Source organism: Aplidium turbinatum, chromosome 4, assembly GCF_918807975.1.
Source record: "Aplidium turbinatum chromosome 4, kaAplTurb1.1, whole genome shotgun sequence".
NCBI classification, from domain to species: domain Eukaryota; kingdom Metazoa; phylum Chordata; class Ascidiacea; order Aplousobranchia; family Polyclinidae; genus Aplidium; species Aplidium turbinatum.
Window position 1 is genome coordinate 17,411,100 of NC_137475.1, and position 72,089 is coordinate 17,483,188.

At 40.1% G+C, this 72,089-nt stretch overlaps 1 protein-coding gene across 2 annotated transcripts; it reads left to right on the forward strand.

Annotated features, from left to right (window-relative positions):
* The first annotated feature begins 10,312 nt into the window (after positions 1 to 10,312).
* Positions 10,313 to 39,244, forward strand: LOC145769512 (protocadherin 18-like). Of its 2 annotated transcripts, XM_082581161.1 has the most exons (19): positions 10,313 to 10,531; positions 10,834 to 11,011; positions 17,847 to 17,997; positions 18,414 to 18,640; positions 18,960 to 19,140; positions 20,143 to 20,256; positions 24,989 to 25,125; positions 25,932 to 26,143; positions 26,757 to 26,902; positions 29,574 to 29,901; positions 30,319 to 30,496; positions 31,139 to 31,279; positions 31,737 to 31,907; positions 32,510 to 32,686; positions 33,628 to 33,855; positions 34,319 to 34,491; positions 34,958 to 35,154; positions 35,380 to 35,547; positions 35,806 to 39,244. In XM_082581161.1, exons 3-19 carry the CDS (start codon positions 17,868 to 17,870, stop codon positions 36,561 to 36,563), a joined length of 3,666 nt encoding a protein of 1,221 aa, XP_082437287.1. In that variant the 5' UTR covers positions 10,313 to 10,531; positions 10,834 to 11,011; positions 17,847 to 17,867; the 3' UTR covers positions 36,564 to 39,244. The 2 variants fall into 2 exon arrangements, with proteins under 2 accessions (XP_082437287.1, XP_082437286.1); XM_082581160.1 differs by lacking the exon at positions 10,313 to 10,531 and having other exon boundaries at positions 10,576 to 11,011.
* Positions 39,245 to 72,089: the final 32,845 nt, after the last annotated feature.

Sequence of the window (72,089 nt, forward strand, 5' to 3'; positions counted from 1 at the left end):
AATCAATGAAATGCATGCAACAATTTCTTGTTGTTTTGCTGCAATCGGCAATCGCCAGTGAATGTAAGCGCACAGGTGGCACAGCTTCCTTTGAAGCGAAGCGAAAGAAATTGGCAAGTGGTTTGTGAAAGTGTCGCAATACGAGCAGTGGCGTAGCCAGAAAAAAAAATTTGGGGGGGGGCAAACATTTGATGAATTTAAGAGAACAACAAAGTGTTTGATTTGAGCCATCGCTACTTGATGTGCAGTGGCGTATCCTGGTGGGTTGAGCAAGGCAAGCAATAAAACTGGTGGGGGGTGAGAGCGTGCCTTAGGCACGCGTATCCTAGGGGGGTCCGGGGGCATGTTTCCCCGGAAAATTTTTGAAAAATTACACTCAAATAATGGATTATAGCGCTTTCTGGAAACACTTTTAGGATAATATTTGTATGAAATTTATTAGCAGATAAACAGCTATTAACTTATTAAAGGTAGCTCTTACACACGAACGGGAAAAACTGCGGCTAAAATTAGAGAGCACTAAAAACTCAGCTACACAAAAACTCAATAACTACACAAAAACCCAACGGAGTAAGCCATTCTGAAATTGCTTCCACAAATTAGTTCATAGAAACGTAAATCGCATACATTTTGCGTGATTTACAATTTGCAAAATTTATTTGTGTCTTTCTGTGTGTCTAAAACAAGTTCTTGGAAGTGTTAATAGCCAGATGTCTTGGAAAACGTAACAAATTTATACAAATTTTATTACATTTTCAACAAAGGGCTCAACTTCCGAATCCAAACTTGGAAAATTTGGGGGGGCATGGCTCCTTTCGCCTCCCTGGCTACGCCTATGAATACGAGGCGCTTTCAAGTAAGCATTGCAGCAGAAAGAGAACTCTGATTGCAGCATCGTGCATTTTACCGCACTTTTCAAGATCAAGACTCTGGAGAGTGGGATTTTATTGCATAGCCTAGCCTAGGCTTAGATTAGGGGCGTAGCAAGTTAAAAGTTGTTCCTGTTTAAAGTTAAAGAAAATTAGACATGCAGTAAGTATGAAGTAGATTGGCTATGAATGACGGTCGAGAAAAGATGCAAGAACAATGCAGTAAGCCTACAGTTCAGTGCTCTCGCCAGAGCGAAAAAAGTAGAGAGGGGGGGGCACCTGCCAAAAGTGAGAAGGCACCAAAATGTTAACCTAATGAACAAGTCATAAAAAAGCCGGTCACATAATAAACGCCATAAGTTTTCGTGGGGCAACAATATTATGAATGCTGAATGGTAATTTTGCAAATCAGAGTTCAGTTAACAAATAACTAATCAACATATTAAGAAACCGGTTTATAAGGAGAGGCCACAGAGACAAAAACGTAACAAATAATAGCCTAGTGCATTTGAATGAAAAATCATTTAAAATTCAGCCAGAGAACTGGGGAAGCGCTGCAAACTCACTCCGTGGAATCCGAGAATCGGAAGCTCAGGGAGTTTATCAGAGAGTTTTTGGCATTCAATGGCTAATTTTAACATTGAAAAATTCGATATTGTTGTTCCGATATAAATTTCGTTTGATTTTGCGTTTTTTGGAATTTTTTGAATTATTGCTGATTTTGCTGTAAACAGCTCTTTAAGCAGAAAGCAAAATGCAAAGTTTGGAATTTTTATGGTGTTTTCATTTGATTTAATTATTTTGCCTACTGCACGTAAGCGGCAGTGTAACTCAATTGATAAAAGCATCCAACTGGTATCTGAAGGTATAATTATAAGTACAGCGGTTACCTCAGTGGTTTGATTCTGGATCAAGAGGTTGAAGACTCGATACCCACTGCCGCTGTTGCAATTCTATTCATGCATAACTTACAAAAAGTTTTGTTCCTTTACAGTATATTATGTTCAATTTTTCGTCATGTTGATGAAAACAGTTCGTGCTGCATGGGATGGGGCAGCGCTAATCAAGAAAAAAAAATTTATCGTTATCGGACATTATCGGCGATAATAATATATCGTTTATCGTTATCGCTTAACTTTTTTTTGATTTATCGTTTATCGTTATTGCTTTAGGCACTTTTTGTTTATCGATTATCGTTGTCGCTTAACTGAAAAATGAGTTATCGCGCCCAACACTGCTGATATGTAAACCAATTGTATTTTAATGTTCTGGCTGAATTTTCTTTTTATTGAAGCCATTTTACAAATTTGATTGTGAAAATATTAAAACACGACTTCCATGTGATATTGCAAAGAGGTTTCGATAATGTCTTGTGATTGCGATATGTATATAAACCCTTCTAGGTTTTAAGATATGATTGTTTTTATAAATTAACCTAAGGTTTCAAAATAGGTTTTTATAAATTAACCTACTTCAACTCTGGCGTTGGTGGCTGCATAAAGAGATACGAGTATGCTACATCTTTTAGAGTGTTTTAACGTTTGTCTTCGCAACATATATGTAGCAACACATAACAGCAACAATAAACTTTAAAAATGTAAGAAGTCAACTGTAGCAAATCATTACGATTCTTGAAGCGAACGATATTTGATACCTTATGTATCGAAGTTAGTGACACGGGTTTTCTGAAAATTGAGTTGAAATAGATAGGAGAGACAATCACCTGATTAGTCGGAAGACAAAGAAGTCTTTTCCACAACACAACCGAGTTTTACGACTAAGATACCGGATCTTTTACAAGCGTAAATCGTCCAATTGTATCAGTGTTTATGCTTTCAATTTCCTTTGTTGTCCACGCCTAGAACATGGAATTTTGAATGAGCACTCGTGCTTAGGTTACGCCTACTTTTCTATAGAAGTCTGAACAGAAACATGTTTAGCTAAAAACTAAAATCAGTAATTGGCTTTTAATAATCTCATTCCCACGACGACTAATTGCGGAATCTTGCTTAATCTATAGAAATCCTCTACCCATAACATGTATGTGTTCAAACTGTGATAGTTTAATCAATTTTAAAAACGTTAGCTTCAATCACAATTTTTTGTTTGTCGTCAACGGCTAAAAACGTCACTACAATCTCCTTTCCAGCAGATGCAGCACGAATTTATTTGTGTAGTTTATTGACTTCGATTTTCAGAGATTATGCTAGATTCTAAACCTTTCTGTGACACTCATGAAAACAATACTTTTTATTCTCCATTTAGTTTTTTTTTCCATTTTTCAGTAGGTAGTTATATCTCTGGGATACTTCTTTATAGGCTACGTCATCAAGTCAGCATGAGTGCAAGGATAAAAAAACAATTTAATTCTGTATCTTTTGAAGTGGATATTTCAAAACGTTTTCAAAGCTCAGTTAAACCAGCAAAAATTAGTTCAATGTTTGGTCTTTGAAAACCTATAATTACCACATGAGGTTAGCTCTTCCTCTTATAGTTAGTTTTCACGTTTGAAGAATAGTCTGCTAGATTAGTGAGAAAACCTTAAAGTGGACTCCATTAAGACGTAAAAGCAGCGCTTGCTATAAAAAGAATGAAAGTTCAATAATTATGACACATAGATGTGTATCCATGAAATGGAAGATTTACTGTCTGCAATTGAAGAACTATTTCATATCTCCCCAATATCTTCTTTGTATTATAAAGAACCTGTCAAACCCTCTCACGTATTTGTCTATATCAAGGGTTCTTAAACTTTTTTTTAACGCGGACCCCTTAAAAAAAATTAGTTTGCGTGGACCCCCTTTGTGGCCTAGTCCGAGAAACTTTTTTGATCAGCATAAACTGGACATAACGCAATAAAATTAAAATGAATTGGTAACAAAATTATGGTTTATTAAATTTAAAAAATAGCGAATGCAGATTGTTTTTGAATATCTTCGATTTAATTTCATTAATGTGAAAGGATGCTGCTGTTTGTTTTCAACAAAAACATGAAATTGTAACTTCGTCTTTGATAAGGCAACACGCATGTCATTCTTTGTATCCAACCGGTTTCGACTCTTTGTTTTGATAGTTACCAAGGATGCAAATCCTGACTCACATAAATATGTAATCGCAAAAGGGATTAAAGCAGCCATGGCTCTCTTTACCAAAAGAGGATATGCTTGCGTCAACGAACTCCAAAAATCGCCAATAGCCTACTTTTCGAATTGAAGGACATTCTTACTGATTCCATTGCCCTTAGTTCAATAAACTCATTTTTTGCAAGGTCTTCATCACTGATAGGTTCCAGTTCAACGAGAAAAGGGTAACGTATCCATGCTGTAGGCTATTTTTAATATCCTCTGCGGCTAAGCAGTAACATCTGAAAGAGTTTTGCAATGCTTCCAAATGTCTGCACATGTCTGTGTGCAGAGAAGATGATAGAGCAATACAAATTGCAATTCCATTTTGAAGCATCAATTCTTCCAACGTTGAGAAATTAGAATAGTTGTAAGTCTGCAATCTCTTTTTCCACAGAGATAACTTGTCCTGAAAAGCTTTAAGTTTTTCAGAAGCGTCCATATAGTTGTAACGGCAGGGCCTTGAATAGAACGATTACTTCATATGAGGTAAATCGTTCTATATTTTACCTTCATATGAGTAAAAACATCCGCCAAGTAAGCTAACCCTTGAAGAAACTCTTCACTGCAAAACTGCTTTGAAAGTTCAATATTTTTGTCTCTTAGAAAAAAAGAAAAAGCGCTTCAAAACTTGTCCCCTTAACAGCCAGCAAACTTCTGTAAGATAGAGGAGAACTTCATGCTCCGCACCCATTTTTCGACATAACCTCTTGAATAATCGATGGTTCAAAGCACCAGCTCTGATAAAATTAACGATTTTCACACTACCAGACAAAATTTCTTTCAAATTTGTTGGGAGAGTTTTCGATGCTAATGCATGGCGATGTAAAAAGCAATGAATACTGAAAGTAACCGCTCACACATCATTGGCCAATTTTTTAAAATATTGTGTGTTTTATTATTTCTTCTCTTCAATCGCACTGCAGTATATAACCTGGTGAAATTTTATTTTGTATGTTATTCGCTCTGAGGATGCGCATTGTCATGGTGCGCGAAACGTCAGTGAAGCAATAAACCATCTTGTTTGTTGTTAATTTTACTTTCAATTTCATCAGATGAACGTAGCAACTAGTGCTAGAAACGAGTAACGATGACCTGAGGAAAATCATCAGCGTTGTTTGAACTTAATCTCTTTTCTTTTGAAAACGGTATTCCATTTTTAGAATTATACACTAAGATTTCCATTGGGCCTTCATGGACCCCCTAAAACTAGTTCGCGGACCCCTTGGGAGTCCACGGACCCCAGTTTAAGAACCCCTGGTCTATATAAATATAAAAGATCTGAGGCAGATCTGATTTTCAGACTAAGATCATGGAAGCCTTAAGAATCAAACGTAACAATCCATCTCTCAACCGGCAGTTATTGGCCTGTGGATCATCGTTCCTTTTGTGTGTGTTCTAGTTGTTTGTCAAATGCCTGTAGTTTACATCTCATGTGATCTGTTTCCCACCGCATAATTTACTCGTAATCATTCCTGCATCATCTGTTCAGTTTGTGCTTTTCAGTCCAGAGTGTCGTTACAGTTGTAGTGCATTGTTAAGTTTATGTTACGATTTTTTATTTTTACGTATATTGCAGATTTAATTCCTGATGAGGACACACGTACGTCGTACGTATCGAAAACGTTTGAGTTTATTTTAATTATGTTATTTTTTTGTGTGCAAAAAAAGTATGTTAAACCCTCTAAAGTAATTACTCTCTTTTATTTCTCTATAAATATATAAAAAAAAAACTGAAACTCTTAGAAAGGTATTTGAGATGCTTGATGCCAAGAAAAAGGATGTTATGAATCATGTGATTTCTTATAACGAAGATTGACATTAAATTAATTATTGGTTTTAAAACTGCATTTATAAGCCAATTCAGCAGCAAACTGATTTATCCATAAAAAGCCTTAGTAGGACTTTTGTTCTATGTCTGCCTACTTAGACACGACAACGAATACTCAAATTGCTAAAAAAGTCACAAAACGTCATACATGACTTGGTGAGATTTCTATGATAAGTGTAACCATCGCCATGGTGTAACCATATCAACAGCAGGTAAAGAAGTCTTATGGAAGCAGAATGAATATGATTTTTAATTTCAGGAAGTACAGTAAATATTTTTGTTTTTGTGTGTATGTGGAAACAAATTAGATAGTAGAGACATGACAACAACAATTTTTCTATCAAAGCATTTCAGACTTCTGTCAAATCTTAAAAGTGCTTCATTGCAGTCGGTGGTTTGCCTTTACAAGAATAACACTTGCTTGCCGCATTAGAGGGTATGGTTATCCTTTCATTCTAAATTATTTATAAAAAAATGTTTAGCTAAAACATTTTATTAGAAAAGAAGCTTGCTTTAATTTGTCTTCAATCGTAAAGGGCTGTAAGTTGTGATAGTTTATTTAATTTAATATCAATTTTGATTTATTGAAATCGATAAAACTTGTTTAGTAAATTGCCTTAACAAGATACGCCTACTTTTTGTGTGTAATATTTAATTAGTTTTTCAAGCTTTGCCATTTTGTACATTTCTAAGCTTTTATCTTGCCATGCAGAATTTCTTTCAAATAATTGAAAATGTTTTGAATAGGCAAAACATTAGCTTTATTCTGTGTGTGGATAAACAAACCACATGGAGATAAGACATGTGTGAATTTTGCTTTGCTAGAGAAAAATCGTCTCTGTATAAGCTATTATAGAAAAGCAAATCAAGTTTTTAAATCAAATTAATTATTAAAATTTTCATTCGACATTTCCACAAAACTGGTTTGAGGCTTTCGAAGGATAGCATGTACTGAGGTGGTGCCGTGTTGTGGAAGCAACGTTTGCATATTTGCTGTCAAATTGAAACTATTTAAAGCCTTTCTTACTTTTTAATGCAAAATCAATGTAGAAAGTTCATGTCTTAACCAGCTATCGGCTTCTGATGTTAAAGCTGCGTAAATAACAAATTTTCTCTACCAACCTGCTAGAAAAGGTTGCACATTTTGAGACAGTTTTGCGTATAATAATAGGGCTATGATTTTATTCATCGTTGCTCTACAACTGCTGAGGTCCACCTCAGATCTACCAATACTAGAGCGGAAGGCGATAACCACTCGGCCACTGTCACTGAAGTGGTGATATTTTTGAAAATGCAACAGCAGAGTCGCCTGGGATATTGCGTTATTTGCTGGACTGTTGCCTCGCACCGTGGTAAAGGCCAAGCTGATTAATTAGTGGATATCGGAAGCTTATTGATTGTTAACCAAAGAACATTTCATTAGCAAGTCTGTTTATGTTTCAAAATCTAACTTTGTTTATTAATTTAACTTTTTGAAACGTCGATTTAATGTTTATGGCACAGTGTTGGCAAAAACAGTAGGCTACAACAGTTCTGATTTCTTGGGCTTTGACCCCGCAGGTGTCAGCATGGTACATTTGGTACAAGCTTCTTGTATCTAAACAACGTTGCCTACTTGCCACGCAGATTGGAAGTTGGCCAAAAGAAGTTTGCCAATTTGAATTATGGTGATACTGCGGTCTAGTAGACTACTGCAGTTAGGCCAGCCTTGTGATCTCAGGCTAGAGCAAGACAAGTTAATGCCTAAGAAGTTCAGGACTATCCTTCAGATTGAAGCTAGCATAAAGTGTGCAGTGTCTTGCATACAAACAGATCAACTTTTAGTTTATCTTCATTGAGTATGCATTTTTGGGGAAAGCTTTGCTGTCATGTACAGTGGATTCACTTTTCATTCTCAAAAACTAAATAACTTTCAATAGCAAAGCAGACAGCCTACAGAAACGTGAAAACGACATATATCATACATCCATGCTTAGCTTTTGTAAATCTACTTTAAAACAGTTTTAGTAAAACGAGTCATTACAGTATTTTATTTTTTCAATTAAACTGCTCTGCAGCTCGTACCTTTCTTTAGCCTATTTAATAGACCCCTTTATCATCAATGATGGTCAAAAGGCTTTCTGGTCAAAAGCAGCGGAGGCGTCCACGTTTGGAAATCTTCAAAAATCTTTCAGTATGGACAAACCAAAATTTTTGAAAACTTGATCAGAACTATGGACAATCGATCGTTGTAGAGACTCACGGTAGCCGACGCCTTATGCAGGAATGGCCAATGATGATGATGATGTTATTTAATATTTAACCATTGTAGTTTGTTCAGATATAGATAAAATTACTGTATGTTATTTCCAAAGAGGACATCATGGGATGTTGAAAACGTTTGAAATTTGTTTCAATATATACATATATTTTTTGTAAGTGTTACTATAATAAACTTAAATATATGAAATCTGATTGGGTTACTTGGCTTCGTATGCGTATGGTTCAACAAGACAAACTCTCTACCAAAGCTCTCTTCATAAACACGGAAAGATGTCAGTGATTATTTCTTATGAAACTTGTATAGGCTTGTAGCGAACGTGGCGTGTCGTAGGCTATAGGTCCCGTGTGCAAAGCTCTCGGCAGGTAGGCTACATGCTAATGTTGACCAAGTGCCCCCCGGATTTGCTACTGGCTGAAGCGTCCAAAGACTATATGCTACCTTTTTGTTGATGTGCTCACAGTAGTGAATTAGTAATCGGTATCATTTTCAACTCAGTATCATGTTTAAATCTTGTATAATGTTCGTGTTATCGCAGCTTAACTTGAAATCTATCCAAGGCCTACCAGAAGCCACATACCAGTTGGCTATTGACCTGGCGACGTCAAATATAATTATAATTGAATCTATCTGAAAAATACTGTTGATTGGTAATTTAGTCTACAAAAATTTGCTTAAGATTAATGAGAATGAACGCAAACCACAAAAATAGGCTACGAATTTTATTTCAGTAACAATTGTCGCAAAACTTTTCATTGCGTAACTCCAACTCCAATCATTGCCCGACTGATTGCACAACTTATCTGATTGACTTCTCACTTGCTATTGAAATCTTTTTTCTCTTCCACCATTACTTCACCAGGAACTTTTTCTGTGCTCTACTTTCACTTGTCGCCTCCGTTGCCTGGTGTGTTCATTGTCTGATGAAAGGATCTAAAATCGTTGATTGATTGGCGGCAATCAAAGAGACAATTATCGGTCGTTTTTAAAGCAGATTTCGATGGAAATGTCAGCTTGATATGAGTGATATCCAGCAAGTGCCAGCATCACAAAAATTAATTGGTTTGAATGAGAAGTGTTAGTGAACAATATTCAAATTAACTTTCTTTGCTTAGCATGTTTCCCAAAGTGCAGCGATTATAATGTGAAAGTTTTCAAAAATAACATTTTCAATTTAGCGAATCGACGTCACAAACATCTGATACTCTCGAAAAGTTTGGGACGATTTAGTTTGCTGAGTACGTAATAGTTTTTGACTTGAGGCGTAATATAGTCTCATTGAAACAAATGTGGATAAACGAACGTTGTGAAACAGTGTCTTAAGCAGCGTGGAAAATGCCATTCAAATTCACCAGAATTTAGAGTCACGTTTCCACTCCAGTGAATCAAATATGAAAAATTAGTGAGCGCAGAAAAAAAATATCAAGCAGTTTGTTCTTCATTTCATTAGATAATTGGAAGTCAATGTAAAATTACTGAATACCTCAAATAAATTTTGCATTCGAAAAGCATTTATTGAGTGGGTTGCAGTCTACCCTTGCTCGAAGACGTTTTTGAACTATGAATGGAAAAGCAAACCTCAAGCTGATATCCAAATACCATGTCATGCTGCAGTTATATTTAGTTGCATCTATTAAGTCTCCCGGGATTAAGAAATTAATCGTTTTCTATACCAGTCGATAGCATCGATGGAATCAAGCTCAAAAGACATTTGCTGACAGCTTAACCGAGATCAGATTAGCAGTTTGACTGGATAGCCACACTGAAAAGTGGATTAAAAGCAAAAAACAGGCAAGGTTTTAATGATTGACAATTAAAATTCCGCACGATGTAGCTATGCCAAAATATTTAGCTTTCTATTAAACTTAATATGAGATCATGACAATCTACTAGGGAAATGTACTGTATAAGTGGCTTGTAGCAATTCCAGTGACAACTTGAGTTTCGTGAGTAACATATGGTAGAAACAAAGCAAGTTTAAACAGTTTAAGCGGAAATTGTATGATGTGCTGAAAATCAAAACGATTACAAGGTTCTTTCTGCTTTATGAATGATTCTATTTATAAACACTGTCAACAAATCTTAGCCATTGTAGTCACGCGACGTGAAGCCATATTTATTGTACATTTGGCTTTTAACGTAAACAATGATGTGTTTGTTTCATGGTGAATCTGGCTTGACATAATGGAATGAAGCATCATCATCAGTTCATAATCTTTTGGTGCAAAAAATAAAAATTCTGAAATCCACATGCAAAGTTATCTGTAGCGCTCACCGTATGTCGTGGAAATTTTGGTTTTTCGAATTAATAGCATAATCAGGATTAAATTCTGTTGAAATCATATTAAACTAATTATGTTAAAATATTATCTTTTAAAAGCTGGACGACATGTCTTCTTCGCAGCTAGCAAAACCTTTTCCTGCTGATGCAGAAAGGGACTATGAAAACGTAAGCAGAGTCAATTTTGCTAGCTGGGTAATATTAATATTGAGGCTGTTGTAATTATTAAATGGAGTAACTAATCCAATGTGACTGGTGGAGTGGTGGTCACCAATCATTTAAATAAAATAAAGCGAGGATTTACAGCCATCTAAAAAGCTTTTAACGTATGCCTTGACTATGCCAACATTGACAAGTTATTTTTGAGCCGTAGGCTATGTTTAATTAATGCATTTCATTTGTTTCCAGCGCACATTGTACAAGGGTAAAGCATTAACTCGTGACTAACAACGTGGTTTCCTTATAAGCAGAAGCTTTGACTGTTTCAACGAAACAACAGAACATCCTTGAGGAAACGGATGAGCTATTAACAAGCGCAATTCTCTTAAAGTTGAAAAAGCGGGATTCGTTGGACATATGGAAAATTATCCGACCAGTTCCAGACGGTTGTTGAAGTGAAATCGTTCAATCATCTGCTTTGCTGGCGAGGTGAGAATGACTACTGAACAATTTGTCTAGCAACTGTATGTGATGTTTTGAAGTTGAACAGCAGCTGGCGTGTGTGATTTCATAGTTAAATTAAGAATTTTGTTGGTTTTGTAAATAGTGTGCCTCTGTTTAATTTTGTGTGACACTAACACGATGTTGGAAATCAGCAACAGCAGTACACATTTTTTTATTTGGCTTGTACTCCAGGTGCGTAGCCAGCATAAAGTTTCGAATTAGGAAGCCAAATAAATATTGTTTCACATGGCAATGGGCCCGGCAACAAGCCGGAGAAGCCGAAGCACCCAGAGAAAAGTTTGGAGAACTTCTTCGGATAATTTTGAAACAAATACCTTAAAATTCCACATTATGAGAGTCAGTGGCGTAGCTAGGGGGGGCGGGGGGGAGGGCGGAGCGCCCGGGCGGCATGTTTGGGGGGCGGCACGTCTGGGGGGCGGCACTTTCAGACAGGACGTTTTGTTTTTTTGTTGATAATGCAAAAGTACACGGAAAATAAAAGCAAACAGAATGGCAACATTCAAAACACTGGCGTAGCCAAGGGGGGGGAAGGGTTTGGGGGTTACAACCCCCCCTTTGGCGCGCGTGTGACGTCACGATATTGAGAATGATGCTTTCAGTCTCTATGTCTCTAAAACAAAGTTTGCCTAATTTTAAACGAAACTCCATTAAAAGAGCGAGTTTTGCTAACACCAAACATTCAAATATCTCAGCCAGGAATTAGCAACAAGAAAACATAGAGACTTAGCTTTGTTAAGTTACCGAAAAATTCCCAAGAAAACATGATCTTATCCTTTTGCTATGCCACCTGACAGCACCATTTTACAGGAATATTTATACTAGGGGATTTATATCCACATTTTTGTTGAAAATGCTCTCAGAATGCACCAAATCTAAAGTAATTTTTCAAAATTTTCTGGGGGAGGTCCCCCAGACCCCCCGCCGCTAGGTGACGTCTTTGGCGAGGACGCCGTCGCAGCCCTTAAAAAAAAACCTTTCAAAATTACTGGCTACGCTACTGGTTCAAAACATACAATAATTCCACTTTAAGTCAATTAAAAAAATTTCATTTTCACATGCTTTTTCTTGAAGGGGCGGCAAAATCTGAATCCGCCCCGGGCGGCACATTCCCTAGCTACGCCACTGATGAGAGTACTTTCAGTCTAAATCAAAAGTAAAACTCTATCAAACTATGCTGTAACTGAGGTTGAAATATATGTTTAAAATATTTAGCGAAGGGATTTTCCCCTTTGCCCCCTGACTATGTCCCTGCTTGTACTGCATTTCCGTATTGCAATGTTTGGATTTTGTTGCTTGTTGTGTTGTTGGAACGTAAGAGTACGAAGTGTATACGGATCATCTCTTCAAGAATAAATAGTTTAAAAGTATGTTAATAATCTATGCACTATTGCGTGACTGTTACCAAAAGCGAATTTAACAAATTATCCTTTGGAATCATGTAATTTCGAATAAACTGTTTACCTATTTTCTTTAATCTTATTTCAAAACTTGATAAGAATAATAACTTAATTCATGATTACAGCAATCAAGTATAATGAAACCAATTTACACAAATATAGGTCTCCATTGACGATGAAAGGAAAGGTTCCAATTGTGTTTTTAGGTTTTCAAGTTTAAAGACATTTATTACCTAATTTGAGGTTTAAAAGTTTACAATTTTGAGATTGTACTTATTGTCTTAATTTTAGTTTATTACGTTTCTCTAAGCTGGTAGTTGTGGATGTTCATGCAAACGTTTTCACATTTCTCCCTTTGAGCAAACTAGCTAAAACGTTCTTTTCAATCACATAATTGTAAATTTGGTGAAAATTACGATTTTTGATTTCAGTTGTAAACTTTTTGATTTTTTAACATTCAAGGTGTTGTTTGTTTCAGAATATTAGGCCTTTTTCAACCATAGGGCGACATGGCACACTTGAGGAGGGGACGAGCCTGATGTCGAGTTAACAAGTTGTTTCATCGTAAATGCCATTTCTGTATTGATGACTAAATTCAAATTGTAATCTCGAAACGAGTAAATCAGTTTTGTGAAAATAAATGATAACTAATGCTTTCGGTAATTTGTAAAAAATTTATTGGTCGTTTAAAATGTTGAAAATTTCTCAAATTCTTACAGTTTGCTATCTCCCGTCGTTCTCAGGAAAACAAGATGTTGTAGCCTACAAGCGTTTTACATGCAGCACAGCAATTTTACAGTATGTCTGATTTAAATATAATTTATTGTAACCATTTTGAACTGTTTTTTTTTTTCTTGATCAGCAGCAACAGTCGAGTAATAATTAAGATTTTAATGGCTATAAATAGACAGGCATTTCATTGTTAATGACATGGTTTATTCATATCAGTATGAAGTATTTTTTATAAGAGACGACGTACAAAATACTCTACGTGGAACCATACGTTTGTGTCTATTGATTAAGATACTGTGTTCGCTGATTGGCGGCTTGTATTCACGGTAGCTACCGTAATTGAATTAATAGAAAACTTATGCTAGCTAAAGGTTGCTTTAGCAAAGCTATGCCTTGCTTGGGCTCAACTGTTTCTTTGGTGTACGAGTCCACTTCCAGGTTTCCATTTGTATAACTTTATGTCATGCTCCGAGAAACAGAATTTACGATGGAAATATAAATGTTGTATCAGGTTATTAAAATGTATGTTTGGGTTTGATTTCTTAGTCTATTGGAAATAATCAGCTTTCACAAATGTCCTGGTGGCTGTTTTGCTTATCTGTTTATATACAGTATGTCATTTTAAAAAAATGTTCAAATTTTTGAATTAAAGGATGTGTGAAGGAATTCTTGTCCTTCCGTTTTTGTAATAATTTACCCCAGAAAACACAACAATTTCAACGTTTTTCAAACTAAATGAATAAAAATGAATGTTTGTTTATATTTGACTGAGATTCACAAATTTGTTCTGGAAGAAGCACACGAATTTACGTATCACCGAATGTGCTGTGACGTAAAAAAATCGATTCTTAATTTCATTGATTGTCAAGTTTCCGCTGTTCTTGGCCTGAACTCATCTGATAACTTGAGAACATATTCCCACACATTAGCATTAAAGACCGGAATAAATAACCCCGTATGTGTGCGTAGTGCTCTGGTGACAAGCTAATGTTTGACATTGATTTATTTTGCTGTTACTAAAATATTTTTGCATTGTTGAAATTGAAAAATGAATGTATTTTGCGACATTGGATGAAGATCTCATTGTCGAAATAGCTACCAAAATAGGTCCTTTAGTGCATTGAAGTCTGTAAACGTTTGTCAACGTTATTGAAACGTCTGCAAACGTTTAATGGTTCAAAAGTTTGTGAATTTGTTAACGATAAGGTCATTGCATTTTGTCCTAAGAGAATATTGACAATTTTCTTATGTCGACCTGTGTTTCAATTAGTTCATTCATTTTAGTCAGTTGAAAGATTTAATTTTGAAAGAACGTCGGTTGCCTTTGAATGAACAGCAGCTGCATACTGGATTAATACAATAAGCTTTCTATTTTAATTTGTTGTTGGCACGTCAGGACAAAACATAGAAAGACCAAAACACAGAATGTGATATAACGGGACCACGTGACTGAGCATGGAAAGTGGCAAACCTTTTAAGAGTTTATTGCACAGAGATGTTTTGTTTTTCAAACCCAACCCAGCAATGACCTAAATTCTTTGCAATTGTAATGAATTCAGCGTTTCTGCGGACTACATGTGGTGGGTTAGCATGACATAAACTGTAGGTCGCATGCCTGAATGTCTTACTTCTGTATCACCATAAGCCAAATGTAAACATGCGTTTTACAGAAACATAAACGTTATCGTGACGAGTAAAACTAAAAAGCTCATGTGCAATTTGCTGTGAAACCATGGTTGGAACTCTCTGTAGATTCGAGTTTTGATTTCGTTGAATAAGCTAGAAAGTGCTTTGTTACTACCTGGCACGAAGATTAGTTTGAGAGGAGTTTCGTCACATAACCAAATTCATCTTTTATATTGATTCAAAGTCTGCAGAGACGTCAAATGAATAAGAAAAAGACGGAGTTCACCACCTGGGACTTGAGAGAGATTTGCTATTTAATTTGCACCACTTCGACCTCATAAAGACGTTGATATGATAAACACTTCAGCGTCAATCTTAACGTTTTCAACGTGTCGAACTGAGCTGTTCAAGTTAAAAACGTCTAGCTGTCTCTTCATTTTTGCAGAGCGTGTCTCCATTAATCCTGATGTATTTCTCTAGCAAGATGAACGTCCAAGCTTTTCAGTATTTATTTCTTATGTATGATTTTAGTTGAACAATACAAAACGTCAGCTGTGACAGGCGTTGAGCGGTAAAAGCACGAAAATATTTAAAGTAAAATTAATTGAGTCAATTAAACAATTTTAAAACATTTAATACTTCTTTGTTTATGGTGTACATTAATCAGCACGTGGGTACCTATGACGACGTGTATGATATACAGATATGATTATTATTGGAACATTTAAGTCCGGATGATATTAACTGAACGTGTTTGAGTGTCTTGCGAAGACGCCTGTGCGTAAATTGATTAGCGTGGATTTGATGGCGCACACTCAACAAGCACACATAAACTTGACAAAGCCATCAGCTTTATCCAATGGCAAGGCAAGCCAAGACGATTGGAGCAGGTGGCATGCTGCAGCCTTCATCCGCCTTCACAGTCGTTGAGCCTGGCTGGCTTCATCCGCCTGTTCCGCCGTTGGGGACTTGGGTACTTTGGACTACGTTTTGTCTGACCTCTACCTTACTGAACGTATTCATGGTAGGAATGACACATGGCATAGAAATAGGATCCATATTATTTTACAGTTGGATGGAGATTTCGGTATTCCAAGAGCCACATACACCCTTGTGCATAGTTATTACTATCTGAATCCTTAACAGCCTGTTTCACCTAAAGGAGGATCATCAGAAGGTCCTTATTCAAATAGAATCATTTGAATATATTTGATTCTATTTGAATTAGGATTCTATTTGATTCTCTTTAGATTTGATTCTATTTATTTGATTCTAATTAGATTCTATTTTAATAAGGACCTTCTGATGATCATCCTTTAGGTGAAACAGGCTGTTAAGGATTCAGATAGTAATAACTATATTTGATTTAATTCCGCTCTGCTGGCTTTTTTTGCTTAGCATTGAGCACTTTTTGTAGTATTAATAGTTTTCATTGTTTTACACCCTTGTGCATATTAATTGACTCAAATATTTTAAACAATAACACAGGCCAACAAAAAAAAGATAAAAAAATTTGTGTCTGCAATGTAAGACGTGATTTTGGGTATATTGAGGCTGCTGATTTCAAAAATCACATCAGATTTTATCCATCACATCAGGTTTTTGAGATTTTTGCATAATACTTTTTCTCATAATATTGGCTTTTTGGCCGAATTTTCTCTTACTGTTACCGTTTTATAAAGACCTTATGAGCCAAAAGTGTTTCAAAATTTATCATATTCATGGAAATGATTTTATTTTGTTACAATTGGAGATGTATGATGACACCATGACCATTGGAGTGACCGACCTACCTTCAGAAGGTACACTAGTCAGAAGCCCCCCTAGCTAGATGGTCCACTGGTCAAACGAGTCACCTAGACCATCTGGCTAGTGGACCATCTGTCTATGGTAGACCATCCAACTTATGTACCTTCTGAGAACTGTCCATAAACCACTGTCCATAAACCACTGTCCATAAACCACTGTCCATAAACCACCCCTTACAGGCAGGGTTACATTCACTTTCGCCTGAATGCTTAGTACCATTCTACTTTTTGATAAATAACATCGGTTTTATCTTTTTCGTTGAACGTGGAGATTTAAGCGCATGTGAAACTTGTCTATGACTCATTCTTATTTGAATTTTCATGTATTCAGATTTTTTCATATTAGCAAGGTGTTAATTCTGTTTGTGGTGTGAATAAGTAGCAGAATGACATCTTCAAAAAAGTGTGAAAATGACCCTGATGTTCCTGAGTCCTGGTTTTTGCGCTGTTAATTTTCAACGCTTCTTCATTGTTTCAACAAAGATTACAGCAATGAAAAAGTGAACAATAATTCGGCAATTAATTACAAAATGCGACCTATACTGTGTCTGTGCGAACCTATGCAATTTCGTGTTGTTCTCAATATAACAAATAATGTATTTCTGCTATAATTTGATTACTTTTCTCAAATTCGTCTCAGTTTCCATCATTTTATGGCATTTCGTGACTTCTGAACACTTACGCGGATACAAACTTATCAAACATTGATTCCATGTGAAATGATGATTGGGGACATAATTTTAACGACATGTTTATGTCACGCTTCTTTGATGTTGCTATCTTCAATATCTCAACTAGTTGACGACAATTTTGCTTTGATTATTGTACCGTTTATGTTCTGTGGTGTATGACGCGTGGTCCACAAATTCTTCTCATTGTATCATTAAATATTGTGGTGGCAAACAATTTCAATTACTCACTGTTGCTGGTAACAAGTCACTGCAGCTAAAAGAATGTGCTTATGACGTGCCGTACTAAAAGAGAAGATTTTTGTTTATAGTTAATGATCATCTGTGGAAAGTTTAATTAAATAAACGTTTACTGATACACGATAATGTATTTCATAGCTGTAACTGTTATAGCCCATTGTGGGGCAAGGTGATATGAAAGTTTTCGGTGTAAGTACGTGCTTCTTGAAAGAAAATTAACACACCCGTTGTTGTTAGAATATTGTTTTTCATGATCTCCATGGCTACCAACAGGCGAAAAACGCGTGCAAATATTTCTATCTTTCAGGTTTAGTCATCGGAAGTAAACATGTCGGCCGTTTGCAGGGCTTTGGCTAAGTTAAAGTTGCTTTCAATCTTGCTTACGTTGTCTCGTGTAGCCGCTGCTTCTCCACCAAGTCGGGAATTTAAAATCCCTTTCCTTGAAGAGCAATCTATAGGTAAGCAAAACGAAGACGTCATTTCTTCCTTGAAACAATAAAAATTCAGTTTTAGCCACTTAAGTTGGGACATAAGAAACCCGTATTTGAACAGTGGCTGAAGTGGTTGTAGTATTTGTCAGTAAGGGCTTTTTTAGGTTGGTAAGTAGATCGTAAGCTATTGTCAACATCTTTATTGAAAAGAAAGTTGTTGAAACAAGACCAGTAAAACAATTAAAGATCTTCCAAGTTTTTACTTACAACCAGGTTTACTATAGAGAGGTAACTTTTTTAGCATAAAAAAAATTTTGAGATTAGTAAAATCGTTTTTGAGAGTGAGTTTAAAAGCGGGTGGTGTAGTTGATTTGTTTATTCTCACCCATCGCGTTGCATTTGTTTCTATTACGACATGCATCAATGCTTTTTTGTACCACCAGGTTCGGAAGTCCATGATTTGAAAGAAGACCTTCCGCTCGACATCCGAGCCGGCGTCTGGTTCAAGCTGCTGAAGCAGTACATGACTTTTGGCATGACCACGGTGGATGATCAGACCGAATGGGTTAGCCTGGATGAAGGCAGCGGCATCATAAGCGTAAAGAAGCCTGTGGACAGAGAGCGTCACTGCAGAGGGAATGATGCGCTTCCCTGTGTGGTTCACGTCAAGGTGAGTGTCAAAACTTCATGGGCAAATGTATTAAAATATTACAAAGCTTTTTTTTGTGAGAATAAGGCACTTATTCCAGACTGTCAGTCAACTTTGAACTTCTGTCAACACTTCCGGCTTCCTGATATAATAGGAATCGTAGGCCTATTATTACTTAACTTTGTTTTTTTCTATCTATTTATCGTATTCAATTTGATGTTTTGTGAAGATAATTACCTTTCATCACGCATTTTTATCAAAGAAATTTTAGATAAACCAGAAATATAGCCGTTGACTAATACTGTAATAAACCGTAATTCACATGTACATTTTGTTGCAGATTGTTCAACAGCCTCAAAACGTATTTCAATGGATTGATATTGAGTTGAATGTGGTTGACATCAACGATCACCCTCCAGTTTTTCCAGTTTTCCCTCTCATAACGGTCAATGTCAGTGAATCCCTCACTGCTACTTCTAGGATAAACATTGATCAGACCCTGGCTACCGACGCCGATGCAGGTAGGCTTGCGGTTGACACTTTTCAACGTAAAGTTCACAAACGGTCACTTCCCAAAGTCAGCGAAACACATGCAGAGCCGGATTAAGGTTTTGATGGACCTGGGGCTATAGGGTAATCTGAGGCCTATATTTCATTCCCCTCATTGTACCAATCACAATTAAAATGAAATAACAAAAATTATACCCGAAGTACAGTAATTCTTTATTTAACACGTTCAAATGACATGTTTTCTGGATTTAGACAAAGCAAAGCTGTTAATAAATCATCGGTGTCTATTTTTTCCAAAATTTTGTTTTCAATGCAGAGTATAGAGCTAAGGAAAGCAACCTTTTCTGGCCCATGAAGAACGCAGTTGGTTCTTTACTCTTTTAAGCACTGAAAATGAGCGCTCGCCTGAACAATTAGAAATCATCAGACAAAGATACATTCTTGGTAGGCTACAACAGATACGTTAGGAAATGCATAGTTGCATAGGCTACATAAACTTATTTTCATTGATGAATCTAAACATTTGAGTTTCTTTGTGCATTCGCTGTTAAAATGGTGTTGTTTTAGCAGTGCAGAAAAATGAATCATCTCTTCAGGCAGTGATTCTTCTAGAATCTAGATCACCTGCATAATGGTGAAGCAATGTTTTAGAACTCTCTTCAATTTTACAGTTAGACACGGTGTTTAATTTCGCCAGAAACGAAAATTTTATTTGAAAACGATCGTAGGCCTATGCTAAAATTTGGGATTTCATACACAAAATAATTTGGTCAATGATTGGCAAATAAGGGTCTACTTTGAATCTGGTGGGCCTGGGGCTATAGCCCCGTCAGCTCCCGCCTTAATTCGGCCCTGAACACATGCACACAGTTCAGTTTTCTTGTACTATTTTGATGTGGAGTTTTAATTGCATTATTACCATTTCATAATGATAAGCTTAGCCTTAAAATAACAAACTCACTATTTTTTATAATCCTTCTCTTTTCTTTATCAAACCATTCTTTTTTCATTAGGGCTAAATGCTGACATTTTCTATACCCTTTCCCGAAGCGACTACTTCAGTATTCACACTTACAAAGATCCAACTGGTTCACCCCGCCTGGAATTGGTTGTTGCAAATGATTTGGGTATGTTTCGAAGTCTACCATATGGTTAACGCTACTGTCTTGTTCTGCGGTGTATACAGGTGACACCACAGAGTTTATTGCAAAGGGTGTCATATACCATAATATGTGAGATTTTTGTAACACCTTTTCCGACATACCATGCTTCCATAGAAAATAAGTGTTCGCCGACACTATTGGAGGTTCATTCTTCTTCTTCGTTTGAACCTTCTTCGCCACTCAAGCGGTAGAGGGCTCTGCCTTTTACCATCCTTGAGCAGTGGCGGCGACGCGGTCTAGATGTTTGGGCAGGTGTCGAGCAGCCATTGAATTGATTCGTCATCCAGTTCACGCAGACCACGCACACAATTTGTCACATGGTAGATGGCGCAGTTACAGATGATGTGGTCTGCGGTTTGTTCCTCCTTGCCACACTCACAGATCGCTGATGAAGCCATCCCCAATTTGTGCATGTTGGAGCGGAATAGTTCGACGCTAGTAGGCAGGCGATTGAGCCGCGCCCAGGCCTTCATTGGAAAATGCATTCCGGTTGGGTGAGCCGGATTCGGAGATGAAACTTTGAAGTCTTGAAGACTTCTTCTTCCACTCCGAACTCCGAATCCATTGGTGTTCCGCCCATGTAGCCGCACTAATGGATTGGTCTTCAGCGGTTTTCATCAGGAGTTATACATCACGTATTACATATTACGTATCATCAATAGTTATACATCACGTACAGTACAAACAGGTGTCTCGATTTCAGTCGCCGGGGCTGCTCACTCACAGATAGAGACCTGAGTGGAGCAAGTGGTTGGGTCGTAGCGTGGAGAGAAAGAGACAGGATGGCTTCTTCGCGACGAAGCTCAGCTAGTTGGATGCCTGCAAGGACAGCGAGATTGTCCAATGGTGTTGGTCGCAAGCATTCTGTCACGATACGCAAGGCGTCGTTTATGGCAGTATCAATTTGATGGCAGTGGGCACTGCGGCTCCAGACATGTGCACAGTATTCTACTGGAGCGTGAACTAGCGCAATTGTGGCAATGCGCAGTGTGTCAACTCCGGCTTCCCAGTCTGAGCCGGCCAGACGCCTTAGCCAAGTTGTGCTTGTTGAAATCTTTTTGTGTAGTGACTCCAAATGTTGACGGTGAGTGAAGTGACCTGTCCAGGACTACCCCTAGATATTTAGGGTAGGCAGAAGGGCATGGTTTTCCATCGGTGTTGATCTTGAGCTCAGGCTTCGCTTCCCGGTTGTTTAAGTGGAAAGCTGTCGTCACTGTTTGATTTCGCTGATCTTAAGTCTCCATCTCTGGAGCTATGCCGAAAGTGTCGACATGTCTTGGTTTAGGCTATAGTCCCTTCTAATGTTTCCCAATGATTCGACAGGTGTAGGCGTACTTTCCGGGTACCGTGTTTGGCAAGTTTTGGGTGTAGATGTTAAACAGAAAGGGGGGCGGGACAGATCCCTGAAGGACTCCTTACTTAAGGCGTCATAATCTGTTTTGTTTACCACTTACAGTGGTGAGGGTAAAGTTTCTATTGTACACGAGCTCCATGATCATGCGGACCATGTGCCTGTCCGGGAGCAGGCGGAGGAGTTTGCAGATGATGCCTTGCGGTGTGGTATGCGGATGTGAGGTCAAGAAACACAGCACCAGCCTTCTTTTTTACCTCAAAGCAGTCTTTGATGTCTTGACTCATGAGAGTGACTTGGTCTACTGTACAGTACAGTAGATCTTCCACGTCGAAAACCAGCTTGCTCCCGAGGCAAGAGTGTGGTGTCTATGATTGGTTCGACTCGAATGTACGGTAGATAAGACGTTCGAAGATTTTAAAAGGAATGCAGAGAAGAGATATAGGTCGATGGTTATTCGGATCTTCTAATCTTCTTGTGGCTTATGAGGCTTATGGATCGCGATTAGCGACCACTTTGGCTAATCTCCAAATTTTTGGGATTTTTGAGTTGGCATAAGCAGGAAGACAGGAATTTGCAGAGCCAAGACTTCATGGCGGTGCTAGCATGGAGTACAATTTCGGGGCAGATGTTATCGGTACCAGGAGCCTTACGGGTCTTAGTTGACTAGAGGGCAGCGGTGAACGGTACACGACATCTGGGCGAGCCCATATGGGTGAAACCCCCCTGGGTGAGACCATGTGGGCCACGATCCAAGTGGGTGACGGTAGCGAAAGTTTAGCCGTTCGGAACGGTGGTGACCTATATAATTTATCTAGTTGCTTTGCGGGGTCACACTAGTCGCCCACATGGGCCGTCTCCCACATGGCCTCGCCCAAGAGGGTTTCGCCCAGATGGGCTTGCCCAGATGTCGTGTACCGAGCGGTGAACTCATCCGATGTGAATTCACCACAAATGTTTTCCTCGTCTGGTGTTGAAGTTTTCCAAAGATCAGACGCTTTCCTCTTTACAAATTCGGAGAACTTGCGGTCGCCTGTTTTATAGGTCCCGTTTTTCACTAGTTCTGGTGGGATGATATTGGCAATAACGAGACATTGGCGGGAAAGGTGTGCTGAACGGCCCGTAAGTTTGTTGACAGTACTCCATGCTATCCGGCTAGAGTGTGTAAAGTCGATAGTGTTGACTGTGTTTTTCCATCGCTCTAGCCTCCGTGATTCCAGCCGATCGAGCAGTCTTGTTGCGGCTGCGATAGAGGCAGCACCGGTGAGGCACGAACATAAGAGCGGTATAAAGTTTTGCACTCTGAATCCCAGCACGGCGTGTAGTTATTTCGGCAGCCGCGAGGGATAGCCTGTTTAGCTGCGGCTTTGATGGCACGGCAGAAGTCTTGGTAAGCCTCATCCACGTTGGCGGTAGGAGATATGGTAGTTCCGCCGCGGTTTGATTGGTTATGAGGCTGTTGCGATTGCAATTGGCCTGTCTGAAGTTTAATCACTTCACTGGGGCACTTGTCTTGGGTGAGACGAACTTAGGGGAATTGATAAGCGAAGGTCGGTGTTGGGGACATGGGAACTTCTCCAGCACATGTCTGTCAGGAAGAAAGCTGTCTGTGTCCATGCTTGCAAAGGCCAGGTCAGGGTTTGTGCCCGTTCCCCAGCATCCGGACCAGAAGCTGGCTGGGTCTTTTGGGTTGTAAAGGAGGGCGAGGTTGTTGCTCGCAGCCCAAGCAGCCAGGCATTCTCCGTCGCTGTCGATGTACTTGTAACCCCAGTCGGTGTGCTGGCAGTGAAAGTCACCAGCATAGATACTGGGTGAAAGGAATGCGGGTATAGATGATGGGTTTAGGCGTAAAGATGGTGGCTTGTATACATTGATGATGTTGTAATTTTCAATGCTCACGCAAACCCATTGTACTGTATTTCCTTATTGGCAGAGGAGTTTGCAAGCGTCCAGTTCAAGCTCTCATGGACAAACGAGGCAAGGCCATGCTTCCTGCTATTGAGTAGTGTGGAATTACTAGCATGTATGCCGAAGTGCAGTGGGTATCCTGGAGAAGGATGGCAAGAGCTCGGTTCTTATGAGCGAGCTGCTCGATCACATCAATTTTGCTGGATGTGATGCCCTCAGCGTTCAGGTGTAAGATGGTGGGATGACGGTACTTGTCGACAGTGGAACTGCCGCGCTCTGAAAAGAGCGGTTCTCGTTGGGCCTTGTGCTGACCGTTCAGGGTCGAGGTTCGGTTTTGATAGTCTTCGTTTTGCATTTTTATGATGCTACTTATAAGTATAAGTATGATGCTACTTATTGTTCTTCCTCCCTAAGAGATTCAATAGCACTGAAGACATCTTTATCTTGCACTCTTTTTATTTTTGGAGCTAGGTGCTTGTTGTAGTCGTTGAGCAGATGGTGGGACCGCAGAACGCACTAGGCCAACGTTAGGCTAACTCATTCGCTATTTTACCGATTTTCGGTTGCATGTTCCGTGGTGACCTATTTAGTTTTCCTCGTTTCAGCAAATGTTGGCATTCTACATATACCCATGGCCACCTCAAGATACGGCCTGATTTGTCACATTTTGCAGAAATTTCCAGGTTTTTCTAAGTTTGGGCGAACGTTTAAATAAATTCTTCTAAAGATTAGATTTTTACGCTTTCTTTACTCTTTTCCCCAGATGACACAATAGGTTTTAACATCCTCACATGTTGAAAAACAAAGAAAATTTGATTTCGAAGATTTTAGTCAGACTGTTAATTTTTCAATAACAGTCTGATTTAGCGTTTTTCAGCTTACGTTTTCTCATTTGCTACTGCTTCCCCAAGGCAACAAAAAGTTTCTATGTCATTAGGAAACCACAAAAAGTAAAAACATCTCAAAAAATGTCAGTCAAGCACTAGCAGTAGCTGTAATCAAAATTTGCAAAATGTGACAAATCAGGCCACATCTCCAGGTGGCCATGATATACCCTTTACAAATGACTTCCTTGGGTATGGCCAAGCCAAACCAATAAATCACGCGTGTTTTTTTTTTCAGTACTTAAGCTTCAATGACGTCGTTTGTAATTGATTGTGAAGGTTTTCTTCCATAGACTTGATGCAGCGTAGCCTACACACATAAAACTCCGTATATTGTAATTTATCTCTTATTTTGACATAACCTTAGGTTGGGTTATACATTAACATTTTCTTTCTTAGACCTGTTTTACTACATTACTATGAAAATAATTTGAAATCAACATTTTCAGTGACTATGACTATTCTTGTTTTAGATATTTATACATATCGTTTCGTTTATGATAATAACTCTTCGTTAGTTTTCGTTTTTATAATAACTTCACATGTTTTAAAGATCACGAAAAAGTTTCAAGCTACGACCTGACCTTGACCGCCACAGATCGCGGTACCCCGGAATCAAAGTCAAGCAGCATCACCCTTCGTGTTGAGATTGCTGATGTCAACGATAACGCTCCAGTTTTTGATCAATTGGTAAATATTTAGTCAGAAAAACTAATGGTTGTTAACACTGCCCTTGTTGTTCAATCTTTAATATCATTTAGACATGGAAAATAAAAAAAATTAAAAAAATCCCATTCATGATCATTATGTTCCTTTCCCATGGTGAGGGTGGGATACAATGCGCCATTGTTCACGGTCGTGAGCTCTTACAGCGTTTTTATAATTTAATTTTGTCCATTCGATGTTTGCTGTACAAATAACTTTCGGTCCGTCTCTGTTTCTTTCTGCATTTATCCTTGTAGTAATGATGTTTTTAATGAATTGTTTCACACTATGTGACTTTTATAAATTCATTTAAATAGCTTTATTATTTAAACAGGTTAAAAAACTTACATAAAAGTTAGTTGAGTAAGCTATGTGGTCGACAGTGAGATCGCTTGACGGACATCCAAAAGGATGTCAGTTCGACAGCCATTGGTGGCACCCTTTGTGGCATGTCGCAGCCGATACGATGACCGCCTTGTCTTTTGTTTCCTAGCTTTCATAATGTGGAAGAAGTTAGCAACCATTATTTATTGAATATTTCGTTGCATGATGCTTTTTCGCTTGCTTTATGATAAACTAAATTCAGGTAAACTTTATCCTGGCAAAACAGATAAGGAAATGATTTATGGCTAACATGAAAATTCACTTCATTGTGTTCCTGTTTACTAAATCCAAGTTTTCTGTCAATAGATCTGTCAATAGATTGTGAGTGAGAGAGAGTTCTCTCTAATACAACAAACAAGATCATAATGTCTAACCGAATGGAAATTTACTATTTTTGTTTTCAATAGATTTATTATCTTGAACTGCAAGAAAACATCGGTCCTGCATCAGTTAACACCACTGTCCACGCGGAGGATGCAGATAGCAGTAACTTTGGCGAAATCCGATATTTTGTTCCAGACTCTGGAAATTCTCCTCTTGCTCACAATCTTGTCACTATTGATCCTGTGACAGGAGAAGTTTTTCTGAGGGAATCACTGGACCGAGAAAGACACAATAAGTAAATAGAAGATTAATATTTTTTTCCGAGTCCAGACTTACGCTGAGTGATTTCGGGTTGTAAAAGATTTGAACTGAACTAAACTAATTAAAGGAAAGAAAGATAATTTTTATGTCCACCTTCAAGCATGCCTTTGAGTGTCTTGCGAAAGATACAGCGGCATGCTCTTTAGCAATCTCCAACCGGCGCTCTTTGAGTGTTACATCAAGGCTGTTACCACTCGGCCATGCAGCCGAAATTACAGGATGAGTTACGATGATTAATCATGCTAAAAATAACGAGTGAACATCTCAGTTTTTCTAAAACTTTAAAATGTGTACATGTTACCATATTCTATCTTTTCACTGTTATCTTTCGACATCTTTCCACTGTTTCACTTCAAATGATGACTTCCATTTTTTATAAAGTTATCTCTAAATGTTGGATAAATACCGTAAAATGAGTTTGCAAAATTGGACTACCACACCAAAGCGACTTTTAGTGTACTATTTGAATGCTTACGCAACACTAATACAATCCAATGCTAGATTATTTGTTTTGAAGCATAAAATTAACTGGTGAAAGTGATAAACTTTAGTTGGAACAATCCATATAAACTTTCCTATGCTTTTAGCATTCGCGTTGTGATCGGGGCCAGGGACCTTGCCGGATCAAAGAGCAAGGTAGGGAAAACGGTCCTCTCAATAGAAGTCCGGGATGAAAATGATAATGCTCCATTGATTCAAATTACTTCCATCGTTGATTCTGATGATAACATTGGTAAGTTTCTGTCAGCTTCTAACTATGAAAATACAGGAGTATGAGTTGCGGACAGACGGTACCTCGAAATACCTATTGTCAGGCATTTGTCGCTTTCTGTCGGGCATTGTCAGGCATTTTTCGGGCATTGTCATGGTTGCCAGTTCCAATCGAACCAGTTTTTTGGATGATGGTTGGAGTTACTAATCACTTTTGGGGGTTAGGGTTAAGATTATAGCCTTACAACTCTTTAAAATGTCTGTCAATTTCTGAAAATTCCGGCAATGCCCGGCAATGCTCGACAAATGCCTGAAAATTGTCAAGGGTTGCCACATCTGCGAGTTTTGCTCACCAAACTAGGCTAGTTTTGCTTGCCAGTTGCTGGAAAGTTTTAACAGTTGCATGTTGTGATATTGTTGATTCCTTTGATTTCTTATCATTTCGAATCAACTTCAACAGAATAAATACTATTTTTAGTTAAAAACGCTTTGCAACACTGACAATGCCTGACAATGTCCGAAAATGCGTGACAATGGGTAAGAGGTACCCCAGACAGATGTTTCTTCGTTCTGAGTTTCGTCATTACGTCTATTGCGTTAATTCTAACCTTACATGGTCGACTGTTACTCATTAAGATTGACTGTTATCTTTCCGCCCTCAATTATACTCATGTGTTTCTAGCCTTGCACTGGTAGTCAGAGGTGGGCAGTAGCGCGCTACTTTTTTGGTAAAAGTAGCGGTAGCGGCGATACTTTTTAGTTGGAGTAGCAGCTGCAGTAGCGGCGCTATTTTTTCTCCACAGTAGCGGTAGCGGAAGATGCGCTACGTTTTTTCAGTCGCACTCCCGCTACCCGCTACTTTTTAATTTAAAGTGAAAAAATACTCGTTTTTTGGCAACACTAGCGTGGTTAAGCAGCTATGTAATCGGTTTGGTAGCAAAGTTTCGGTCTTTTCTAACTGACGTCAACTTCTTCAGCGAATATCTCCGTGTGATGAAGCCTATCTGCCAGGCTTTAGGCATTCTCCAGGGCGAGTCCAAGGCGTATTACGGAGTCTTGCTTTCAACCATAACAATTTGCGTGAAGAAGTTGACCGAGATCAGTGATTTTGTAACCTGTGAGAGTGAAAGTCCTTGAAGGGGTGAGGACACGATTCAACAAGTGCTTCAACGACATGAAATGCGTTATGGCATCATGTCTTCATCCCTCCTTCAAGACGTCGTGGCTACAATTTCTGCACTACGTTTCCACGGATGATGCTGACGCACTGCGAGAAAAAGTCAAGACAGATGTGATTCGACTGTTGCGGGAGACATCAAGCCAGGTTGATACCGAAAAGAGTGACACCAACACCAGCCACGACTCCGAGGATGAATTTTTTAGTGTATTGGCACCATCCCGTGAAACGTCGGTGCAGAAGGAAGCAGCAGTTGTGGACGCCTTTTTTCGGACAGGAGCAAGTCCTTGATGAGCTTTTCGAATATCGAGTTAACACTACAGTAGAAGCCCTGACCGGTCATTTTTGACCGGGTTTGAGTTTTGGCGTTCTTGCGATTTTCTTGGTCATACTTCTTGAGTTTTCCTAACTTTTGATAAAGTTTTAGTAGCTGTAATAATTTTTCACTACAACTTTCGCAAACAGAGCATTTCACATATCTACCTATAAGCCCTGACCGGTCAAAAATGACCGGTGCGTGATAAGAAGATGTCTAATGTTCGAACAATGTTTGTTTGTATATCTTTATACGAATATCAAAGTTTGAACTAAAATAAAGAAAAAACGGTAAAAAAACGCGTTTCATACAACCAGTCAAAACTGACCGCAATTGTCCTTATAGGTAGGGAAATATTTCAGGGCTTCTAGTGTTAAAACATCTGTTCATTAAATACAAGACCCCCATTCCTTCCAGTGCTGCGGTGGAGAGACTTTTCTCTGTTGGAAAAGATGTGCTTAAGCGAAAGCGGGCAGGACTTATAGTGACTCTCATTTTGAAATGCTCGTGTTTTTAAAAGATGCGTAACAACAAATTTCCCTTAGAATGTGTTTTCTATAACGACGTTTAAATGACAGTGTAAACGAATGATAACATTCGTTTTTAAGGTCATTTTTGCGTTACTACGGACTTGAGTGTTTCCTAGTGTCATTTTAGACAAAAGTAGCGGAAGAAGTAGCGGTAGCGCGCGCTACTTTGGTCCGAGTAGCGGTAGCGAATAGCGCGCTACTTTTATAAATTGGTAGCGGTAGCGCGCTACTTTAAAAGTAGCAGGTGCCCACCTCTGCTGGTAGTCAGGTGCTATAGCAAAACGTTTTGCTTGGTATGCGATTTTTTATGGCCACTTCTTTGACTGAGCCATGTTGGTATGCTATTGTATAGGACGTTATAAAGTGTAATCAGTAGCTGTATGATTGGCAACCGTGACTTGAGCAGCGAAGTGACAAGCCATTTTAAAGAAGCACAAAAGCTGTTATGGTAGATCTTTCAAACAAGTAGTGTGTAGCGGTAGTGGCAACTGGCAATTGCACAGAAATAATTTTTGTTTTCAATTACTTTTTTGGTTTGTTGAATTATTTCTTGAAATAACGATGCTACAGTCAATGTTTTGATTTTACTAGGTTTTATAATTATACGCTATTTTCATTTACACCTTTCTATACAAAGTTTATACTTGATCTGGTTTTGGATTTGGTGCAGCTTACCTGTCGGAGTCATCAGATGTGGGCACATACTTGGCTCGGGTTTCAGCTGAAGATGCAGATGTTGATAGAAATGGGAAAGTCCGGATGCACATTAGCACAAATATCTTACCTACTCACGCAGAAGACCTCTCAATCGAATCACAAACTAAACGGACTCAACTCTTTGGAGAAGATTCGTGGGTATCACCAGAAGAGAAAGATGATGAAGAATACTTTGTTCTTGAAAATGGAGGCTATATTGTCACAGGGAAGCAGCTAGACCGGGAAAGAAACCCCGCTTTCTTGGTGACCATTGTGGCCTGTGACCAAGCAATCAGATCCTTGTGAGCAAAATCAAATCTCAATTTGTTGAAAAATGTGTAGGCTATTTTCAAGAAACGCAAAATTCCTCTTTTTGTTGGACAAATATTGATAAAATCGTGTTAAGTTTGTGTACAATAGCATCAAGTTAACTTTTGTAGAAATAATTCAAGTTTACTTGTTCATGAATTAATGTATGATACCAGATACCATGTATTCCTTAGTTGAGACATGATGTATCAAAACAATAGATAAATATATCAGGTAATACATTTGTTGGAGTCAGTCTGATTGGCAATTCAGCCGTTTTTACATGACTGTAGGAATATGCTTTTACATCGCATTTCACAATAGCGTAAAATGGGAGTTTTTAGAAATAATCGTAGCCAACTTAATTTTGACTGAAATACATAGCAAGTATGTTTTTCAACGTAATTTAGATGTTCTGCCAAAAATCTGACAATAATTTTGCTGGATGAAAACGACAACTCACCCCAGTTTCTCAGCGGTGCAAAGGAGGTGACATTGCGAGAAGATACAGACCTTGGCACTCTGGTAGCGTCCGTCGAAGCCACTGACCAAGATTCTAAATTTCAAAGCAACGATTTTCCCATAAAAGTAAGTTCGACGAATTAAGTAACATCTAACGTAGCGAATTAAAGTAACATCTAACATAGCGAATTGCACTAGCTTTCTAGCTGAAAGCTAGTGCAATTCGCATTACCACAGCGAACTCGCAGCATAAGGCTAAAACAGGTCGTTAATGTACCTACATTGTGCAGTGAGCAACGATCATGCTGCTCAAACCGAAACTCAATTTATTGCATAACATCTAACGCTTTAACAACAATTTCTGTGGCTTTTAGAATAGCAGCATTGTATTGTCGAGCGCCGTAACGCAGCAATTCTTTATTGAGTCCCCGAAGGTGGACCAACCTTACAAAGAACACTGTTTGTGTTTGATAAGAGTACATGCGTTTACAGCGGTTTTAACCCATGCAAACACGTATTTATTTTTGTATACATTCAGTGCTGTTATACCAAGCACAATGATAAAAGTTTGATTTACATGATAATTTAGTGTTGTGACAGAAAAGCTAATTTATTTTATGTTCTTTTTCCTCATATATCTTGTCAGTTCTTTATAACTGTCATTGCCATCGTACCTTTGCACTTAAAATTTTAAATGGTGCCTAAGTTAGATTTGTGAAAGTAAAAGTAATAATCTATGTCATATACAATTATGTTGTTGCATCGCAGAGCGCCAAACGGAAGTCATCACAAAATGGTCTCATTCGATACAATCTCCACAACGGAGATACATGTTTCAATATAGATGAAGTCAAGGGAAGGATAAGACTGGTTGGAGCACTTGATTACGAAAAAAAGAAAGTTTGGACGGTGAATTTTTGTATTTTATTTTAAATATCAACAGTACAGCTTGATACAAAAAGAAAAAATGGCGTAATTATCTTGTAAAGAATTTTTTTGCAAAATCATAAATCGTTTTTATTGTTTGTCTTTAAACACATTCATTTATTGCATTTACACTTGCTTGTACCATTTTAATTTGTAGCAGGCTAACTACGAGTATTTTTGTTAATATCTGTTTTATAATACCGCTAAAATCCCACCATTTTGTTAGACACTTCGAGAAGTTGGTTTGTGTCAATGTTTGTATTTTTGTAACATTAGTGGAAAGGTAGACAAGTTTAAAATATCGTTTTGCTTGCTATACAATGTTGCATTCTTTTCAAAGCACCATCTCAGTAAATTTGTATTGCTAAGTTAGTACAGATATAAATTGGTACATGATTTCTAGTTAAACTGTTTACTCAAAATTACCTTAAATTTTTAGCTAGTTGTCACTGCCCAAGATATGGGAGTGACCAGTAAATCTGCCAACCTCACTCTAACAGTGCATGTGACTGACATCAATGACAACGTCCCCATGTTCACCAATCCATCTGTGGCGAATCAAACTGTTCCTGCCACTATCCAGAGCGGTGACGTCATCATGAAAATACGTGTAAGAACACGCTTTCAAAGATTTTGTTCGCTTTTCAGTTAGTATCATTTGACCAATAAAGCTTTCAATTCTAAGTATCCTATTATATTTAATTCATTTGTTTGCGTGATATCGATGGTCAGCTGACAGCGACAGGTCGCTCATCGGTGTGGTCCTTTTGGTGTAGACATGTGATGTTGCATCGTGTTTGGCAGTGAGTGCTACCTGTGAATACGGAAACATGCAAACGGCAAGTCATATCATCAAGCCCTGCCCCTTTACAAACCATGCATGATATGAAGGACTGATCTTCATGAATAAAGATAACCAAACATTGGCTGATTGAAAGGTGTTCTAAAGAAGTAAAGTTACAATGCGAAAGTAGGATATATTCTACTATAGCTTCCACAAAGATCATATTATTATTAAAAAAAACAGGACAATAGGTCTGGGACACCAGGTCTGGGTAGCAGGAGAGTTTTAAAGAAGACGAAACGTTTTGTTACTTTCACCTTATTATACGTGATTTGAAAGTTTGACAATTGGCCTAATGGTTAGTCGCAATGTTCGTGATAAATTGAATCATCTATATTGTTTAAGAAGCAATTTCTTTCGATTTGCAGGCAGAAGATGATGATGAAGGACTTTTTTCTAAAGTGTTGTACTCTATCGTGTCCGAAGATAAGATCAAATCACCTTCAAGAATATTCATTTTAGATCAATTCAATGGAAATCTCCATTTGAATATGAGCAACCCGGACCTGGAAGATTCTCTTGGTACGCATTCGTTGGTTATAAAGGTATGATACACTTACTTATTTGTGTGATGAGATAAAATTAAAAGATTAAAAGAGGTTTTATTTGAAGAAAAGTATTGTTTCCAAAAGTCTGCAGTGGCCGTTGATACAATAAAGAAAAAAATATGCAGATTTAAACATTGAGCCCTTGTAATAGATGCAGGATTGTACAGTATATGCAGTATTTCTGAGGTAGCATTTATGTTTAATTGTGTTGTTGATGACCAATCACCATTTACTACTGGTTATTTGTGTTTTAATGGTTGAAGTAGCATTTTTCTTTTCAAATGCTTGGAAAAGTACTCATTTTCCAAGCTTAGAAGCCTGTTTTAACAAGTTCGTTGCTCAACAGACAAATAGTCAATTTTGAATCTTTGTCCAATCTTGGAGATCAACATTATTTACATTTTGTTTCAAAAAATGGTTATCTTTTTGTTGACTAGACGTTGTCAAACGTTAAACTGTATAAGTGTATATTCATAACAAAGAAACATATTGTATTGCCCAATTTCACATTTTTGACTTCAATAGCCCAACGTGCAATTATTCATGAAATATTTATTCTTTTCTTAAACTAATGTATGGTTGAAGATTTTCTACAGACTAAAATATGGAATGTACAAAAAATATTATACATACATTTTATAAGCCCTGTTATAAAAGTTTTTCAAATGCATTAATTTGCATTTGTATCTGTAAATTTTCCGTTATTTTAAGATAAAGTGACGGTTTTTACCAGTACGTTCATGCAAGAGCTAAATTTAACCAAAGATTACCTTGTACCTCATAGCCTTACTTAATTCCCATCACTTATAATTGAAAGATAAAGATATAGAGAAAATCAATTTTTAAGAAACACTTTAAAATCTCCAATGTCCAGTGCTAAACAAGATTTAACCCATTTCCATCGATCGTGTTGACATGTAATTTATTGCTCATCGCAGGCACAAGACTTCGGCAGTCCACCTTTATCGAGATACATTGCTCTTCGTGTGGAAGTATACGATGTCCCTTTGTCTGTTCTTCCGAAGTTCATCAAGAGAGTCGAAGAACCTCCAATTGCTGCTGGAGGATATTTGACTATTATTTTGATTGTGTCCTTAGCAGCAGCCGCTATTTTGCTTGCTGTTATTGTGCTGGTGGTCATCTTCAAATGCAGAAACGATTCTAAAGTAAGTTGAGACAATTATTAGTTTCACTGCTTTGTTTCGATGCTCGTTCTTCAACAAATGGTAATTTCATGCAACAGTTTGTCGTGATATTGAAGCGGCTTAAAAATTGCACATTTGATTAACTAGATTACCATCACATTGAAGTGTCATCATTGGCAGTCACTTTTCAAGGCATATTTGGTGGTGCTAGTGGAACAATTATATTTCACATTCATCTAAAAAATAACACGTTGATCTACTAATTTGTTGGTGGCACATTTGCACAAAAGCACAACTATGCTAACGCGGAAGAATGAATGTCACCTTTCTGTACAAAATGACCAAAATATCATTTTCACCCATTGCAAGGTCTGTCTGTCTCCAACGGCTAGTGAAAGAATGACTGTGCGACCTTTTTCTTGGCATCGCTATGGTCTATGTACCTTCTGATTTTTTTGGAAAGCTGATCCTTTTTGGTTTTCAGGAAGTTTGCTCGTACAATTGCAAAAGCGAAGAGTCAAAAAAAGCGTGGAAACTTGCAACAATTAACAACATTGCTTCACCTAATAGCACCATGATGTCGTCATCCAACCGGCTGATGACGTCAAGCGACTCAAAAATTAACAGTGTCGTTTGGAATCAAAGTATGGAAACACAGTAAGTGTTGACATAACGATATTGACACGGAATACTACCTTTGGTAAAATTGTATGTTATGTTGTTACTTTTAGTAAAATTTGCTGATTTTAAAGACCTTTGATTGAGTAGTTGCTTGTTCTATTGCACACAATTGCATCGATAAGAATAAGAAATTCAATTTTCAAAACGTGCACCTCCTTTTACAGCGAAATAGTAAAACTATCGGGAATAATCGAGTTGTGATCCTTCATCACTTAAACTCCCAATGAGGCAGTTTTTGCTGCACAAAATCATTGCCGTGATTAAATGTCTAAACAACAACAATTCTGTTCAATCCTTGCCCTGACATCTGGTTCAGGCCACTTCTAGTGTCCATTCAGTATGTCAATGTGTATAATTGCATCCTAACGAATTTAACAGAAACTATATTCACATCAATCCTTATTTAGCTAAACTTTTATGTACCGTTGCTTTACTTTTATAGATTCACTAACGATGCAAGAAATGTGGGTGATAGCAGCTCCAATCGATCCTCTCCACGAAGTGTTCGTAAGAAGACGAATAACATTAAAAACGATTTGCGTATCTCTCCTCTTGGGGCCTTGCAAACAGATAGGGACAGTGGAAGAGGTGATAGTGATCATGATGCCACCACAGAGATGGGAAGTTTTGAGGATAGAGGTAACTGATTGATTGTCTGTAGGAATACTTTTTGAAAACTTGGTACCGGTAAGCTTATAGAAATCAAGGCCTAAGCTCTTGTAGTTTTGCGCACAGATTTACCACTGAACCCTGTTACTATAGTGCATTGTAAGCAGCCATTGCCCATGCCCAACCTGCCAGAGTTGAATATTTATTGACATGAAAGTTTAATTTTCAAGCAAATAACCACTTTACGTTTATCAGGTGAGCCTATGCAGCGTAAAGTTGAGAGACGAACTTTAGAAGTAACTTCACCACTCTCCACTTGCGCTCTTCCTATGGTCGCATCTGATACTGGGGACTTGGGCCCGCTTTGTAACCACTTATGCCGACAATATGGCCATAGTGACACCTGCTGGATGCACATGGCTAGTGAGTAATTTCGTGTAGTAAACCACTACGACGTTCATACATATGAAGTCAGTAATTACGTTGTCACATTTTGCATTTATATGCAAAACAGCACATCACAATGCCGAGCTGGTCGAAGAGCTGGGTATGATGATATTTCAATGGATTGAAGATTTACACAAATGAAAAAGCATACGTATGAAAGTCTGTTTTAGATAACTTGAACATTGTCAAAAAACAAGTATCTAAAATTAAAGTAAAATATTTCTGCTTTTTTAGATGACCAAGTCCATGATAACTTCTATTACGAGGAACCTTCACAATCTACGAACGCTGTACATACCTCTTACCATCAACACGCTGGTCATTTGTCTAACCTGCTGCCAAGGGGAGGGCTGGAGACAATCAATGAAACCCAGCCTCTCCATTCGGTTCTTCGGGACGACTATGATGACGATCAGGCAGAGAATTACCAACCACTACATGACACTTACAATGCTCAACAAACCTTTTCATTGCTTCCATCGAAAAATAGTCATTATATCAGACATGATCAAGTTTGTCAACCTTCGTACTGGAGCAATCCTCTCTCTCATTTAAATGATGACTCAAATGCAACTATATCATCAGTCACTTCACCAAGACAATATCCTCCTGATGTTAATCGTCATTACGGTGTTTCTGTTCCAGTGCGCCACCATTCTACGTCTGAGTTCTACCACGGTATGTCGTCCTCCAACGGCACAGCAACTGATCCATCTTACAACCAATACAGCGTCACTGATTCTGGAAACTTGAGTTATGATGGCCTTATGGATCAGATTCAGAATACCCAAGACGCACCTAGTACCCGGAGATCCACATCGTCCTTACACAGCGACCTCTTACAGAAGCGGTTTCTTGCTCATGCCCACGCCACATCGCGAGGTGATGACGCGCACATGACGTTATCAAACTCGCCGTCACACCATGAAGAAGTGAGCATTCAGGAAACCAAGAAAATCATTGACGACATTGACCAGCTTATACACTCTTGAAGGAACTGAAGAGAATAAAGTGCCTAAATTCCCAAATTTGAGACAGGACATCTTTACGTACAACGAAAAGGTTTTCGTGTCTTGCAATCTGTGACATTCAAAAGTGGACTCCGACACTTTTTTGTGCTGAAATTTTACTACAGCGTTTAAGTGTTTCTCGGCAGTCGAGTGTAGCGAGAACTGACAGCGATAGACACGCGTTTCGCCCATGATACTGAGCTCATCAGTATCGCACCACTAATTCATGGTGTGATACTGATGAGCCCAGCCTCATGGGCTAAATACGTGTTTATCGCTGTCAACTCTTGCTACACTCAACTGCCGAGAAACACATGTTTTTGGAAACGTCTTGATGGCTAGTGTGGAGGCTACACCGGTATAGTTAGCGAAACACAATGCTCGCTGTTCTACAGCATAGTGAGTAGCTGGGTAGTGCTGACGCCAGGAAGATCGCTCCTTCTCAATGGCGTTTAAGTGACTGCTAAAAGCACTTTTTCCCACGTTAACTCCAGTTGAGCAAAATGCGACTTAGGCACTTTCACAACTTACTTCAGAATTCCACCTTTATCAGAAAGCAACATGAAGATTATTTTGTGTCACATTCACATAATTAGGACCTGTTTTTATTATTTTATGCATAAGCATGAGCCATTTGCTTCGTTCATATCTGTTTGTAATTTATTCTGTTTCCGCATATCATGATAAAACTGATTTTGAAATAAATTGTAATTGTTTCATCGTCACATTCACATAATGTGTCACATTCACATAATTAGAACCTGTTTTTATTATTTTATGCATAAGCCGCTTTTCATATTTTATACATATGTTCATACGACAATGTAATGTGTAATGTGTTTTAATTAAAGCGATAAGTAGGCTAGTTACCCTTTTACGTTGCTTTGTTGTCAGCTCGGTTGTTAGTAAAAAGTGTTTGTCGATTGATTGTTGAAAGAGCTTCTTTCTAACCGTATGTCACATACCAAACTTGCAAAAAACAATTTGGGTTAAGGGAAGGTCATGGCTCAATTTTCTATGACGTAACTGTTAAGTTCACCCAATCTGTACGATCAACCTCAACGTTTCGAAAACTGAGCATAATCACGATTTCAGCTGCTTCTACAGTATGTCTCAGCCAATGAATTCAATTACCCCAAGTCAATCATAATGTATATAACCAGCGGCGCCGGCAGGGGGGGCAAGGGGGGAAGCTGCCTCCCCAATGTTTTTGGCATCATTTTTTTAATTTTTTTATCTTATTACATATTATTATTAGCCTATTTTATTATTTTAATATTTGGATCCCAACCTGAAGTCAACTCAAGTTGCAAGGGGGGAGGAGTAAAATATTTTTCTTTTATTTTAACTTTGTTCTTCTTGCTGCTGTTCTTTTTACCACATGGTGGAAAAACCCGAGACAATGCTAACAATTATTTGACATAACAGCAGAGAGTACAACAAGGGCATGATTTTTCACGTCTTATTTAAGGATTTATTTCGTAAGCAGCAAGGTCGTTGAATCGAGTGGAAATGTATAGCTATGTGAGAGACTGCTTTTCTAAGTTAGTAGAGGAGTGGCAGTGCATAGGCCTACAGCATTGGGTCATTCAATGTTTTCATAATAAGGATATAATCAGTGGCCTAGCCAAGGGGGGGAGGGGGGTTGGGAGTTTCAACCCCCCTTTGGCACGCGTGTGACGTCACGATATTGAGAATGGTGCTTTCAGTCTCTTTATATCTCTAAAACAAAGTTTGCCTAATTTTAAACGCAACTGCATTAAAAGAGCGAGTTTTGCCAATACCAAACATTTAAAAATCTTAGCCAGGAATTAGCAACAAGAAAACATAGAGACTTAGCTTTATTTCCGAAAAATTCCGAAGAAAACATGATCTTATCCTTTTGCTATGCCACCGGACAGCACCATTTTACAGGAATATTCATACCCACATTTTTGTTGAAAATGCTCTCAGAATGCACCTAATTCAAAGTAATTTTTCTAAATTTTCCGGGGAAGGCCCCCGCCGCTGGGTGTCGTCTAAGGCGAACACGCTGTCGGGCTTCGCCCGCCGGCCGTTAACTCCCCCCCTTTTAAAGTTCCTGGCTACGCCACTGCAATAGACATTAGCAGTAGAAAACAAGAGAAATTAAACATTATCACTGTCTTGCAGTAATATTTTGCCCCTCAATGTTGAAGGTCTGGCGGCGCCACTGTATATAACTCACTCATCTCTTTAAGCGTGAAGATGTTATACATGGATTTAGAATTACAAATTGTTTTTGCATTACGTTATCAATGAATCTGCAACTTGAATTAATTGTTGTACGTTCCTTCATTGTGTATTTTTAGCTCTCTCATGTATATTGTTAATCAAATGTGGTTTGCTTTGTTCATATCTGTTTGTAATTTATTCTGTTTCACATATCATGATAAAACTGATTTTGAAATAAATTGTAGGCCTAATTGTTTCACCGGTTGCTCTTATTATAACTACCCTCCAATTAGTTGCCCGTATGCCTACAACACTCGATCTCAATGTTCTACAATACATTGATGTGGAAGACTTGAAATTTGATTTTTTAAATCAGCTTTTTGGCCAAACGTATTTCAATTTTTTGACCGTGAAGATTATTAAGTCAAATTACTTTCTGAAAGTAAAGTAAATACGAATCCTCTCACAGCATGGGAGTGTAGATTAGTTTTCTGATGATTGTAGCCAGGCGTAGTGGAATGAAATAAAGGTTGGTCAACAATTTATTGACTTCAGAGCAATGCTACATCAGGTGCATCACAATTCTGATTAAGCGATATTAGTTAGCGTGAAAAAGTTTGCTTTAGCAAAGCAGGACGTTGATTTAAACATCAGCATGAGCAGAGGTGGGTATCAACTACTTTGAAAGTAGCGCGCTACCTGCTACCAATCGATAAACGTAGCGCCCTACTCGCCCTGGCAGCTTGTTCATAAAAACTGCAGAACTGCAGCACCCCTTGCACATTTCAACATTTTACTTTTTTATTAATTTCTTTTTTTTTTCTTTATAGATCCTACCAACTAGAAATTTCATAATTTCTGTATTTTAAAATTTATTATGATTTTTTAAGTTTTATATTTCTAAGCCCTGAACTACAAGCTATGCAGTTGCGATGTTATAAAAGAAGAACATAGAGGAATTTTGGCGACATATTTTGGCTGAGGTTGCTTTAAAATCCCATAATTCCAAACTGCAAATTCTGCAGTTGCTGGTCAGGCTAGCTACTGTTACTTCATCGTTTTTAAGCACTTTATTAGGTGGCTGCGACTAAAGCTGTTACGTGGTTAGACTAATGTGCTTTGCTTTCTGCACAAAAAGATAAAGCATAGACTAGGTTATCATTATTGTTACTTAATTGAATTTAACCTAGGTTCATTGTTAACTTACGATAATAAGTTAAGGCTAAAGGTCACATTCTAAAACAGCCTACTGGTATTGAAACTTGTTGAACATCAGGAATTTAAGTGCTCAAATAGCCTCAGAATACACGAAATTAGCACGCTACCTGTGACATACCACTACAATAAGGTGAAATTTTATATAGAGGTCATGCCCCCAGACCCCCTAACTTGGCATCGGCCCCATGGCGCTCGCTCTTTCACGTATACCTCCAGTTGCAGCACCCCCTGTTATAAATACCACGAGCCGCCACTGTCTACAAGTATGCGAAGCTGCCAGGATTAAGCTCTGCAAGAAACTTTCCCAGTCCGAGGATAAAGATTCAATCAATCAACGTCTTCTCCCTTTGACAAGTCAACGTCACTGCGTCTGCATTGGTTCCATTCATGATTTGAATTGAAATTGTTATAGCTGGTAGGGAGGGACGGCTCGCTAATGTGTGCTGCAGTGCCGCAGCACTCCCACAAAAGTTTTCACAAAAAGTTTCTCAAATATCTTAGGGGCTCGTCTGCCCAAAATTTATTTCATGTTCTCTATTCGCAGAATTGCATACTGTCGTCGTCGTCGTCGTGTGAGCCTCTGGGGCCGAAGGTCTATCCTTTTAACACCCCAGATTCACGATGTTCCCGGACTACACTGGAAGGCTACTAGAAAGCAGCCAGTCTTTGGTTTGATCATCCATGACCCGCAGACCTTCCACTCCGTTAGGTGGCTTGAAGATGATACAGTCATTGATGATGTGGTCTGCGGTTTGCTCCTCGGCACTACATTTACAGGAGGAGAAAGAGGCCATTCCCCATTAGTGCATGGTTGAGCGGAAAAGCCCGAAGCCAGTACGGAGACGGTTGAGGCGCACTCATGCCTGTCTTGGTAGTATCAGGCCAATGGGGCGTGTGTCCGCATCGGGGATGAACGAATAGAGTCTGGTGGTGCTTAACTTCCATTCAGAACTCCATTTATGGTCCGCCCAAACAGCCGCAGAGATGTCTTGTTCATCAACTTCGTTGATCAGAAGTTCAGCGGCAGGCACGAATGGGTGTCTTGATTTCAGTCGACGGGAGTGCTCGTTTGGGAGAGCAGAGATCTCCCGAACTGTGGTAGAGAAGGTGGTTATGCTCCAGTGCCCGTCAACCGAGGGACAGAGTGGCTTCTTCGCGACGCTCAGCGGGTAGGATGCCAGCTAGAATGGTGAGATTGTCCAATGGTGTGGGGCGCAGGCATCCGGTCACTGTGCGCAGAGCGCTGCTTATGGCAGTGTCGATGTTATGACAGTGAACACTGCGACACCAAACAGGTGCACACTTCACAGTACTATGCTGAAGAGTAGACAAGGGCTAAGGCTGCTATACGCAAAGTATCAGCCCTCGCCCCCCAGCTAGAGCCTGCCATGAGCTTGAGTAGCGCTGCACGGGATAGAGATGCAGCGAACCCAAAATTTTTATCCGCACACCGTATCGCAACTGAATCACCTATCCGCACACCACACTGCACACCGCAATTTATCTGGAACTTTGACACTGCACCGCACACCGTAAATTACAAAATTTTCAAAAAATATTTTAACGCATTAATTTTTAGAAAGTCAATTGTGGCAAAAAAACACCCATGGCATATAACTGGTAACCTACAGGTACAGTTGTGCACTAATTGACTAGGCTGACCAGATCATATTGTCTTATCAGCAATGCATCTAAGTTCTAAGACATCATGATTTTTCAAATAGAATGTTCCTGGATCCAGTATCAGGACTTTTGAACACTTTTTGTAAGCAATAATGCAATTTTAATGTCAGTGGTTATATGAACTACACACTACACAGACAAATAAGACGTCAAGAGTAAAACTTATAGCCTGAACTTACTGGGCTAACTGTTATAGTAACTAATGCGGTAGTTGCGCTAGGCCTATAGCCTGGTAACTGGGAGCTGAGCTTATCAGCTAGGCTATTAACCAAAACACTCGTACAGCCTCCCTCACAAGCCAGCCCCAAAAACCCTGTCAACTGCAATCCATTTGCATAGCTTTCCAGCTGAGAGCTTCCGTTAAAGGAAAAAAAAGTGATCCGTGTTTCCAATTTAAATTTGAAATTTCATAACTGATATTTCTTGAAAGTTTACGCGACAAGCGAGGCGGCGCGGCTTTGTCATTTCAAGCTTCCATGCGGCGCGGCACACGGCAAAAATGTCAAAAGCGGCCGCGTACGCGGCGCGGCGTGGTTTGCATCACTAGCGCGGGATGTCAGTTTCTTGCGCAGTGACACCAAATGGTGGCGGTATGTGAGCGATCTGTCCAGTGTCACCCCAAGATATCTTGCTTCGGGGCAGAAGGACAGAGATTTTCCGTTGTTCTGGATGTTTAGCTCACGATCAGCTTGCCGATTGTAGAGGTGGAAAGCTGCTGCCACAGTTTTGGTTTCGCTGAGTTTCAGTCGCCAGTTCTGGAGATAAGCTGAGAGAGTTTTCATGTCCTGGCTCAAGGTGTCTTCTAGATTTTCTCACGACTTTGTGGAGTGGAGAATTGCCAGGTCGTCTGCGTAAGCGTATTTTGATAAGACTGTAGTTGGCAGGTTGTGGGTGTAGATCTTGAAAAGAAGTGGAGCCAGGACCGATCCCTGTGGGATGCTGTTTTTCAGACGTCTCAGTCTGCTTCGCCGTGAGTTGCCGGTGGTGAAGGTGAAGCTTCGATTCTTGACAAGTTCCATAATCATATGAACCATATGTCAGTCAGGGAGCAGGCGAAGCAGCTTGCAAGTAAGGCGCGATGCCATACGGTGTCATAGGCAGCTGTGAGATCTAGAAAGACAGCGCCGCCTTCTTTTTTGCCTCAAAGCAATCCTCGATGTCTTGGGTTAAGAGTGTGACCTGATTTACTGTGGATTTTCTGCATCGAAATCCAGCTTGGTCTTTTGGAAGGAGCAGGTCGACGATTGGGTTGACGCGGGCATATAGTCTTTCGAGGATCTTGATAGGAACACAGAGGAGGGATATCGGACGATAACTCGTTAGGTCCTCTGGTGGCTTGTGAGGCTTAGGGATCGCTACTACTAAAGCTCTTCTCCAGATTTTAGGGATTATGAGGTGGTGCATGCAGGAAGAGAGGAATCTACGTAACCAGAACGTTAGGGCAGGGCCAGCATGGAGCACAAGCTCAGAGCAGATCCTATCTGGCCCCAGAGATTTGTGTGGTTTCACTAGGCGGAGGGCGGTGGCGAATTCCTCTGGAGTGAAGTCCCCAGAGATTGTTTCTTCTTGTGATGTTTCCACTCGCCACAGGGCAGATACTTCCTTGGCAACAAAGCGGGATGCCTTGCGGTCCTTTGTCCTGTAGACCCCGTTCTGCACTAGCTGAGAAGCGATGGCATTAGCAGAAACGGGGCACTGACGAGGGGAGTTTGCTGAGCGCCCAGTGAGGTTGTTGATGATGCTCCATGCTTTGTGGCTTGAGTGTAAGAAGTCGATGGTTTGGACAGCTTCGTTCCATCGCTCAAGCTTCTTTGTGTCTAGCCGTTCAAGTAGTCTGGTGGCAGCGGTAGAAGCAGCACCATGAGTGGCGCCTAGGTAGGAGCGATAGAAAGCCTCACACTCAGAGTCCCAACATGGTGTATAGCTGGTTCCATGGCCACGTGGTATTGTGGCCTTTGCCGCAGTTATTATGGCATTGCAGAAGTCCTGGTATGCCTCGTCTGCGTTTCATGTATCAGTCGATGGTAACCTTGCAGCAGACTCATTGGTCAGGAGGTTGTATTGATTCCAATCGGCTTTTTTGAAGTTCCATCGCTTCACCGGTGAACTCGGAACAGGAGCCACAAGTTTTGGGGCATTGATGAGGGACGGCCGGTGTTGGGACCGCGGGAACTTTTCAAGCACACGCCTGTCTGGAAGAGAGCTGTTGACACTCGCTAAGGCCAAGTCAGGGTTTGTCCCCGTTCCCCAGAGGCCGGAGTGGAAACTGGCTGGTTCCTTTGGATTGAATAGGATCGCAAGATGGTTTGCAGAGGCCCAGTCAGCAAGTCTCCGTCGCTGCTTGTGTTGTTGTAGCCCCAGTAGATATGCTGGCAATTGAAATCGCCAGCGAGACTGGGGGAGGGGAACGTTGGAAGAGATGGTCGAAACATTTGCGAGGGTGGGGGCTTGTAGATGTTGTAGTCTGAGATGAAAATGCACATCCACTCAATCTCGGGATCAGTTGGAGATTGGTCGACAAAGGTCCACTTCAGGCTCTCATGGACAAACGTGGCAAAGCCGTGCTTCCTGCTTAAGGTAGACCCGGCTAGCGTGTAGTTGGGAATAGCTAGCCTATCTACATATGTGCAGTGGGTTTCTTGGAGGAGGATGACGAGTGCCCGGTTGGTATGGGCAAGCTGCTCCTCAACTTTGATCTTGCTTGTTGTGTAGCCTTCTATGTTGACCTGCAAAATAATGGGGCGTCTGAACTCGTCCATTACCCCTTACAGCTGTGCCGTCCAGGTGGAGGCTCTTGGTTGACAAGTTTCGGTTGGCATCTGCTTGGGTGCAGATGTTACTCACAGGATGGGGCACGAGGAGCCACTTGTCGTCCATCTCAATGCATATGTTATATGCATACTGTTGTGCATACTGTTATATGCTGTACAGTATGTGCATACTATTATAAGTGTAAATTGTATTTGGAAGCCCTGCGTGTGCAAGGAAATATTTTGCATAAGGTTAGGCCCACAATATAAGAAACATTCGATTGTGACTTCTAAGAGCCGCAAGTTTTCTTGAATTGCCAATACAAACGAATAGCAAAACTTTGTGCTGTATTCAGACAGCACAATTGAACAGGATGCTATCCCAAGTGGAACGCGAGTGTAACGTTGTGAAATTTAAGTGTTACGAAATAAACCAATTAGTAGTTTACTAGACTCCCCAGCCTGGCCTCCGCGACCTAAGCTGGTGGACTTCCCTTCCGGGTGCATCGCCACCCCATAATCACGCCGCTTCCCGCCTCCACGGGGAGTGGCAGGCCGGTTCTTTAAAGTCTCTGACCTGGCTATGTTTATTGTGTTCTTCTCGCCGTGTCAATTATTTTGTACTCGTGCGTCGTTGATCAAAATAAAACAGTTCATCACCTTTACCTTTTCGCTGATTTGTAAAAAAGAACTCAAATAGGGAGGCATACGAATAACTGATACGTTTTAGGATAAGTCTGCTTCCCATCCTTGGGAAAGACTGTTTGAATTTAGTATGTCATGCAATAAGCAACGTATGTACATCCAAAATATAACGTGACATAGGCCACGAAAAAAATTTTGTCGAGTAGGTAATGAAGAAAAACAAGCGTTTTCTCTTTTACCATTTAGAACGTGATATTTGTTGTCTCATTTGTTTGTTGATCGTCCCTTTGAAAATATTACACATTTGCGAAACTCTTAAATAAGCCAAATTTTATCTCAAATTTTATCACAATTTAGTGCTGAAAATACGCTAAGAATGCATCAAATCAAATGTAATATTTTTAAATTTTTTGGGAGAGGGCCCCAGACTCCCGCTGTGGTATTCGCTTTCGGCGAACACGCGGCCGGGCTTTGCTCGTCCGCAGCACCCCCATTTCTAGAACTCACCAGCCGCCACAGCAGTTGTCGAAAGTGCATTTTATGTAAAAATATGGTAATTCAAAACGACGATGTTTCACCGGCTCCAGTGTCTGATCCTTCAAGGAACATACTAAGCTCTTTGAAATAGCAGATCGTGGTGGTTTAGCTGTTCCAAATGAAATTTACTTTGCTTCTACCACAGTGGCTGTGCAATAGCCTATTATGAAGCACTAATATCAAATGTGGTTGCGAAGCGCAAATTTTTACTGTGCAAAACTAGCGTTAAACGGCTTGCTTTGCAGGTCATTTTAATTTCGACATGATTATTCAAATCATTTTTAATTGCTTTGCTAATAAAAATCGAAACGTTTAAATGCTCCTACAACACAACAGCCAGATAGCGTCGCTCGAAAACACGCACACTTGCAAGTGGCAATTCTAGCAAGGCTGGCACTGCATAAATTTTTTAACTGAGTGCAATTTTGTATATTATAATTATATTATTTGTATATTACCCGTTATTCATTCTTGTGCAAATACCATCGTCAGTTATTTAAGAAAAGGTTTTAACCCGTGAAATTGTCGCATTGTGTACTGTCGAAAAAAACTTATTGCCAGTAGTTTATACAGATTTCCAGGTGGTGTTATGTCAAATGTATGTTGGTGTTGGTTTTATCAACAATAAAAAAAAATACCAGCATTCACCTAATGCACATAACAAACAACAGAGAATCATGGAAACTTTTCATGCAAGATGCATTCTATGCTTGGAATCAAGTGCGACAATAAAAGAAGTTATGTCAAAGAGATACGCGAAATTATTATGTTGTCGTGTTTAGTGGTACCCGCGTTTTCTGAAAACTGCAGACAGTGCACACCGTTTCGGCCTTTTGGCCTCTTTAGTGCAGCAGGTACACTGGGTATGACCACGGAGATATATACCTGCATGTGACATTTTCCTATTTGTGGAACCTAAGCTCCAAAAATGGTACTACTGCCAACCTTGCTAAGTGCTTAAACTGCAAGCAGTGAGCTTTGTGCAATGCATAGCAAGGTGCTTCCCGTGAAGTGCTCAATTGGCGTAAGCCAAGTGCGTCAATAACTGCAGACAGTGCGCACCCTTTCGACCTTCCGGCCTCCTCAGTGCTGTGGGTACACTGGGTATGGCCACAGAGATATATACCTCCATGTGTGTATTATGTATATCTGTGACATTTTTGAACATTGAATCCATCTTGCAGGTTTGTGAAGTATAGAAGCTATATAGCCTACATGCATTATTATTCAGGGCTGTAGAGTTTGGCAAAAAATGTACGACCCCGACTCCTAGCTTATAACTGGCCGACTCCAGCTTCAGTGTTACCATATTTTGGAAGGTTGCCAGATTTTTTTTAATTTGGGTTCTTTTTTATTTTTTTACAATTTAATTTCACGTTAAGTTGTGATCGAAACTGAAACGGCGACTTTCATTAAAACTAACTAGAACAAACACTTTATTTTCTGGTGAAGTTGTAGAGCTCAATAGGGAGAACAAGAAACAATATTTTGAAAAAACATTGCAAAATATTTTTTATTGTTTATCGTTTTGTATCAAGTTGGAATCGGCTTTTTGTTAACGACTCCCATTCTACACGCCAAAATCTTTCCGACTCCAACCCCACAGCCTTGTTATTATTTACATTTTATGACAGTAAATTGTGATAAAGCTTTGGTAGAGAGTTTGCTTTTTTGAACCATAGAGAAATAAAACAAAGTAACTTCAGCGGGTTTAACATGATGTATTACATACACAAATATAACATAATTAAAAATAAACTCATACGTTTTCGACACGTACGTGTGTCCTCATCAGGAATTACCTATCTGCAATATACATAAAATGAAAATTGTAAGGTAAATTTGACTTTGCACTGTATAACTGTAACTGTATACTAACGACACTCCAGAATGAAAAGCACAAACTGAACGAGTGACACAGGAATGATTACAAGTAAATTATACGGTGGAAAACAGATCACATGAGGTGTACACTACAGGCATTTGACAAACAATTAGAGCACACACAAGAGGAACTATGAGCCACAGGCGAATAACTGCGGTTGAGAGATGGATTATTACGTTTGATTCTTAAGGCTTCCATGATCTTAGTCTGAAATTCAGATCTGCCTCGAGAGATGATTTTAAATTGGTCGATCGAGACATTGTCAGTGCACGTTTCGCAAGAGGCGATGTGCTCTTTAATTGCACTTTTGGTTGTTAAGTTTGGGTTTAAGTGCTCCCCGGCCCTTGTCAACAAATGTCTGGTTGACATACCAATGTATGTCTGGTTTGCGTCACGCAAACAACTAAATTTATACACAACATTCGAAGCAAGAGCAAAGGGGGTAGGTGACTTCAGTTGAAAATATTAGTGCACTTTAAATGTTTTATATTGGCCTACAGGATGAATGTCACATGAAAATTTCTTTTTAAGTTTAGCTAGTTTTTTTGCAAAGCTTGTTGAATCTTTTCCTAAAAAGGGTATACTAATAAAATAACTAAAATCTGCTTCTTCAGGCGTGTCTTTTGGTTCATCAGCCATGAAGGTGTTTAAGACTTTATTGAAAAAGTGGGAAGGACATCCATTTAAATAAAACATGTTTTTCAATTTCTTGATTTCTTTCTAAAACAACTGATTATCAGAACACACCAAACGAGCACGAGACAACAGACACAAAATTAAACCAGATTTCCATTTATTAGGGCATAGAGCGTTATAATTTAAAAGCAAGCCAGTGTTGGTAGGTTTTCGCCAAATCCAGGTAAATCCAACCACAAGTGCAATTAAAGAGCACATCTTCTTTTGTGAAACGTGCACTGACAATGTCTCGATCGACCAATTTAAAATCATCTCTCGAGGCAGATCTGATTTTCAAACTAAGATCATAGAAGCCTTAAAGTGCCCCTGACAGGTTGGACCCAAGTATAGTAACTTTTCTAAGCATTTTCTAGTACAGAATTATGCTTAGCGAACTTTTAATCTTAACCTCGAAGCTCGACTGGTTAGGGCGAAATTTATACAAAACGACTGCTCCGCAGCGCCACAACGGGCGAAACTCCATAAATCATTGCTCTGGGACGACTTTGGTGGTGTTACGTCATCGTGGGTGGGCGTCGTTAGCGACGGATGAAACAAATGCTTTCTAAATGTAATTGGTGGATCACAGTTTGGTCGGAGTTGGTAGCCTACAAGCGGTTGCTTTTTTCAAAGATTTATTGTTTTTTGTAGTTTAATAAAACTGTACTGGATACGTTCCTACAAAACCTAACATATACTTAAAGTGAAAAATGAAGAAATCGTACGAATCATAATTCATCACTATTCATAAATAAATAAAAGTTTTCTCTCTCATAATGTGCCTTCAGTTGGCCATTGAAATCCGGTGTAATGGCCATCTGGACTTGGAAAATTGTTTCGAATTCGCCAAACAATGCATGACGGCAGCACAATCCGATCGTGGCTTCCGAGAGCATCACCTTGTAGTATCCACTCAAATACATGCCTGTAAGCGACTAATTACCGATACTGCCTGCAAGGAAATAAAATCACTTCTTTTAGTGTGCATTCTTTAGCGTTTAGGGTATTTTTAGCCTAATGTAGCATCCTTATACTCTTTTGATAGGTCTTCGTTTTCTCCTTTCGGTTTATTGCTTTTTCTCCAATTCTTCTTGCTCCTCATAAAAAAAAATCCTCAGAACTGCAGGATGTAATCATGTAAGTGTGCCTCAAAATCGGTTTAATTGGTAACACAGCCAGATGCGTCTTTCCTCAAAAGTTCTTTCGTCTGTGGCACTTCATGGCAACATACACATTCATTGGGCTGGGGCATAGACTCGCATTTGTGGCAAACGCACCACCAAGAGTTCCCAGCACGTCACTCATTGCTGGGAAGATCCAAATCGGGTTGGTAGTGTTAACAAAAGCATCTCCAGTGAAGTGAAGAGAAAATATACGCTACGACTAGTTTTGTATGGCCCATCCCACTTTCAAACACTTGAAGAAAAATTTGATCATTTTCTTCTCAGCACCTTGTTTTGTTTGAAAGCGTAAAAAGATAGCACACGTCTTTGTCACTGACACTCAGTGATGTACGCGCATACAAAAAATATTGACGCCGTCAGCGTAAATGCAAACGTTCGAAAAACTGTACGCCGTATGCGTCAACGTAACTTGTAAAAAAAGTTGGCGGCGTCAGCGTCAGCGCATACACTAGCGTAAACTCATTTTGTTTGCTAGGTGCCAAACATTCGCACGGTATAAACCACTCGAAACAAACAAGTTTTATTTTGAATTTCCACGAAGAAACACAAGCATCTGAAAGTAATCATCTCACTTTTTGCTGTGTTTTGGTTTCAATATGTCTTTGCCCATTGAAAACATTCTTTCAACTGCAGCGCTGGAAGGTATTGGCGTGTTGTAGCAAAAAAAGACATTAAAAAGTATGCGTTGACGTTGTGTGCTAAACAACCGCGAAAACTTTACAGCGTAACCTCAAGCGACAACTATCCAAAATAATGTGGCCGCAAGCGTTAGCGTAAACAAAAAGTCTACGCCGCAAGTCTACGGCGTAGAATTTGCAGCGTATAGGCCTACGTACATCTCTTCTGACAGCCTGACACTGTCACATAAACAGCAATTTGCAGGCATTACCTCAACCATAAATTAAGGGTACTGTTTGTGAGATACTGCTGATACACTGCAAATGGCTATAGCCAAATTAAGACAAATAAAAAATTATCAAAATTGTAGCCCTACAAGAGTTTAGAAAAACTGCAATTTCAATAGACCTTTCTGCAGCTCTGTGCAATGAAGCGTGACGTTGAAAACAATCACACTGGTTTCTTCATTGGCAAGCACCAAATTGCTTGTGAATACTTGATAACTTGAAGATGAATACTAATAACACTGAAGATGCTATTAGTATTCATCTGATGTTATTAGTGAAGATGTTATTAGAATAACACTGAAGATGAAGACAGTATAGTTTTCGAAACGTTCGTTTGCTGAACATGAGTTTGGTATCAACTTGATAACTTGTTGAGTAGTTAACAGAATCTTTGTAAAATCATGAAATCAACGTTAAAAAACAAAGATCTGACATTCTGACTGTTAAATTTTACTCAAGTTAATTTTATATGAAAAACAAGCCAAGTGATACAATGATAAGCCACTTATTTAATGGGCTCTACTAGTAACTACGCATAATATGGCACTTGAAGGAACTGCTGGTAGTGTGTTAATGTCTAAGCAAAACACTGTTGATCTGCAATTCTGATAGACTTGAAAGTTCTTTCCGCTTTAGCTACTATGTCCTTATAACAATAAGTGAGAATTACTGTCTTATTTGCTACAATAAGTAGGCTAAGTGGGTTTCAGTTTGTAGCCTTTTTTGCTTCTTTACTTGTGAAAGCAATGCAGCCTATCACTTATGGCCTACTTGCACTGAATACGAATCAACTGAAGTAGGCTAATAAGCTGGACTGCCATTCAATCAGGGCCGTAGTCTAGCTTCGTCAGTTGGGGCTCCGATACAATTATGAGGCTTCCATTTGTTTCTGTGCTTATTATAACGTAGAAATGACATATTATGTAAAGCTCGCAGGAGCTACAGACCACGAAACGCCGGTGTCCATTGCTGTTAATTATTGTTACAATCAGCTGCTGACAAACATTTGTTGTTACTATAAGCTTATAACTTGTTTTGGCCGCTTTTTGGCTCAATTGCCTAACGGATCACGATTTCTTACAGTCCAATATCGACGGCGGCGACAGCGCAGGTATGCAATTCGTGTCATCGACAATTAGCCAAGTGATGTCAAATGTTTTTTTTCAAATTCTTTCTTCTATTACAAGCCCATTTATTAATACATTGCTAGTCGTACTGCTGTTTTTATCCTTCTTTTGGAGTGTTGATCTTACTATCATAGCGCTAAAGTACTATCTTCCTGCAATCGCTAAAAGCCTGCGATCATCTGTTGGCAAACTACAACAACACAGACAATCCCAGCGTCAACCCACACAGGAAAACGGGGGAGAAACCCCAGAAGCCCAACTTACACAAGAGTAGCTTTATTTCTCGTTTGTTTTCGCATTTTAACAGCTTCACGCATAAGCTGGCATTTGCCGCCATGATTAAATCATGTCGCCCAGTCGTTTCAACAATTTTATGATATATTTTTTGTTATTGTGTTATACTGCCATGTACGTGCTTTACTTATTACATGTATCTCGCAGATGCTACTCTGTATCGTTTTTTGCAGAAGCGCCACCTCACCACATGGTTGTTGCTAGACGAGATGCGAGAGACATTGAGACACTGACAGCACTACGACGGATGACACGACAGAGTTATCGACGTCATCGCTACCACACTGTTGCCCTCATCAACTTACCTCCACGTGAGATGCCTCTATTCAGAGATGCCTTTACTTAAAGAAGCTGTACGGAGACAACGTCAACTCGGCTGACCTCATTGCCGCCTATATGCACCGAAGCTGCATCGTTAACTTTCAACATGGTCAAGGGGGGGAAGAACAACCACCTTCTCGTGGTCCCTCTTGTCAGTACCATATCTTTAAGAAAAAAGATATGCGAAGCGAAGCTTGTCACACTCGAGCAAACCAGGCCCAGGTTCAGCGCAGGGTGGATAGGGAAACGCCCTTTTCAGGGCGCGGCAGCTCCTCTGTCGAAAAGTACCGACGACCCACCGTACTGCAGCTGAACACCGAGGGCATTACGGCCAGCAAGCTCAACATCATCGAGTATCTGGCCATAAAACATCAGGCCCTCGTTATTCTCCTCCAGAAGACTCACTGCACATCTGTGGATAAGTTGGTATTATCCAACTTCACACTCGCAGGCGCAACCATCAGCAGGAAACACGGCCTCGCCACGTTTGTCCATGAGCAACTGAGCTGGACGCCAATAGACCAGTCCAGTGCCCAATCGGAGATAGAGTGGTTATGCATAGACATGTCAGGCTATCACATCACCAATGTCTATAAGCCACCACCCTCACGCTTAACACCAACAGCCATCCCAGTGTTCCCCCAACCCAGCCTCTATGCTGGCGATTTTAATTGCCACCACGTTGACTGGGGCTACAACACCACCAACACCGACGGAGAAAGCCTGGCATCATGGTCAGCCAATAACAACCTCACCCTACTGCACGATCCCAAGGGTGCAGCGAGCTTCTTCTCCGGACGCTGGAACACTGGTACAAACCCCGATCTGGCTTTCGCAAGTGATGACCCCGATAATTGCCAACCGGACAGACGTGTGCTAGAGAAGTTCCCCAGGTCCCAACATCGACCCTCGATTATCACGGCTCCAACGCTCATAATGCCTGTCCCGAGCAAGCCTGTTAATCGATGGAACTTCAGAATGGCTAACTGGGATTACTATAGCCTCCTCACCAATGAAGCCACACAGTATCTCCCATCCCCTCACACCAACAACGTGGAAGAAGCCTACCAGGACTTTTGTGATGCAATAACATCAGCGGCAAAACAATCCATCTCCCGCGGCCGACGAAAGACCTACATACCGTGCTGGGATAAGGAGTGCGAAAGCCTCTACTCCGACTTCCTCCACGCCCCTCAGGGCAATGACACCAACAGCTCAGCCACAGCTCTGCTGGCAAGGCTGGACTTTAAGAGGAAGGAGCGCTGGACAGAAGCCGTTGAACCAATCGACTTCACGCACTCCAGCCGCATAGCATGGAGTACACTGAACAACCTAACTGGCAGATCACGTGCCTCTCGTCAACAATGTCCCGTTTCAGCAAATTCCATCGCCTCACAACTTGTGGAGAACGGGAAATACAAATCGAGAGACTGTGAATCAGATAGATCCGTCTTGCAAGAAATGACGGACCTTTGGAGGGTAACAACCCCAGACGGGGACAACATCTCGGGTGAGTTCACCCGGAAGAATTTTTCGCCGCCCTCTAGCACATGAAGCCAGGTAAAGCCCCACGCCCTGACCACCTATGCCCGGAGTTGATACTTCATGCTGCTGCCTCCTTAAAGTCCTGGTTAAAAGACTTCCTTTCCTGCAGTTTGCACCACCTGAGAATTCCCAGAATCTGGAGAGGAGTCCTTGTGGTTGTAGTCCCTAAGCCGAAGAAGCCCCCAGGGGACCCGAAGAGTTACCGTCCAATCTCACTGCTCTGCATTCCCTTCAAGATCCTCGAGAGACTCATCTACGCCCGTGTCGAACCAATGATAGATCCGCAGCTCCCCCGTGAACAAGCTGGTTTCCGACACGGACGATCAACCGTAGATCAAGTCACACTTATGACCCAAGACATTGAGGACAGCTTCTCGGCTAAGAAGAAGGCTGGCGCCGTGTTTGTTGATCTCACGGCTGCCTATGACACCGTATGGCATAGCGGCCTTACCTGCAAGTTACTCCGTCTGCTCCCTGACAGACACATGGTCCATATGATGATGGAACTTGTGCAAAACTGCAGTTTTACCCTCACAACCGGTAGCGGTCGTCGAAGCAGACTACGCCGACTTAAAAACGGCGTCCCACAGGGCTCAGTCTTGGCTCCTCTCCTGTTCAACATATACACCTACGACTTTCCCCCCACCATCTCCAGGAAATATGCTTACGCAGACGACCTGGCACTCCTGCACTCAGCAGGAAACTGGCAGTCAGTGGAGAGGAACCTCAGCCAAGACATGCAAACACTATCAGTATACCTCCAGAAATGGAAGCTACAGCTCAGCAAGTCAAAGACAGTGTTGGCGGCCTTCCACCTTAACAACCGGGAGGCACAGCGTGAGATAAACATCAAGATTGATGGGGAACGCCTTCCCTACTGTGCCGAACCTACATACCTCGGCATAACCCTGGACAGGTCACTTACGTACCGCCGGCACTTGAAGTCACTGCGCAAAAAACTATCTACACGCGTCGCACTTTTGAGGCGATTGGCGGGTTCCGGCTGGGGAGCTGGTGCTAAAACTCTTCGTACAGCTACCCTAGCCCTTGTTCATTCCACCGCTGAGTACTGCGCGCCAGTCTGGTGCCGTAGTTCTCACACCCACCAGATTGATACCGCCATCAACGACGCACTGCGTACTGTGACTGGATGCCTGTGTCCCACTCCAACGGACTGCCTACCCATCCTAGCAGGCATCCAACTCGTTGAGCTACGCCGTAAAGGAGCCACGATTTCTCTCGCTCGCCGCGCTTTGGACCCGGACCATCTCGTCCATGCAACATTCAAGAGACCACCACCTATAAAGCAGCGGCTGAAATCAAGACGCCCCTTTGTGCCTGGCGCACAACAACTCCTTAAGAACGCAGAAGAACTTAGTTTAAGTGCGGCACACTGCACAAACCACATGTGGAGCACGGAGTGGCAAAATCACACCTCCACGCTCCGTGACTTCATACCCGACGCCGATCCCTGTCCACCAGGGATGTCCTTCGCAAGGCTTGCGTGGGTCAGGCTTAACCGCCTGCAAACTGGCGTCGGCCGCTTTCGTTCGGACATGCACATTACACAAGTGGGGCCTGGCTTCTTCATCAGAATGCGAGTGTGGTGCCACGGAACAGACCGCAGACCATGTCATCCACCACTGCCTAACCCACCGGCCTCCACACGGTGCGCATGGTCTGAGAATCCTGGACGACGAGACTGCTGAGTGGCTGAAGATTTCCTGCCCTCCAATCTAGCCTGGAAAGATCGCTCATACGCCATCATCAACATGGTCAACCCCATGTTCGCCGCAAAACTGCGATACCGTGCACAGTAGTTGCATTGTTATGCACTCAAGCCTTCTTCACACAAGAAGCACTCTACTTCAACAGCATCGCCGCAGCATTCAGCTGCTCAATACGTCTGCTTTACCGCTTGCGACTTTACAAGCTGGCCACTCCCATGTCGTGCTCATTATCTGTCAACAGACATAAACTGAACTGCTCATCAGCATTGCTATCAAAGTCTCGAACTCAACATTGCTTGAACTCAATAGCATATCTTGTCCTCAAAGACATTACTCTCATGAACACCATTTTCGTCTTGCACAACCTTCGCGCACGCGTAACTCACCGCTATTCTATTATTATTATGGTTGCTTCTATGAGTGTCAAGCCTATCTCCCCGGATGCGGGGCATGAACAATCAAGGACACTCACCTGCCTATATAGCTTACTATATTCGTGTCTTTTATTTTTCAAATTATTCGTCATGCTTACTCAAGAATGACGCAGCAACGTAGCAGCTGCCAAACCATAAATCCTCCTGAGCATGAGGTGAAACTGCATCCCTCCTGGACAAGAGGTAAAACTGTACCAACCCATTATAGTTGAGCCACTACTGTCTTGCCTAAATACGCCAAATGGCTCCCAGGGAATTATGACATCGCCTTATCTCTTATAATAAACGATTGTTTCCCCTGCAACCGCAATTACTGTATTACAGCCATGCAATTACTGTAGGCCTATATCGTCCTAAGCCAAAAGGACCCCAGGGAATTACGACATCGCCTTATCTCATATGATAAACGAGTGTTACCCCTGCAACTTGTGTATATTGTCCTAAGCCAAAAGGCTCCCAGGGAATTACGACATCGCCTTATCTCTTATGATAAACGAGTGTTATCCCTGCAACAGTATAATTTAGTAACAGTATGTGTTATCTACTTGCTTATGTGTGCGTTTAATTTCATCATCCCACGAAAGGAGGGGGGTCGTGTGTCTTCCCCTATTAATTGTTAGCCCACAATTGTTAGTTTTGTTGTAAAGTATCTTGTATATTATTTGCATCTTGTATAACCGAGTTATTGTAATATGATTTATCCGTTATTTTGCCGTAAGTGTGTAGCATGTACCATGTTTTTAACTAACAAATTTATATTTTAACATTTAACCGAAACTTATCAGGATTGCGAAACGCATTTCAACGCTGCAAATTCAAAACCTAATGTTCTCAAGGAATTTAGGCCACGCTTCCTGTTAACAATTGCCGCTCTCACGGAGTTAGCCCACCGCATTTGTATTTCTGAAGCAATATAATTGTGTAACCAGGTTCGTTTCATAATTCTCACGATAAGCTATTACTGATAAAAAGGCACCACATTATGAAATAAGCGGAAAATTGAAAGATGCTGATAACATATATAAAACAGAGATTTTATACAACAACAGGGCAGAAGGTTAAATTCACGACTGGAGAATGTCGCTCATCTGACACCGGTCGCAATATACTAAATTGGTAAGACATATTTCTCAATTTCCCGAACTTGTAACAATTGATTCATAATAAAATACATTTAATATTACATTTTACTTGTTTAATTTTTGTAGGAAATCATACCCCTAGACAGAAGCCTAAATTACCCTGTTTGTAGCTAGAGACTCAGAGTCTCTCAATAACCAAATGCCAGCATTAGATAGAAAAAACCCTACATGGGCACACACTTCGCATTTGCTCAAACTCATCAAATAAAAACTGGACTTCCGCAGAAGTTTGGTGATTACTTTAGATATGAAATCGAAGCTACGTTTTAATCTTTTTTTCCGACTACAGAAGGATTTCAATTATTTGTTTGTTTAGCCTACCCAGTTTCATATAAGCCACCCAGTAAAGTTGACATGAAGTCCAGTAATACTGTAGGCTAGCCTAATCACGTTTTTTTGTTCCCATTGCAACAACATATAGATAGAGTAGGCCTATTACCAGGGCCGGATTTACCAATAGGCTAGGCAGGCTGACGCCTAGGGCCTCAACATCCAGGGGCCTCGAAATTCGGTTTCAAAGTTTGTAATTCTTTTAAAAATTTGACAAGTTTAAACCCTACCTAAAGTATATATTTATGAAGCTTTTCAGAGTAGAAAATTTTATACACAACTGGTTTCAACCACGTTGTAAACAGTCATTATTACGTCCTTTGCATCATAATAAAGGCAATTTTTACGCGCATTCTGCTGGAAGCTTCTATGTTAAAGTACCATAGTCTTCTCTGCAAAAAATATGTATCGGTGCGGTAGTTGACATCAGGGCTGCCACTCCTAGTGGTTTTCCACTAAGGATCTAGTGGTTTTTGTAATAATCTAGTGGTCTAGTGGTTTTCTTGGAGAATCTATAGTGTTTTGTTTTTTTTAATTTTAAGAGTGGCAGCATCAACTTCCCTTCTATTGTTAACGAAGAAGATTTAGATGATTTGCAAGACGAATAGGGAGCTTTGCCTCAAGCGTGCAATGCTCTCCATGATAGTGATAACCTTAGCCCACCAAAGTTTTGGCTAAAACGGAAAATGGAAATGGACAACCAAGGTTTAAAACTTTGACAAAAATGATGTGCTGATAGCTGATTTGATAGCTGATGCAAAGTCAAAAAAGCATCATCTTTAAGTGAACTCTTTTCAAAAGAAAGGTTTAAAACAAATTCCTTTATTCCTATGCTCGACACATTTGAAGTCAATTTAAGAAGAAGAGCTATTGTGTACAGTGACATTTGGTCACAGCGGTAAACCATAATCTCTTCGTGGGAAAATTGTAACATAAGATTCCCGAATCCGTTCGTCTGCATGTAATGACCGAAAAAGAAACACTCCTTTGAAACGTCTATTCAAAATTGTATTTCTGTAAAATTAGCCACCTGGCTGTCGAAAATGGGATGCAACGCCGTACACCACTAAAACTTGTCACTACAGAACAGATTACTTGGTTAAAAGACGGAAATTTTCGTCCAGCTGACAAGCACTAAACAAAACAGTTAAACATGCGACCAACCTCTTCAAGCAACAATTTTAAAATGAATGACCAGAATAGATATCAATATCTCAAACTCACGTACGCAGTACTGTGACGTAATAGTGAAAGACACTGTCACGCAATTCAAACAGGTGTTCAAAGGTGATGATGCAATATTTCATGTTTAAACATGTTTGACACAAGTCTTACGAACGATGGTGCAATTTTGGCTCATTTTTAGGAAAAATTCCATGACGTAATACGCTAGGATTTAGTAGACCTGAACGGTTTTTATATGACGTTTGATTAGGTGAACAATTGTCTGGAACATAGCGGCCCCTAGTTATGACAGTCTGACATGGCATAACTAAAAAAGAATTGACGACAATTGTGAGCCAATGAATAAAAACACATGATACACAAATTGTTTGAATCACTCACGTTTAAGTTAATATGCAAATACAAAGGGCATGCAAAGAATGAACAGCAATAAGAATAAACACGACGATACATGAAATTGGTACCATAGGTACACGCTAAAATGACGCTATATACATTGGTTGCGATAATAACCGACTGTATCTGGGCTCAGACAAGTATCGGCCACCGCAGACAAAACCAGGCTCAAACCCTAACACTTAGGTGTTCTTTACGGGGGCGAGGCACGAAATATCCCTCAACACGTAGTCTACTTTCACTTTCCCTGTACTCTCATCATAGTTGCAGACGGCAACTTTAGCTCTACGAACCACAGGCTTCCCTTTCCTAATTTGTGGAACTACCTCATGCACCCTCCCAAGTTGATACTTCTCACGTTTACCAATGTCTTGGAGAGAACCCACCACTACAAGTTGACCAGGCTCCAAATTTTCGGCCATTTTTAGCTATTTTTTCCGGCCCTGAAGACCTGGCAAGTAAAAATCGATCCATTTACTCCAAAACTGCTGAAAAAGTGACAAATTGAACCGATAATCCCTTCTTTATTGGTCACGATCATGTGGTTTCCCGACAGCACAGTATGGGTCTAAGTATGGGGTCAAAAGTGAGGCAGGGGTGATGACAGTAAAATCCCTAGGGTCGTCACTCAAAGGTACCAAAGGGCGTTCGTTTACGATCCGAACGGCACTGTCTGTGTACGTAAGCAGTTCAATAAAATTGGGCTTACGAATTGAAGAGTCCAAAATGTGAAAAAAGTACTTGGTCATATCGGCCACGAAACTAAATCTACCAAGCTGAAATCTAGCCAAGAGATCTGCCAGAGAGTTTAACAAATCAGTACCCGAAAACATTACATCATTAACACAAGTTCCTCGAAATTCAGACTTGCCATCGTAAACAATGCGCTTTTTTAATTGTGACGTCACAAAGTATGCAAACGCTCCTTGGGCAAAGTGGAAAACATTAAATCGACTCCGAACCGGTGTTGGACGTACTAAGTCTGCAATGGTGGAGTGGGGCTACGACACGGGCCCTGCTGTATGTATCTGTGGCACCGAGCCCCAAACAGCGGACCACCTTCTTGTTTGCCCTCGGCTTGCCACCCGGTGCAGTAGGTGGGACCTGTCAGTGTACAACTCCGTTGCGGAAGAATGTGTCAATCTGTGGTGTATCAACAAACTTTAGAAGACTCGATAGAAGAAGAAAGTATGGTAAATACCATTCAAATCCCTTTGCATTTTCTGCTTCACCAGCACGCTCAATATAGCCCCTAGATTTAAGATCCTTCATGGTGTCAGTAAGGAAATCACAAAGTTAAGGTTGTTATAAAGCCTTCTTCCTTAAAGCAGCAGCTCTATCTGACGCCAACACAAATTTGTTAGGTAGATCAATATCTTCCTTCAACGGAACAGGTATCTCAAATCGACCATCTTTCAACTCAATATTCGGTTCGACAAGTTCTCTAGCCAAAATATCATTGCGAGACAATTCACAGGTTTCATTTTGCAAAGTCAAATCCTGAATGACTTTATTCAGGTCTGCTATTTCCATATCACGAGACTCAATTTTACGCTGAAAGCCAGAGATGACATCCGACTCTGAAGACGTCTGCACTCTGCACACTTTAGCAACGCTTTCAACTAAGGGTGACTTACCACCACAAGCCAACCAACCGAGAGGAGTGAGTAAAGCATGCGGTTCACTACGATTTTCAACAACACGCTTTCACCAACACGGAAACCAGTTAAATCCTGTTTATGCGGTAAAGTTTTAACATCGTCAGCCCAAGCTGGGTTAACCACCGAAGTTATATCACAAAACAGTTCATCTGTCTCTAACGACTGGATGTTGAGTTTAACAAGGTTAGCACAAGTAGGTTTCTGACCAGCCAGAGTATCCATTTTAAACGACGCTTTATCATACGGTTTAAGACCAAGTTCGCATACCAAATCACTCGAAACAAACGTCAACTGCGAACCAGGATCATGCTGACAATACACCAACTTCGATTTGCCAGTCATTGGATTCAAAACATGAGCAGCAGTAACGCGATTAAAGGCTGCTTTAACATTTCCAATCTTAACATTACGCACAGGAACTCTGGCATCAGCATCACCTTTGCCGATCGAATCCAGAGAATCACGTGACGTCACATAAAAATCATGCAGAAGAAAATAGTGTTTCCTATGGTTGTTAGGCCGACACTTACGACAGTTATTTGCATGAACGCAATCCCTAACCATATGCTGGCGCAAACAATTCAAGCATTTGCCAGCTTTCACAATAACATCTCTCCGATCTTTAGGTGTCAAGCGCAAAAATTCTTTACAATTAGACAAAAAATGATATTCAACTTGACCACGTGACGAACAACAAATGCATGCCGGCATGTCTCTACGTCTGGCCACACCACCGCGCGGTGCGCCAACAGCAGTCGAGTACTGCGAACTCCCTGACATCACATCATCATGGGGTTTTACCGACGTTTGCCTAACCGGACATGAAGGCAATTTTCCTTTGCCAAACTTTTTAAAATGCTGCGACTCACCAGAATCGCCCATTAGCATAATGCTAAAATCAGTCGACTTACGCGTTTCCTCTCGTACAACAAAATCGAACAAACTCTGAAAAGTAGGCTCATTAGTGCCACCATACTGATCACCTAAAAAGTCAAGATAACGCTGCTTAGCGTCAAACGGGAGTCGCTTAGCTAAATCCAAAACAAAACGTCCTTTCAATTTGTCACGCTGACTATAAGCTTGCGCGTAAAGCAGACACTGTGACAATTCATCTTTAAACTCTTTCAGATCACTGGAAAAGATCGAAGTCAATTTGCTACCATAGCGATACTTTCTAATTTCCGGTTCGGCAAAAAGACCTCCACGAACCCCAAAACGCTGGGACAAGCGAGCTAACGACATTTCTATCCTGTCTTCCTCTGACAAGCCAGGAGTGTCGGAAACCAAATTAGCACTCGTTTGCGTAGCTGTTCTAACACAAGCTGCTTGTAACAAAGTCAAACGAGTTCCTTTAAAGGGCGAAGCTGCCATTAAGGCTGTAACAAGATTTTTAAAGAAGATAAATGGCATATTATTACCATCGTAACCAATCAAGGCCGCCTTATCGAAAAACGTCCTACTATTTTGGTATTCAAAAAAGCTATCCTGTTGTTGAGAACTCGATTTAGCGGGAGAAGACAAGCTATATCCCTTAAGGGGCTGAGGGGGCTCAGTCACATGCACAGCCCGATCACGATCCTCACAAACGTTAAAATCAGGAGACGCGATACGCCTCTCACAACCACCCAAATTACGTGTAGCTGGGCGATCCAAAACTAGCGGCGCAGAAAACTGTGAAGGGGGCAAAGCATTACTGGAAATGGCGGCCCCGTGACCTGTACGCTCTGGGGGAAGAGTTCGGCTAAAATTCGCAGACTTTGGCTTTAGATCCTTCGGAAGATCCTGAGCTGCGGCCCTGAGACCTCCTGAAACAGTTTGAAAACATGTGGATTGTACTGGTCCACTTACAGATTGAACAGGCGTCTGGAAAAGGTTATGTAAATTAAACTGCGATTGATGTTCATTTCTGGAATGGCTAGAAGAGCCCTTCTTAGAACTACGCCGGGAGCCCAACTCTGATCGATATTCAGCTAACACTACCTCTTTACGCTGTTCAGCCCTCAACTGAGCGTCTTTGAGTGCGAACTCAGCAGCTCTCGCTTCGGCCTCAGCTCTCGCGGCGGCCTCTGCTCGTACAGCCTCAGCAGCTCTCGCTTCGGCCTCAGCTCTCGAGGCGGCCTCTGCTCGTGCGGCCTCAGCTCTGACGGCAGCCTCAGCTCGCATGGCCTCAGCTCTCGCGATGGCCTCAGCAGCTCTTGCTTCGGCCTCAGCTTGGATCTGGAGCTCCTCTCGTCTTAGCTGTAGGTTAATTTGTGCCACTATCCGAGACGAACTCATAGACATCCTAGTGCTTATAGTTGAGGCGCTATCCTCAGGATGTATGTCAGCATCCAACATATCTGAGAAATCACTTACTTTTTGTTCAAAGTTATTTTTTAACGAGTTAAATTCGGGATCTACCCTATCACGAAGTTCTGCCAAGATTGCAGAGTTAACAATTTTACTCAAAAGAGCATGGAAATGCCGTAAATCCTCTTCCAAAGTAGAGAACTTAGACCTAAAAATTAACAGTTCCTGCTTATCACTCAAAGAACCTAGGGCTACAGAAAGTTCCCCAATTTGAGTCAAAATATCCCTTCTAAGATCTCGAACTGACTTAGCCTCATTGTTACTGGGTCCCTCCCCAGAATGGCCTGCCCGACCGCAAAGAACATCATCAGGCTTAAACTCAGTCGAGTCTACGGCGGTCGAGTCCTTGTCGCCACCGAGTGTAGACATATTAAATGTTGGGGCTAAATTTAACAATTAAAAAATTAAGTTGCACAAGCACACAAAATTATTACAGTAGTTATAAAAAACTTAACTGCAAAGACCGTAAAAATACAAAAAGAATTTAAATGCACAATACCGTAGTTGTACGGGTATATGAAGTCCTAACGTTCAACAAAACTTGCTTGGATTCTTCGACTTGAATCTTCAAGCACAGATCGATTGTCTTTAATCTTTTATCTTGCCAATGAATGTCACTGTAGTTTTTTCTTCAGAACCGACAAAGAAACGCCTTTAATTTTTAGCTTGAAGTTCTTCAGTACCAACTGAGAAGAAATGTCTTTAATTTTCTTTTGCTTCTGCACCAAACACTAGACAGAGTAACGTCTTTTATTCTTTATGTGCTTCTAGTGCTTCTTGGCCTACCAGCTAACAAGTCACGTCTTTTATTTTTTATGTGCTTCTAGTGCTTCTTGGCCTACCAGCTAACAAGTCACGTATTTTATTCTTTTGCTTCAGTACCAAACATTAGCCAGAGAATCGCCTTTTATTTTATGTGCTTCTAGTGCTTCTTGGCCTACCAGCTAACAAGTCACGTCTTTTATTTTTTATGGTCACAGCGGTAAACCATAATCTCTTCGTGGGAAAATTGTAACATAAGATTCCCGAATCCGTTCGTCTGCATGTAATGACCGAAAAAGAAACACTCCTTTGAAACGTCTATTTAAAATTGTATTTCTGTAAAATTAGCCACCTGGCTGTCGAAAATGGGATGCAACGCCGTACACCACTAAAACTTGTCACTACAGAACAGATTACTTGGTTAAAAGACGGAAATTTTCGTCCAGCTGACAAGCACTAAACAAAACAGTTAAACATGCGACCAACCTCTTCAAGCAACAATTTTAAAATGAATGACCAGAATAGATATCAATATCTCAAACTCACGTACGCAGTACTGTGACGTAATAGTGAAAGACATTGTCACGCAATTCAAACAGGTGTTCAAAGGTGATGATGCAATATTTCATGTTTAAACATGTTTGACACAAGTCTTACGAACGATGGTGCAATTTTGGCTCATTTTTAGGAAAAATTCCATGACGTAATACGCTAGGATTTAGTAGACCTGAACGGTTTTTATATGACGTTTGATTAGGTGAACAATTGTCTGGAACAACATTGCAAAAATGTTCCTCTTTCCTGCTAATCTGAAAGCAACTAAGGTAAAAATTGTAGAACTTTTAATTAAAGGAAGCGTATCCGGAAGATGTTGACCCAAAACTTACTGATGAACTTCTACATTTTCATTTGTACGTGAGACAAACACAAAACCAAAGGCTTACCGGTACAGAAGAGCAATCTATTTCCTTGTCTCATGGAGACCTTTATGAAATTATGTGCAAGGAAAAAATTAACATTGCCTTTCCTAATGTGGAAGCAATATTAAGACTGTTTCTAAGCTTAATGGCCACTAACTGCTCAGGAGAGAGATCTTTTTCAAGGCTCAAAAGCATCAAAAATAAACTGAGATCCACAATGTCTCAAGAAAGGTTGTCCGCAGTGAGGATTCTGTGCATTGAGAGTGACAAACTTAAACAGATAAGTTTTGATGAACTTTTGCATGATGTTGCTTTAACGAAAGCTAGAAAAAAAAATTTCTAGCCTAGTCTTACTCTATTTGATAGCTATAACTATTTCTTATTTCCTTGTAAATAAATTTTACAATTATTGTAACGGTTGTTTGATCAAAGAAATTAAAATTAAAAGCAAAACTGCCTTAACTAAATTTTTATTCTTTCTGATTCAGTCGTTCTCATTCTGATTCAGTCGTTCTAGCAAGCGGCGGACGTATTTTTTCTTCTCTGATCAAGCAACCACATGGTTTGCTAGCTTCTCTAACAGCACGACAGGGAAAACAATTAGAAAGCTACAAGCATTGTGCCATGTCGCAAAAAAGCAGGAAATCTAACACAGAACAAGGCTCATCTGAAAGTATTGTTAAAATGCTGGAGAATTTTGAGAACAAGTTCACCAAAAAACTTGAAGAAATCGAAGGTAGACTTTCGGAGCAGGTTAGGATTCAAATGGAGTCTATAGAGAAACTGAACAGAACTACTACTGCCCTAGAAGGTAGAATTTCAGGCCAAGATTCACAAATTAAAGCATTAGAAAACTCAAATCAAGCTTTAGAACTCGAACTCAATCAATTTAAAGAAAAAAGTCGAAAAGAAACTTTAGCTAAGGAGCACTACGAAAAACGTCTGAACATCTTAATCCACGGAATCGAAGGAGATAAAGACGAAAAGAAACACCAAACAAAAGTGTTGTGTTCTTAGCTCATTCAATCAGAGTCATACTGGAATTCTGTTTTATTATAAAATTGCACAACCAAAATATAGTGTGAAACCTGCAAAGTAAGCCCAAAACGAGAAGTGCCAATTAACAAAAGCAGGCGGATGAATACTAAGCAAAAGAGAAGACCTGAGGGAAACGAAAACAAAATACATCGTTTCAATGCAAATAAACTAAAATACATAACACCTCCCCAATAAAATTTATGACCACCCATAACGAAGAGGTGGTTGGCGTCTTCTCTTTGATCGCCTTAATGTTTGTTCTTGATGCGATGACGATGATGGATCGTCGGTCGCTATCGGCGTCGATGAGTCCTCGGTCGCTATCGGCGTCGATGAATCCTCGGTCGCAATCGGCGTCGATGAATCCTCGGTCGCTGTCGGCGTCGATGAATCCTCGGTCGCAATCGGCGTCGATGGAACCGGAAACTCGTCAGCTGTCGATGACGACGTGAAAGTAGTCTCCCCTGGGTCCCCGTCTTCTGGCGAGATGTAACGCGGACGTAGCTGGTTGATATGGCGTCTCCATATTGGACCTCGAGGGTCCACTCAAACCTGCAAACTACGACTCCCGTGTCGCTTCACCACGACGGCAGGAACCCACCGAGGGCTTCGGCTTTGCCTGGAACCAAAGTATAAAGCATAACAAGGATCACCAACATCGAAGTTAATTGTTTTCCGGTTTTGTTTCCGAGGCGAAGGACTCGTCGATGGTTTCGTGATCTGAGCTGAGGAAGGAAGTAAAATATCTAATTTAGTACGTAGTTGTCGGTGGTTTAATAACTCACTGGGAGAGTAACCACTGGCATTAGGCGTACGGCGAAACTGCATCAAGAATTGAGTGGTGGCACTTTTAGGCGGTAACGACGATTTTCTCAACGCCTGCTTGAAAGTGCGCACCAAACGCTCTGCAGCACCATTCGTAGCTAGATGGTATGGTGCTCCAGTGATGTGGACTATACCCCTAGCTTTACAATAATTCTTGAAGTCTTCTGAAGAAAACGTAGTCGCATTGTCTGAGACAATGGAGTGGGGGTATCCAAAATGGGCAAAATCCTGCTCTAAAAGATCAATAGTAGCAGACGTAGATACGGAAGAAGTTGGGTGAATAGAAGGATACTTACTATAAGCATCGGTAACAATAAGCCAATTGGAACCTAAAAAATTAATAGCGTGATCGACATGAATTCGACTCCAAGGCTTCTCTGGAGCTATCCATGGGTGGATAGGAGCCTTGCTTGGTGCAGCTTGATGCTCACCACATGTAGTACATGTTCGGCAGAGGTCGACAATGTCCGCATCGATATTGGGCCAGTAGACTGCTGTCCTGGCCAGCTGTTTCATTCGCTGCATGCCGAAATGACCTTCGTGTAAAAGAGAAAGAATATCATTGCGGAGTTTAAAAGGAATAACTACTCTAGAACCATATAATAAACAACCATAACATGTTGTTAGAGAATCAGCAACTCTTCTAAACTGTTCGATTGGATCGTTAGCATTTGATTTCGCAGGCCATCCTTCTTGTGTAAAGCGAATGATTTTAGACAAGACTGGATCCTTGGAAGTTTCCTTGCGCAAAGTAGAAGAATCGGAATGACTAACCTGCGAATCCAACGTATCAATTGCGCAGACAATATCAACATCATCAGATTAATATCAACATCATCTGCACTTTCCTCCCCATCAAAAATTGTGTCATCGTTGGACGGAAGACGGCTCAAGGCGTCAGCATTTTGGTGATGCGTTGTTTTGCGATACTCTATAGTATAACTAAATTGACTCAAAAACAACGCCCAGCGTGCTAACCGGTTAGCCGCCAGCGAAGGGGTAGGTTTATCTGGACCAAAAAGTGAAAGTAAAGGCTTATGATCTGTTACCAAAATAAAATTCCTACCGTAGAGGTATTGATAAAATTTCTTCAAAGCGAAGATGATAGACAAAGCCTCCTTTTGGATTTGGCTGTAGTTTCTTTGAGCCTTCGTCAAGATTTTCGACACATTGGCTATTGGCCTCTCGCTTCCGTTCGGGGAGCGGTGAAACAGTGTGGCGCCAATGCCCACGCTTGATGCGTCGCACGCAATTCCTAAAGGAAGAAACGGGCTAAAGTGTACGAGAACATCATCTTCAAACTTGAGGTAAATAATTATAAGCTTAGACCTATCTCCCTTTTATCGTCTTTCGAAAAAATTTTGGAAAAGCTCATATATACTAAAAGGTAATAAGTAAAAGGGTCTCTTCCTTTCTAGACAAACATTCTGTCCTTGCTCCTACGCAATTTGGATTTCGGTCTGGCTCCTCTACTTCATATGCCGCTATTGATATTATTAGTGCCACCTATGAACACGTAAAAAGCAACCTGTACACAGGTTTGGTTCTCTTGGATCTCAAAAAAGCCTTTGACACGGTATACCATCCCATTCTACTATACAAACTCAACCACTATGGAATCCGAGGTACAGCAAACGAATTATTCTCCTCCTACCTAAAAGACAGAATGCAGTATGTCGCGATTAATGAACAGGAATCTGAACAGAGATGCATAACACACGGTGTACCTCAGGGTTCAACGCTGGGTCCATTACTGTTTTTATTGTACATAAACGACTTACCAAACTGCACGTCTTCTGTTCCAAGACTTTTCGCAGACGATACCTGCCTGGTAATTAACGCTCCTAATTCAACCTACTTAGAAAAGCAAATATCGTCTGAATTACTTAACATCAAGAACTGGATTAATGCCAATAAATTAGTTATCAATCCTTCCAAATCAAATGTCATTGTGATCCCTCCTAAAAAATGAAGCTACCCAGAAGATATCAATGTACTTTATAATTGTGCTCAGATCGAACAAGTCAAGTTTGCCAAATACCTTGGCATTATTTTTGACAATGGTCTAAATTTTGAACCTCATATTAATATGCTCCACAAGAAACTTTCTATATCTGTAGGGATATTGTCGAAACTCAAATACATTCTTCCAAACAAAACATTATTACAATTATACTGCGCACTGGTACATTCTCATGTCGTATATGGGATAACGATTTGGGGTTCATGCTGCAAGACACAAACGAACAAGCTTAGCACCTTGCAAAATAAGGCTGTCAGAATAGTAACAGGTGGCAGGTGGTCTGATCATGTCACACCTTTCTATAAGAAACTTAACATACTCAAGCTTAAAGATTTTTACGAACACGAAACTGCTAAATTCATGTTTAAATTTGATACGGATGTATTGCCTCTGCCTTTCGCACACTACTTTGAAAACACCAAACTCATGTATAATGCACGTCTTACTAGACACTCTTCCAATGATTGTTATTTTGTCCCACGTTACGCCTCATCCCGACTCCAGCGCAGCATTAAATATGACGGAGTGAAAGTCTGGAACTCCTTACCAACGAGCTTGCGTAAATTGTCATTTTATTCTTCTAAAAAACAACACAAATATTCACTCATCGCCAAATATTAGCACGATTAATTTTGTATTACCTTTATGCTACCGATAGACTACTAAATATATTTCTCTGTAACCATCTTCTAACACCTTGTCTCAATTTTCGTTATTGAATTATTCTTATCGCAATTTTAGAACTTCTATTAGAATCTAGGGTATCTGCTTGACTCGAAGACCCATGGTCTCTTCGCAGATTCCCGTTGCTGGAAATTCCTTTTTTATTGCTGTATTTATTGTATTATATTTACCTACAACGAAATAAAATCAATCAATCAATCAATCTTTAAATTAAAAATTTACGCCCATAAATGTGTAAAATGAAAAAAACGAAGAGTTTAATGCACTCATATTTTTAACATGAAGCGATGACATGTGATGTTGTTTAGAGAGAAATTCTGAGCTCAAAAATAGGGAGGGGTCTCACAAATGGAATAGCCTAGGGCCTCTCATGGTCTAAATCCGGCCCTGCCTATTACGTAGCCTTCACTGCGATCACAAATGCAACACCATAAGAAGCAACGAAAAGATATACAGCCAGTGATGTACGCGCATACAAAAAATATTGACGCCGTCAGCGTAAACGCAAACGTTCGAAAAATTATACGCCGTATGCGTCAACGTAGCTTGTAAAAAAAGTTGGCGGCGTCAGCGTCAGCGCATACACTAGCGTAAACTCATTTTGTTTGCTAGGTGCCAAACATTCACACGGTATAAACCACTCGAAACAAACAAGTTTTATTTTGAATTTCCACGAAGAAACACAAGCATCTGAAAGTGTTCATCTGACATTTTGCTGTGTTTTGGTTCCAATATGTCTTTGCCCATTGAAAACATTCTTTCAACTGCAGCGCTGGAAGGTATTGGCGTGTTGGAGCGAAAAAAAGACATTAAAAAGTATGCGTTGACGCTATGCGCTAAAAAACCGCGAAAACTTTACAGCGTAGCCTCAAACGCAAACTATCCAAAAAAATGTGGCCGCAAACGTTAGCGTAAACAAAAAGTCTACGCCGCAAGGATGCGGCGTAGAATTTGCGGCGTATACTACATTTCTGTATACAGTCTAGTAGTCGAATCAGCTGCTATACTTATTTTAGCATGCCATTAAGTGTCTTTGCCGAGACACAGCCGCAAACTCTGGAGCGGTGTCGAACCGACGTCCTTTGCGAACGTCGCGCAAACATTTTCACCACTCAACCATGCAGTCGCTACGTTACTATAAATTGTTTGTAGTTAATTAGAGTTTTATAATGTTAAAAAGTTTACTCAAATTTCAGACAATAGGTAGTAGGATAATAAGTTAATAAAATTGTATTTTCCTAACCAAAAAGTATTGGGGATTCCTCTTGCGCTGTAGCCCAATTTAAAATGAATGCGTGTGTGTTGCAAACTTGTGATGTGATTATTCCTATTTCGACAGAAAGCAATAATTGCCAAAAATACATAGGCCTAGGCTGTCTCATTCTGTGTCAATATATTAATTCCATAAGAATAAAAGAAGCTGAACCAAACACAAACATTAAGTAGCTAGAAACCTGGAGTGACCAAAAGCATAGGGTAAGCTAGGACAAAAACATCAAGTAATAAACGGAAATGCTGCACGAAAAAATATAAGTGTGGATTCTAAATGAAATGATAACATGTTTAGGCTACCTACTTTAGTTGTTAACTCAAATATTTTTGAAATACAATTTATCAATGCGAGGTCTTTCGTTCAGTGGTCCCGTGCAGTAGGCTATAGTGCTGTGCCGGCGGTAGTTAGGCCCATGGGCTAAGGCTTAAGGCCCTGTAATACTCAATCAAAAAAGTACTTTTAGTACAAAATATACGTTTAAAATGAGCGATTGTTCGATCAAAACGTTCAAAAACTGTGCTTCACTACTACGATTCCAGTTCTTCAAGTGGTTTGATTTAAACGTCACGCTTCATTGGTTGGCTGCGGGAAAGGTCTCATCTAAACCTGATAGTAATAATAAGTTGACTTTTTCATTTCGGTAATTTTCATTTTGCACATCGTCTCTAATAAGCTGAACTATCGTAACTCCAAAAATGCAGTTTTGAGAAAATTAAATTTTAAAGTTCACGCTGTGTTTGCTGTACATTCATTTACGATAGTCCATCGTTCTGTATCATCAAAACTAAAGTAGATAGAGTTACGATGCTTTAACAAAATAAACTGTAGTCTATAAAGATACCGAATCAATCAAAAACGCAATTTTGAAAAATTTGGACTTACGATAGTTCAGCTTATTAGAGACGACATGCTTTAGACCAGTCATTCTCAACGGGGGAGGTACCGCCCCCCAGGGGGCGTTTTGATTTTTTTGGGGGCGGTATGATTGCCTCGGCTTAAGGGGGCGTTTTGATTATTAGGAGGCATTTTTTAACCCATCTACCGCCCAGCATAAAGGTTTCGTCAAAGAGCTCGTATCTTCGTGGTAGCATTTTCTATCTCATACCTGGTGGAAAAATGATTTAGCTGTGCTGTTCTGCTACATACCAAAAAGCGAAACCCACTTGACATATTCATACGAGATGATCTTCGAATGTTTCTCACTGGCTTTACACCGGATGTGAAGAAACTGGCATTTTTTCACCTAGCCCAAGATTCACACTGACTACCAGTAGGCCTATACTGTTTTCATGCTTGCAAATATATATTTGCTTTTCATCAAATATAGTTACTAATCTCTAAAACCCTTAGCCTACAGCCTGTTTTACCCTAACAGGAGGATCATCAGTAGGTCCTTATATTCTAATATAAATATAATTCTATTTGAATAAGGACCTTCTGATGATCGCCCTTTTAGGTTAAAACAGGCTGTAAGGGTTGTAGAGACTGGTAATAGCCTATATTTGATGTAATTCGCTCTGCTTGGCTTTTTGCTTGGCATTGAACACTTTTTGTAGTATTAATTGTTTTATATTCGCTTTTCGTAATTAATCATTTTTGTTGGGGGCGGTAAAATTTTGCCAGTTCATGCAGGGGGCGTTGGGCCAAAAAAGGTTGAGAAACACTGCTTTAGACCAACAGAGCCCCATACATTGTCGTTTTGCAGTAGTCGTACCATACCTTACCAACTCACCACAGAGAAAGAAAGTATCCTTCCCACCCATGGTGACGTCACAGCTGTGTTGCCGTTTTTAT

What these genes read in the sequence shown, in the direction of transcription:
- LOC145769512 (XM_082581161.1), top strand. Translation starts at nt 17,868, where the DNA reads ATGTCGGCCGTTTGCAGGGCTTTGGCTAAGTTAAAGTTGCTTTCAATC. An exon ending in CCTTGAAGAGCAATCTATAG is followed by an intron (nt 17,998 to 18,413) that starts GTAAGCAAAACG and finishes TTGTACCACCAG; the next exon opens with GTTCGGAAGTCCATGATTTG. An exon ending in AAAAAAAGAAAGTTTGGACG is followed by an intron (nt 31,280 to 31,736) that starts GTGAATTTTTGT and finishes TTAAATTTTTAG; the next exon opens with CTAGTTGTCACTGCCCAAGA.